This window comes from Dendropsophus ebraccatus, chromosome 11 (genome assembly GCF_027789765.1).
Source record: "Dendropsophus ebraccatus isolate aDenEbr1 chromosome 11, aDenEbr1.pat, whole genome shotgun sequence".
Taxonomy (NCBI): domain Eukaryota; kingdom Metazoa; phylum Chordata; class Amphibia; order Anura; family Hylidae; genus Dendropsophus; species Dendropsophus ebraccatus.
In genome coordinates this window covers 63,001,574-63,073,662 of record NC_091464.1, presented here as the reverse complement: position 1 = coordinate 63,073,662, position 72,089 = coordinate 63,001,574, and the positions used below count along the sequence as shown (strand labels likewise).

The 72,089-nt window shown below is 42.7% G+C and overlaps 2 protein-coding genes across 2 annotated transcripts; both read left to right on the top strand.

Annotated features, from left to right (window-relative positions):
- Nucleotides 1-21,009: 21,009 nt before the first annotated feature.
- Nucleotides 21,010-61,089, top strand: MRPS6 (mitochondrial ribosomal protein S6). Its single transcript, XM_069945414.1, has 3 exons — nt 21,010-21,198; nt 51,954-52,093; nt 60,796-61,089. The coding sequence occupies exons 1-3, from the start codon at nt 21,154-21,156 to the stop codon at nt 60,986-60,988; spliced, it is 378 nt and encodes a 125-aa protein (XP_069801515.1). The 5' UTR covers nt 21,010-21,153; the 3' UTR covers nt 60,989-61,089.
- Nucleotides 27,886-30,699, top strand: SLC5A3 (solute carrier family 5 member 3). Its single transcript, XM_069944392.1, has one exon. The coding sequence runs from the start codon at nt 27,893-27,895 to the stop codon at nt 30,035-30,037; it is 2,145 nt and encodes a 714-aa protein (XP_069800493.1). The 5' UTR covers nt 27,886-27,892; the 3' UTR covers nt 30,038-30,699.
- Nucleotides 61,090-72,089: the final 11,000 nt, after the last annotated feature.

Sequence of the window (72,089 nt, the reverse complement as noted above, 5' to 3'; positions counted from 1 at the left end):
AATGTGGATTGTGATTGCAGTATGGTATGGTATCCGCATTTTTGCGGACGTCATGGATGTCACATCCATAATGTCTGTTCAAATCTAAGCAAACTAGTTAATTTTTTTTTTATCAGTTCAACATTTTTGCTTACAGATATGGATATGGATGCAATAACGGACCATATTTCTCAGATCCCGGAGTGAAAATAGCAGACCTTTATGCGGACAGTGAAAAATAACTGAACGTGTGAATGAGGCCTTAGGGCCCTATTCCACGGGACGATTATCGTTCGCATAATCGTTAACGATAAACGATCCAAACAACTGCTATTGCGAAAGACCTGAAATAGTTCACTAATTTACATGGAATGATAATCGTTACTTATGATCCTTCTTGCGGTTGTCTTGTTGTCGCTATTGCGTTCATCACTACTGCGAACAACCGAACAACGTCTTATTTAATGCGAACAATTTGCGAACGAGCAACGATAAAAGTAGGTCCAGGTCTTATTAAACAATCAACGATTTCTCGTTCGGTCGTTAATTGCTATTCAACTGAACGATTATCGTTTAGATTCGAACGACTTAACGGTAATCTGAACGATAATTGTCCCGTGGAATAGGGCCCTTAGACATTTGTCTGTGTGTAAAGGGGAAGTGTTCTGAATTCCATCATAGCCAAATCATCTATACGATCTTTGCTGTCCTCCATATTGTCCTCTGCTGTCCTCTATGTCTCTGTCTTTTATATTGTTGTATAGTTGTCGTTGTTACAGCAGAGGTCAGGCCACATAGGAAGACATGGATTGAGTCTTCACATCATCAAGGCATGAAAGGCTTATGGTCACTTTGGTCTCTTCCATGCTCCTAGCCTTTGAGTCAGTACACCTGACTTTAGTTGATAGACCCCATTGTAGCCGCTCTACCTGCTACCCTAGTAGTAGTTGACCATGGAATGTGGCTTCATCAACATCTGAGGTTGGGACTAATTGGCATTTGTTTGTCCTGATGTACATACCCATATGTGTATCAATTTCCACAGAATTCTCATTCAACAAGAAATAGATAGATTTAGCGTCGGACTGGCCCGTAATATCTTCCCGTGGGCCCCAGCTTTACAACCTGCACTTACACTGACTGACCTGTTGTTTCTCACTGGTTCTTCATCGGTGGGCCCCCATGATCATTTCCTCTGGTGGCCCCAGATACCCCAGTCCGACACTGGATGGATTAAGTTCATACCCTCCAGTATATGCTTTAGTTTTTAACAATGGATGTTTTTAGGCTGAGAGACAAAAGATCAACCTAGGGTTTGCTTTTGGTAAAGATTCATGTTTGCAGCCTTATCTTTCTCTCCGGATATTGGTGCTCTCGGTGAGAGGGGAAGCCATGGCTACCTATATTGCTCCCATCCAAACTTCCATTTTGGAATCAGAAATCAGTGCATGGTGGATGACTGGTTTGGTGCCTCGTCTTAACATCTATGCTCCACGGAATACTTCCTTTTTGTATAGCATATATACTATATGCCTAAACATGTAATAGTTTCAAGGATATGTCTACACTATACAGAAAAAAAAAGTGGCACCATGGTTTTGTTCCATGTCATATGATATATGGCGTAGCTGGTGCCAACCAAATTACTTGTTTGAATGGGTTTACTTTGCGCCATTGAAGTGCACAGCTTTCATGATATATGTGACCTTTCTATAAAGACTGAAAACATCTGACCCTGCAAAGTAGTATAAGAATAGGAGAGCACAGCTAAAACATGAGTGGAAATTTCCTATAGTTCTGTATTCATAATGCATGAGCAAGTGGGTGAAAGGGACAGAAGAGAGCAAGAGAGATGAAGCGATTCTGCAATAAACACGTTTTCTGGAGAGACCCGCCGGCTGCTGGGAGGAATGTGTGTGAGATCGTGCTGGGGCGGTGTTAATGGGGGTCATTTATTAACAAGCACATGGCAATATTGTGTTTGGATAGGATATAGAGAGCCTGTTTCTCTGCCCCTCTACTGCTGTGGTGCAGAGAAACATCCTTAATACGTTACAAATAGCAGGGACTACAGAAGTGGAGAAGGCACTGCTCACACTGCGAAGGGCACTGGCTACCACTAGAGGTGATGTCCTGGGCTAAGAGCCATATTACACAGCCCGATATTCTATCTCAGCGAGCACCGATTTTCTAAACACAGCTCGACACAGTAACAGCACAGATCGTTAGTGATGTCCATGCAGCCCTTGCAGCATAGATAGAAAATAATTAAGCAATACGTTACCTCTCCACACTCCCCGGCTTCCCTCCATCTTTCAGGGTTCTCCCTGCAGCCGCTGAGATGTCTCTATGAGTGCTGGGGAAGCAGGACTCACAGGCTTTCTTTATAAGTGGCTTGAGGGACGTACAGGCTTCCTGTTTGAGTAGGCAGGGAGGCATGACTCAGAGGCTTTCTCAATGAGTAGGTTGGTGACGCAAGGTTTACAATACAGTGCCCCATTAGAACATCAGAGATCCATGCATCATATTAATGTAAATTACAAACTACTCACCTTAACCCCACCCTGACTCTGACCCCCAGTGCTGATATGTGACCCTACTACCTGATGCTGATAAGTGACACCCACAATGACCTTGACCAGTGAATTAAATCAAAGTTAAAAAGTCACACATTATTTGAGTATCTGATCCAGCTAGCAGATGCCATGTGCCTAATGCTCATGCTGGCTTTGAGCTGTGAAAGACATCATTTAAGTTGTTATGTGAGACATAGTTAGCACATACAGAGGCTTACATGCACTATTACTGTGTAATGTCCACATTGAAAATAACTGGAATTAAAGTGTACCTATCAGATACAGATCACGGGACTAGCCAGATATACCTTGGTCTACTAGGCATTGCTCCCACCTAGCCAGAATCCTACTCCATACTGATGAGGGGCAACACTCTAAAATGGCTGTCTGTGGATGGATACCTGGATTTGGTATTTCCCTCTTCACATCATCAGACTCATAATTGAATTGGATATTGACTGAACGGGCCACTTACTATGGTGGTTTTGGTGGTCTCCGTACAGAAGCCACTCCTGTGCTAGTTCCTGTGCTATCCCTCCCAGGAGGGATATCTGGCTAGTCCAATGTTTTGAGACTTGTAACTGAGGCTCTGCGGACCTTCTTACATATTGATGTTTCCCAGTTGGCAATGCATCTAGGATTTCACTGTATTGAGCGCTTTAACCAACAGCCGACAATGTCTTCTTTGGCTGGTTAGATACCAGGATCAAAATGACATGTCATCATCAGGGGTCACAGTCAGGTATAAAAGTCGCGAGCCAGGTTTCAGCATCAGGGGTCATTGTCAGGTATCAGAGTCACATGTCAGCATCAGTGGCACAGAGTTAGGGGTTAAAGTCAGGTACCTGCCAGATGTCAGAGTCAACAGTGGAAGTCAGGAGTCAGGGTCAAAATTCAGAGTCACGTGTCGGTATCATTGATCAGAGTCAGGAATTACAGAAGTCAAGTGTCAGCATCGGGGTTCAAAGTCAGGGGTCAGAGTAATTTGTTAAAAAAATTTATATATAATGCTTGACTCTGATATCTAATTATTAACTAATATGGAAATAGGAGTTCTTTATGAGTTGGTGTGGGAAGCAGGACTCTCTATGAGTGGTCAGAGGAAGTCACAGGTTTTCTATGAGTGCTGGGGGAGGCAGGACTCACAGGCTTTCTCTATGAGTGGTCAGGGGAAGTCACAGGCTTTATGAGTGGTCAGGGGAAGTCACAGGCTTTCTCTATGAGTGGTTTGGGAGGCAGGACTCACAGGCTTTCTCTATGAGTGCTGGGGGAGGCAGGACTCACAGGCCTTCTCTATGAGTGGTGGGGGAGGCAGGTCTCACAGGCTTTCTCTATGAGTGGTTTGGGAGGCAGGACTCACAGGCTTTCTCTATGAGTGGTTGGGGAGGCAGGGCTCACAGGCTTTCTCTATGAGTGGTTGGGGAGGCAGGGCTCACAGGCTTTCTCTATGAGTGGTTGGGGAGGCAGGACTCACAGGCTTTCTCTATGACTGGTTTGGGAGGCAGGACTTACAGGCTTTCTCTATGACTGGTTTGGGAGGCAGGACTTACAGGCTTTCTCTATGAGTGGTTTGGGAGGCAGGACTCACAGGCTTTCTCTATGAGTGGTTGGGGAGCAGGACTCACAGGCTTTCTCTATGAGTGCTGGGGGAGGCAGGTCTCACAGGCTTTCTCTATGAGTGGTTTGGGAGGCAGGTCTCACAGGCTTTCTCTATGAGTGCTGGGGGAGGCAGGACTCACAGGCTCTCTATGAGTGGTGGGGGAGCAGGACTCACAGGCTTTCTCTATGAGTGCTGGGGGAGGCAGGACTCACAGGCTTTCTCTATGAGTGGTTGGGGAGACAGGACTCACAGGCTTTCTCTATGAGTGGTTGGGGAGGCAGGACTCATAGTCTTTCTTTATAAGTTCAGGCAGCCGTTAACTCTTTGCATGCAAGTACTGTACCACATCATAGAAAGCTCAGTGTCTCTTTCTCTATCATTTGCCTTCCTCCGATCAGAAGATCTGACAGGGCCACTGTTAATTTGGACTGGAAATATTGGCCACATATCAATAAATCAGCATCCACTGGTTAAGAGTTATGTTTTATTTCTGTACAGAGGTTTTTGAATTGAGTGGTGGCAACCAGTTTTGCAAATGGGCAACAAAAAGTGCAGCCATATTAGTTGGCACCTGTGAAAATGGTAATGTTTCACAACTAGCTTTGCCGAGCATTCATGTTATCTGAATGGAAAGAGGGATAAGCCGCTACCAGCTGGTGGTGGTTTATCTCTATAAGGATGAAAAGATTGGGTAGTGGAAATCCAACTTGCCCAATCCTTTGCTTCCCCCAACAGCATCATTTTGGAGAGCTAAGAGACCCCATACACATAAGACAATAAGAGATCTGGCACATGTGTATATCTATGAGCGGACCCAGTATTACCTTCTCTTTCTCTGACCGGGTCTGCTCCTTGCTGATTATATGACCATTGCCTCCCCTCCGGTCTCTATATAAATCCATTGCTTTTATGAGGACAAATAAAATATTTATTTAGAGGCCGGAGGCTGCTTATGACCTAAACAAGGGACTGTGTCTCCTTCAGAAAATCTGTCCAACTATTGTAAGTTGTACGTTGCTAGAAACAGAGCTGATTTATTAGGGTTTAGGCTTTCATTAGCTTCCAAGCCAAATAATATAATGTGCTGCAATACTGAAATGCATTATGCCCATTGTAAGTGCAAAATAAATGAGCTGGGGATAAGAAACACATGCCACTGGCGGATTTACAGGGCTGGGAGGATTAACTCTTATTACAGCTGGAAGTGAGTGCTGTAATGTTACATGGTAAATGGGGACTTGCCCTTCATTATGTTATATCATTTTTGCATCATTCTGATTTTCGAGAAGCTTTAGAGACCAAGCATCTCCCAGATGTGTCTGATTCTTATGTCTTGTCTGAGATCAGTGGTGCCAAAAGCGACAGGATACCACTTATTGCTATAACTATGGAGGGATAGTAGGTAGCCCCTTACTTTTAAGGACTGTGGGGTCCTGGAAGTCAGACCACAACCAGTCAGAAAACAATCTACATGTAATTTTGAAATTGTGTGTGAGCTGTTCACTCCATCTCCCCCTATCTTCCGAGATATCTCATGTAAACAGTGTCCCTGGCTGACTGTCTCTGCCGGGAGGGTTAATCACAGTGAGGTCACCAGCAACTTGACCTCAGATTAACCCTTGTTAATGTAGAGTGTAAAGACACTGTTTACATAAACCTTCTCGGAAGGGAGGATGGGGAGATGGAGTGAACAGCTCACACACAGTTTTCTGTGTCTTTAGCAAAAAAACAGCAGCTCAGAACTGGGGGAAGGAGACTGAAACAGTAATAACAAGTATGAAATTAATTTTTAATTTCCAGGAGGGGGTATGATTCAACATGTATTTTACCTGACCAGAATACCCCTTTAATATCAGTGTCCAGTGGCTACATAATAGTATCAACCACTTCTGATGCCTATTGTACATATAGAAAGTATCTATAGAGCATCTATAGAGCCCTATAGATGCCATCATATTGCCCACATATTATACATATATATGCTTTTTACATAAAAAATAATAAATTTCATACTTACCTGTGTTCCCCTAGTATCCTGTAGCCTTCTGTCCGTGTTTCCTAATCAGTACTGATGCATCTGGCTCTGTCTCTTCCATGACAGGCTGCTCAGCCAATCACTGGCTGAGAAAAGACAGCCCTGATCAGTGACTGGCTAAGCGGCCTGTCATTGTAGAGATGGAGCCAGAAGTATCAGGGTGAGCAAGGAACAGTGGCAGAAGGCTGCAGGACACAGGGACAGCATAGGTAAGTATGAACTTTATTATTTTTTCACTGTCATCGGCCGTAATGTAACAATGCATGGCTGGCGGCTGATAATTTTTAAGCACATTTAAATCACAGCGATCAGCCGATGATTGTTTCTTTACTACACAGAGTGATAATCGGCCTAATGTAATCTCTAGGCTCCCTATCAGCATTTTGAGGTCAATTGTTCTCCAGGCTTCTGACTATTGGACCATGTACTGTTAACCCCTTCGCCTGACAATTATGATTATACCTGTTCTTGTGGTTTCTGACCAGTTGCCTATTCTACTACCCTCCAGGCTGTTTGACTGGGCTTTGTTCTACCACTCTGCAGATGCAATTCGGGTGCCTGGCAGCCAAGTCTATCAGGCCCTGTGGAAGATCCTGGTGAAGAAGCATAGTATTAGATCCAGCTAAGTACACTAGAACTTTAAGTTCATCTTATTCTACCCAAAACCTTAGTGTGTGTTAATTACAATAATTACATTAACCAGTAAACTAATTAATCCATTAAAGGTATGGTATAGCCTTTAGAAAGTTATCCAGGATTAGAAAACCATAGCAGCTTCCTTCCAAAAACAGCTCCATCCTGTCTTCAAGATGTGTGTGGTATTACAACTCAACTTCATTTATATCAATGGAACTGAGCTGCAGTATTGCACCCAAATAGATTACTAGAGTGGTGCTGTTTCTGACTAAAGCAGCCATGTTTTTCTAATCTTGGATAATCCCTTTAAAGAAGGTACAGCAGCTTTGCCATATTGGGATCATAAAACAGAATCCATGTGCCTGTTGTTGTGTATACAGAAATTAATTTAAATTTTTTTCTTTAGCAGCTTAAAATTTCCAGCCAAGCCATTCTCCCTGTTCTGGAGCTTGTGCCAGTACAGACTCTGCACCCCATAAAACTAAATAACACATTACTGTATTGGGCTTAACAGATAGTAGTGAACTGTGTGTAAGAAAAATGGAAAATAGCTGTACTGTCCTGGCACAATAGACAGAAACAGATGAAGCAGGCGGCCATGTTGCAAAACAAAAGTTCATATTCATCCCCTATTTTCATCCTGGAATGTCTAAATTCCAAAGTTTTAGTCACATTTGGTGAAGTGTTGGAATAAATGACAGGTACGTAAAATCACACTATGGTCTTTTGTGGTTGATACTTAAGGGTGTGAGTGGCAGGACAAAGGCGTCTGTGGCACACACTCATAAGAAGATTTAAAGAGGAACTCCAGATAAGGAAAACTTTACTTTAAAAGTTATATTGATGTGTCAATATAATGTATTACCATATCTGTACGGTTCTGCCACTCTGATTGACATCCAGGAAGTCAAGAAAACTGGTCTCTGTGCCAATCCATGTTGTCTCATGCTCCTTCTGCTTTCCCCCCTCAGGAGACAGGGGCTGAGCACAGTCGGATAATGTAGACAGGGGGAAGGATGTGAATCACTCAGGGGATCCACCAATCCCCTGAGTGATTCACCATCTCTGATCAGCCAGAAGCAGCTGCTGCAACTTCACTGATTGTGCTTCACTGAAGTCTGCAGTGAAATTAGGGCGATGTTCACACATGTTGAAGTTTCATTGCAGTACTGCAGCATCTTCACAAATATGATGCAGTAACACAATTAAATGATTGTGAACGGCAGAGAGGATCAGAGCTGGCACTGCCAATCCCACCTGGAGAAAAAACAAAGCATAAACAGTATATCCCATGTAAGATAATATCAGATAAAGTCCTTATTATGGGGCTCAAGGTCAAAGACGGAAGTGCTTGATCATAATACGTGCGTGGAAATGAAAAGAATTTTTTTTTTAAATTATATTCAAAAAGTTCTTTATTCCAATATCTGTGTTACAGGTAGAAAATACAGCGTGCTGTGTGGTGTTACAGGTAGAGAATACAGTGTGCTGTGTGGTGTTACAGGTAGAGAATACAGCGTGCTGTGTGGTGTTACAGGTAGAGAATACAGGGTGCTGTGTGGTGTTACAGGTAGAGAATACAGCGTGCTGTGTGGTGTTACAGGTAGAGAATACAGGGTGCTGTGCGGTGTTACAGGTAGAGAATACAGCGTGCTGTGCGGTGTTACAGGTAGAGAATACAGTGTGCTGTGCGGTGTTACAGGTAGAGAATACAGTGTGCTGTGTGGTATTACAGGTAGAGATTACAGCGTGCTGTGTGGTGTTACAGGTAGAGAATACAGCGTGTTGTGTGGTGTTACAGGTAGGGAATACAGTGTGCTGTGTGGTGTTACAGGTAGGGAATACAGTGTGCTGTGTGGTGTTACAGGTATAGAATACCGTGCTGTGTGGTGTTACAGGTATAGAATACCATGCTGTGTGGCGTTACAGGTAGAGAATACAGCGTGCTGTGCGGTGTTACAGGTATAGAATACAGTGTGCTGTGCAGTGTTACAGGTAGAGAATACATTGTGCTGTGTGGTATTACAGGTAGAGAATACAGCGTGCTGTGTGGTGTTACAGGTAGAGAATACAGTATGCTGTGTGGTGTTACAGGTAGAGAATACAGTGTGCTGTGTGGTGTTACAGGTAGAGAATACAGTGTGCTGTGTGGTGTTACAGGTAGAGAATACAGCGTACTGTGTGATGTTACAGGTAGAGAAAACAGTGTGCTATGTGGTGTTACAGGTAGAGAATACAGCGTGCTGTGTGGTGTTACAGGTAGAGAAAACAGCGTGCTGTGTGGTGTTACAGGTAGAGAATACAGTGTGCTGTGTGGTGTTACAGGTAGAGAATACAGCGTGCTGTGTGGTGTTACAGGTAGAGAATACAGAGTGCTGTGTGGTGTTACAGGTAGAGAATACAGTGTGCTGTGTTACAGGGAGAGAATACAGCGTGCTGTGTGGTGTTACAGGTAGAGAATACAGTGTGCTGTGTGGTGTTACAGGTAGAGAATACAGTGCTGTGTGGTGTTACAGGTAGAGAATACAGCGTGCTGTGTGGTGTTACAGGTAGAGAATACAGTGTGCTGTGTGGTGTTACAGGTAGAGGAGGAGGTGAGGAGGAAGGGGGGGGGGGAGAGAAACATGGGGATGGGGGAGAGAAACGGGAGAAAAGCAGGGGGGAGAGAAGCATGGGGAAGAAACAGGGGGGTAGAGACAGGGAGAGAAGCATGGGGGAGAGAAACATGGGGATGGGGGAGAAACGGAAGAGAAGCAGGGGGGAGAGAAACATGGGGATGGGCGAGAAACAGGGGAGAGAAGCAGAGGGGAGAGAAACATGGGGATGGGGGAGAAACAGGGGGATGGGGGAGAAACATGGGAGAGAAGCAGGGGGGAGAGAAACCTAGGGATGGGGGAGAGAAACCTGGGGATGGGGGAGAAACAGGGAAGAGAAGCAGGGGGGAAAGAAACATGGGGATGGGGGAGAAACGGGAGAGAAGCAGGGGGGAGAGAAACATGGGGATGGGGGAGAAACAGGGTGATGGTGGAGAAACATGGGAGAGAAGCAGGGGGGAGAGAAACATGGGGATGGGGGAGAGAAACCTGGGGATGGGGGAGAAACAGGGAAGAGAAGCAGGGGTAAGAGAAACATGGGCATGGGGGAGAAACGGGAAAGAAGCAGGGGGGAGAGAAACATGGGGATGGGGGAGAAACGGGAGAGAAGCAGGGGGGAGAGAAACATGGGGATGGGGGAGAAACGGGAGAGAAGCAGGGGGAGAGAAACATGGGGATGGGGGAGAAACAGGGGGATGGGGGAGAAACATGGGAGAGAAGCAGGGGGAGAGAAACATGGGGATGGGGGGGAAACATGGGAGAGAAGCAGGGGGGAGAGAAACCTGGGGATGGGGGAGAGAAACCTAGGGAAGGGGGAGAAACAGGGAAGAGAAGCAGGGGGAAGAGAAACATGGGCATGGGGGAGAAACGGGAGAGAAGCAGGCGGGAGAGAAACATGGGGATGGGGGAGAAACGGGAGAGAAGCAGGGGGAGAGAAACATGGGGATGGGGGAGAAACAGGGGGATGGGGGAGAAACATGGGGTAGAAGCAGGGGGGAGAGAAACATGGGGATGGGGGGGAAACATGGGAGAGAAGCAGGGGGGAGAGAAACCTGGGGATGGGGGAGAAACAGGGAAGAGAAGCAGGGGGAAGAGAAACATGGGCATGGGGGAGAAACGGGAGAGAAGCAGGGGGGAGAGAAACATGGGGATGGGGGAGAAACGGGAGAGATGCAGGGGGAGAGAAACATGGGGATGGGGGAGAAACAGGGGGATGGGGGAGAAACATGGGAGAGAAGCAGGGGGGAGAGAAACATGGGGATGGGGGAGAAACGGGAGAGAAGCAGGGGGAGAGAAACATGGGGATGGGGGAGAAACAGGGGGATGGGGGAGAAACATGGGAGAGAAGCAGGGGGGAGAGAAACATGGGGATGGGAGAGAAACATGGGAGAGAAGCAGGGGGGAGAGAAACATGGGGATGGGGGAGAAACAGGGGGATGGGGGAGAAACTTGGGAGAGAAGCAGGGGGGAGAGAAACATGGGGATGGGCGAGAAACAGGAGAGAGAAGCAGGGGGGAGAGAAACATGGGGATGGGGGAGAAACGGGAGAGAAGCAGGGGGAGAGAAACATGGGGATGGGGGAGAAACAGGGGGATGGGGGAGAAACATGGGAGAGAAGCAGGGGGGAGAGAAACCTGGGGATGGGGGAGAGAAACCTGGGGATGGGGGAGAAACAGGGAAGAGAAGCAAGGGGGAGAGAAACATGGGGATGGGGAGAAACAGGGGAGAGAAGCAGGGGGGAGAGAAACATGGGGATGGGGAGAAACAGGGGAGAGAAGCAGGGGGGAGAGAAACATGGGGATGGGGGAGAAACAGGGGAGAGAAGCAGGGGGGAGAGAAACATGGGGATGGGGATGGGGAGAAACGGGAGAGAAGCAGGGGGGAGAGAAACATGGGGATGGGGGAGAAACAGGGGGATGGGGGGGAAACATGGGAGAGAAGCAGGGGGGAGAGAAACCTGGGGATGGGGGAGAAACAGGGAAGAGAAGAAAGGGGGAGAGAAACATGGGGATGGGGAGAAACAGGGGAGAGAAGCAGGGGGGGGGGAAGATGGGGATGGGGAGAAACAGGGGAGAGAAGCAGGGGGGAGAGAAACATGGGGATGGGGGAGAGAAACAGCGAAGAAAAGCAGGGGGGAGAGAAACCATTTGATGACATTGGAATGTTTTTGTAAGAGCTTTTCTTGTGGAAAACCTGATGCGGCCTAGCCTCACCCAGACTCTACCTCCAGCGGTCCCCGGGTAAATTGAGTTTGAGACCCCTGGTCTTGTGAATTGTCACTGGAGACGTATGTAATCACAGTTGGAGATGCAGGATTGATTCGGCTCAGCATTGATGCGTCCCGTCTTCACTCCCACCGGTTAGACGAGGAAGTGAGAATGGGATACAGGGGTGCTAAGATGAATCGACAAGATGAAAGCACCCATTTAAGGCCTTAAACAGCAATGCAAAATTGGTAATAGTACCGCCACCTATGTGGCATATGGTCCACCTTGGGCAGGAAGGTGCTGATACACCTGCTACCTCTGCACCCCTTACCGTGCACCAGAGACCCCCTATCTAACGCCTACCATCTTTTTATCTATAAAACACCCAGATAACACACATAAGCAAAGGATATATTCTGGGATACTAGGGTCATAAAGAATTGTTAGACAGATGAATGAATATTTTATTTTAATTCCTGCCGCCATAATGCTACATGAGACGCGAGCGCTCAGAGCTATAGGAATGTGCGGCGTGTACAATAGAGCCTTTCAATAGGCTGCCATGGAGCAGAAAGTCACAGAACATTTCTTACATCAAATGTGTTACAGCAATAAATGAAGTCAGTAAAGAAAGATGTTGTTTAATCCTGGAGCTGAGTCCAGTCACAGCTGGGGGCCCATAGGGGCACGGCATGGCTGTACGAGCCTGCTACTATTAACCTCCTGCAGCGGGGAGACGCCAACACAGGATTATACAACACATGCTTTATTATTTTTGGGTCCAACATTTAAAAAAATATATAACAATTTAACATAAAAAATTGCTTGTACCATAAAAAGTGTGTGCAGCTGTAATAGGTAGTTGTACAAGACATTTACATTGCTCATTGCCTTAAAGGGAACCTGTCAACAAGTAATCTAATCTATCAACATCATGATATAGAGCAGGAAGAACTGAGCAGACTGATATGACTTTGTGAGAAAAGATTTTGTATAACTTGTAATTTCTTAATTAAAATTCTTTATCATCCAGTGGGCAGTGTTACTCAATGGATTGGACTCTTTAGCATGGAAACATCAGAGATTTCAATAAAAAATGTAAACGTTATACCAAATCTTTTCCCATAAAGATATATATCAACCCGTTCAGTTCTTTCTTCTTTATAACATAATGTTGACAGCTTAGGTAGCATATTCATGTTGATAGGTTCCCTGTAACCAAGCAGTTCCTAGCCAGTGGGTAAGCATGCCTATACTAAGGGGCAGTGGGCACTTGTTTGCCATGTATTGTGCCCGGACTTCCCTTGTCTGCTGTGCCAGAATTCCATTAAAAAACTTATTTTATTCTGGTAGCTGTGTCAAAGAGGCAGGGCCTAGAGCATCTGTGCCCTAGACCTGCAGCGCCTCTCTCTCCCTGCCTTTCTTCTTTGTTGACACACCCCTGGGCTGGATGTTCATCTGTGGCAAGCCTAGGGTACAGATAATGGAGGCCCCGCCTCTTTGACAATGCACCACCAGAATTAAAGTTTTTTTTACGCAAATACCAGCACCAGGAGACCAGGCAAGCCCAGAACCAGGCATGAGTTGAGAACTTCCAGACGGTATTGGAGGTTTGAAGGCGGTGTCAGGTGATACAGATTCGCTTTAAGAGGCAGTGGCTTGTGCAGATCCCAGTCCTGGGAGGGAGGTGCCATAGAGGTGGAGGCTTCATGACATTGGCAGCGACAGCAGAACTAGAAATGCAAGTATGTTTTTTCTGTGTGTTTTAACAATGCGCATACTGAACACAATATATTACTCATGTAGAGTTGTTCATAACAAACTCAGTACTTTCATTTAGCAACAGAAACATATAGCTATTATCAGTAAAGTTCTCAAAATGAGAATCATTTTGGTTGAAGGGGAACTCCACATAAGAAAAATTAGTTTTCTATTAAAAGTACATTAAGAGTTATATAGATGTGTCTATCCAATGTATTACCGTGTCTGTACAGTTCTGCCACATTGGTAGATGATAGAAATCCAGAAAGTTAAGAAAAATGGCCTCTGTGCCAATCCACATTGTCTCCTGCTCCCACTGCTCTCCTCCCTTAGGAGACAAATATTCCATGTCTCTGTCTCACATTGTGTGTGTTTGCTGATGATGCAGACAGGGGGCAGTGTGTGATCTCACAGGAGGCTTGGCTGGATCCCCCAATCCCCTGAGTGATTCACCATCTCTGACCGGCCAGAAGCAGCTGCTGCAAGGACTGTGGACTGTGATGAACAGCTGAGAGAAAGCATTGCATTCTGGAACCAGTACTGCATTCTGGGAACTGCTCAACCAGGAAGTACAGAAACACAATATAGAAGAAACCCCCCCAAAACAAATGGATTTTTAATAGTTTCAAAACTGGGATGGATAGGTAAGTAATGCGTTATGCTTCTGCAGAAGTTTCATTTTTTTTAACCTCTACCTGGAGCTCCCCTTTAAATCAACCGTCGATAAGGAGAGCTTCCTCCACACCTTTACCTTAGCCTACACCTGGCAAGAGGCAATGTCAGGTTTAGAACCACATATTTTCATATATTTGGATCTATATGTATTCTAAGGTAATTTAACTGCCACCGGAATATAATGTGTTTGTATTAAGGGCAGGCCAGGAGGAGGGTCAAGGGACAAAAGTGCTGACTTGCCCCAATTAATAAAAAGACCTATTTTCCAAAGGTAGAAAGAATATCCATTATGTTTGGTAGTGAGTTCTCCCTATCAGCTACAAAGAGCAACATATGGTCAGCATAAAGTGCTAGGCGATCTTTAATAGGGCCATGCAGAAAACCCACTATCCTATCCGAAGCTCTGACGACATTCACCAGGGCCTCAATGGCCAAGGCAAACAGAAAAGGGGAGAAAGGGCAGCCCTGCCTGGTGCCTGTAGTGAGGGGAAAGAGCAAGCCATTGACCCTCATGGGCATAGTATACAAGAGTTTAACCCACTGTAAATATTTAGGATCAAATCCAGTGCCAGGATCCCCCCCCCAGGAGCCTGGACATTAAAGTATAGCCATCTGATACTATCAGCCAGAGAGTTTCCAGGCATGAACCCTGTTTCAATGCCATAGACAAAATGGGAGATGACAGTGAGAAGCTTATTGGCCAGAACCTTACCCATGCATGCTGGATAAATATTTATTACAAGGGGTGGGCGGGCTGAGTTGAATTGTTAGCCCCACCCTCAGTGCACTAAACCACTTCATTTGCATAAGAAATAAACTACAAATAAAACGAAAATGGCACAGAAGATTAAGGTGAGAAATTTGCCTTCATCCTCAGCGTTCCATGAACTATATGGACATGTCAGAAGGATAGATGTGTCAAACCTGCTGTTAGTTTCCCTTTAAAAAAATTTATCCTTTAGGGCTTCAATGACATATCAGAGGCTATATGCCGGTACACAATGTCCCTAGGGCTCAGTAAGTTGCAGCTGGGCCCCCTAAGCCAGCGGCCCACCTCACCATTTTAATGCTGGTAATAAATTCAACATGCACATTAGACAGTCAGCCAGTCCCAAAAAAAGTCCAAAAGAGTGTCATTTTGCCTCAATATGGGTCGTACACGTCGCAGTTTATTAGAACAGCACAGACTATACATCTTATCACAGGCACACAGAGGCATTCTAGGTTCCCGTAGACTGTAATGGGTGCTGTATTAAGGCTCTTTATTATTATTATTATTATTATTATATTATATTCAGATTTTACAGAACCCTAATACACCAATCTGCATTAAACCAAAGACAATGCAGCCGCCAAGCCAAAATTTATTGGAAGAATGGAGAATGGGCATTTAGAGGTTAATAATCCACTGGAGGGGATGAAGTTTTTACTTTTAATAATACTGTCATACAATCATTATACAGCTAAATGTATTTATAATTTTATAAACTTTCTTGCAATTAATAAAAAACATTAGCGTGACTCAATAAAAAAGTTGTTTTTCGATCATTTAAACACAATGGAAATTACTTGTATGACCCAGAACTAGGTAAGCCAAGTCAAACAATAGCAGAACAATTTATTATTTGATTTGGAACAGACCAGTTCCAAGTATGTCAGAGTATTATTTGTAATGCAAGGCAAGCGAAACCAGAGTGGTGTAATAACATTTTTTGACCAGCAGAGGTGCTGTGTGTTGATGGCTCGGTGCACACTGATGTCCGGAACCCTTGTTGGGAGTGATTGTAGTTCTGTCACTTGCATTGAATTTCTCCTCAAAATTACAGAAACCTCAACAGAACGTGACAGACCACATTGTAAGTCATTTGGGCCAATTGGGCACCACCTAACTCTGAAAATTAGAGATGAGCAAACCTCGAGCATGCTTGTGTCCATCCAAACCCGATCGATCGGCATTTGATTAGCGGTGGCTGCTGAAGTTGGATAAAGCCCTAAGACTACATGTAAAACATGGATATAGTCATTGGCTGTAGCGATGTTTTCCAGACAACCTTAGAGCTTTATCGAACTTCAGCAGCCACCGCTAATCAAATACCGAATGGGGTTCGGATGGACTCGAGCATGCTCAAGGTTCGCTCATCTCTACTGAAAATCCTTTCCACATTAGCTATATATACTGTGCAGTGTATACATTGGTAGAGCCAAAACAAGATCAAAGTTGATAAAAGCTGTGGGGCAAAATGTTTGATGGGGACTCCAAACATAGTTGTCCAAACAGACAAAAATGACCCAAATATGAAGTCTGTGGGGCTTTCTATAGAGGAATAGCTGTCAGCCCATTGTTCACATCTACACCAGAGGCTCCTTTAAGGGGAATGTGTCGTCAGAAATAAGTTATTGTTTAAACAATGTTTTTATGATAAACATATTTTTTTTGTGACGTTTTTCTTAATTTTCCATTTTTCTATGTATATTATAAAATAATGCTGAGACCTTGCAGTTTTCATTCTCACCACTGGGACGAAAACTAAGCTGAGACTTCCTGTTCTGTCTGTAGTGATAAGTGAAGGCATGCTGTAAAGTGATCTTTACAGCATTGCAGCAACATGTGACACCAGTGGATAGAGGAGACAATAGCATCTCCCTGTGGAATGACCTCTTCAAAAGTCACAGAGCACGCTCAGAAATGTTTCACATTCATCCCTAGGGGACAGACTCCATCTATTGTCGCTTGTGTCCATGAGCTGTTAAGCGTATCACTAAATGCTGTTAAAAACAGCCCAGGCAAGATGGCAGCCCCCATAACAATGTACAAAAAGTGAAATAAAAAATTACAGTCAGTAAATAGAAACAGATTAGAATAAAATTTTGTATCAGACTCTAATCAGTAAATTTAGGTGACACATTCCCTTTAAAGAGTCACTGTAATTAAAAAAAACCTGTGACGTCATCAGGTATGTCAAAAGTTATCAATTACAGCGGGTCTTATTGCTGAGACCTGCTGCAATCAGGAGATATAGCCAGGGAGAGTGCCCAGCAGCAGTGCCATCCACTACCTGGCCACTCTCTAATTCTGACAATGTAGCCTCAAAGATTTACATTGTCGGATCTAACCGTTATTGCGATACGACCAGGGAGTGGATGGTGCTGCTGCCTCGCCCTCTCCCTTGATTTTATAAGGGTTGGAAGAGTTGGATTTCAAATGACCAACACTACTTTTTTCTAGATATTCAATATACTATTCATTACACCAGAGAACAGCTTAAGTAATGATCCTCTTGCCTGCCCTTCTATTTTACTCCTAACCCTTCCCACTCATCTTATACACCTATTTTCCCACTGTTTATTGCCCCACTAACACCTATACCCCTAGTCACTTTCCAGCCATCTTGGCCCATATAACCTCGCTACTCCTGTTATTCCATATTTACCACAGACTGTTGCATGGGTCCCATTATTGCTCCTTGCCCCAAGTCCTCGGTCCTCTTTAGGAACGTTGACCCAAAGGGACCAGGTAGAATTTTTCCACCTACTTTATTCTCTATGTTAATAAAGGGTGGTTTTTGCCTTCTTCTGGATCAACTGGGGTTTGTAAGTATAAAAGGATAACTTCTACTATGCACCTCCTGCGGCTCATAAGTTTCCAAGTTTAATAGTTCACAAATAAAGAGGAAAAGATTTTTATCTCAAGTGTCTATTAGAAGTGCCAGCACTCAAGTGTCTCCAGCATTATCCTGTGGGAGTTTCATCCTAATTTATTACCCAATAGGGTAAAGCAAAGAGTTCTTCTCACCCACTGTTTAAGGGACCACTCATCCTCGTTCCTAATTCCTCCGATACAATACAGGAGCTGTCCAACGTATAGTATAATGTAAAAAGTCCTCTATTACTTATCAAATGTACTGTAAAGAGCGCCCCTCTGAGGTGCAGGGGTTTACTGCTGAGGACATTGGGGAAAGAGTTATAGCTCAATGACTGCTGATGATATTGGGAATGCTGAAGTAGATTATTTACTTTTGCTGCGTGCCTTATAGTATGCCATATTTGAGATATATATATATATATATATATATATATATATATATATGTAGAAAGGTGGACACAGCACTCAAGGAAACTTATGTAGTTGGTGCCAGCAGTGTATACCCCTGAGGACCGTGGGTATAAATGCATATAAATGAAGAAAATCACTGCGGCACTCCGGTACAGCTCGTGTTCAAATAGTGTAGTTTATTTCTCCCACAAAGTGCATTAGCGACGTTTCAGCTCAACCCTATGAGCTTTTCTCAAGCTTTGCAATATACATGTGTAACATCAAACCTTAAATAGTTGCAAAGTGATTACTCACACACATCATGTGATCAATCAATAAAGCGGTGAATAGTGAAAAAAATCATAAATTGCATCAAAAAATTACATACATGATAGGCATAATAAACGTGTAATGAGACAGGATTATCCCGTCATATAATAGAAATATTAAATGTGTACTTAAGTGTCCATAAAGTAAAAGTCCTTTTCAAATAAACAATTGAAGACAGGTGGGATGATCGCTCACCGGATGACGTCAGGAGGCCACACTGGGATGTCAACATATAGACGAGGCGTATGGATATTGGTGAAACGACACTAGACTTTAAAACTCGCCTTGTTTAACATTGTTATAGTATACGTAAACAGAGAACTGACCTACCTGTCTCAAAGCACTTTCTAGAAAAGGGACACAGCGGGAGCGATCTGAAGGCCATTGTGTTTGAGCAAATACCAATACCACCTAGAGGAGGTATCAGACAAGTATCATTAAAAAGAAGGGAATTATTTTGGATCAACAAATTGAACACATTGAAACCGAATGGTCTCAACGTAGACTTTAAAATCCTACCAAGTTACTGTAGATAAATGTTATGATATTATTTTGCATTAGATCACCCCGTGACCTAGACTCCAGTCACCTCCCCCCCTCTTTGAATGACTGGTCCCAAATATACATGTGTAATCTCATGATAATCATTAGTACCATGTTATTTTGTATTTACCATATACTTTATCTTTTTCGTTATAGTAACAAGCTGGTCATCCAGTGAAGCAGAGTGGGACACTCACCTGACTGACGGCCTGAATTCTTGGCCTGAATTCATGCTCTGGACAATTTTTCTTAAATCCTTAACCACACTGTGCGGTTGTGACTGCGGCCATGATGTGGTATCCTGACACTTGGATCTGATGTGCCGGTGCAAGGTACTTGGCTATACTAAAGTCCCTGGGATGAGGCCGACATAGGAATCGTGACAACCCTGGATTACCCGGGGGTGACATTGGTCTAAGGGCGCAGCCCTATGCAGGAACCCGCCCACACTTTGGACCATGTTTCCTTGGCCACTATGATTCCCGATAGGTGACTGAAGAGATGCCGTCTACCTACAAAGGGTTAAACCCCTGTGATGTCCGGTTACAGCGTCTGATCTCCATGGTTACCTGCGTAGCTGCCTTGCCGCTTTTCCATACGGGTTACGTCACGCCACACATGACGCCTCTGCGCCTATCCGACCTTGCCACGTCATTCACATTGGTCGGCTTTAATTGACGCATGCGCCGTGACTCTATTTACAAGCCAAGCTTACAAGTTTCTCCATACGCCTCGTGTATATGTTTACATCCCAGTGTGGCCTCCTGACGTCATCCGGTGAGCGATCATCCCACCTGTCTTCAATTGTTTATTTGAAAAGAACTTTTACTTTATGGACACTTAAGTACACATTTAATATTTCTATTATATGACAGGATAATCCTGTCTCATTACACGTTTATTATGCCTATCATGTATGTAATTTTTTGATGCAATTTATGATTTTTTTCACTATTCACCGCTTTATTGATTGATCACATGATGTGTATGAGTAATCAACTATTCAAGGCTTGATGTTACACATGTATATTGCACAGCTTGAGAAAAGCTCATAAGGATTGAGCTGAAACGTCGCTAATGCACTTTGTGGGAGAAATAAACTACACTATTTGAACACGAGCTGTACCGGAGTGCCGCAGTGATTTTCTTCATATATAATATATATATATATATATATATATATATATATATATATATATATAGTATTATATAAGTGGTTGTATGCATAAACCAGGATGTTAAATACTCACTGTATTCTTACATCAAAAGGTCAATATTAAACAAAATAACAATGCAACATACAATCTGTCCCTGTGATAGATGATCAATAGGTTTTCTGATAATGGAGTATAGACAGGATTTCTCCTAGATGGGGGAGAACATTGGGCATGAGATATAAAGACAACCAAGCATGACCTAATGTGGGCACTCAAGATTCAGGGGGAGTGAAGGAGGACTCAAGACTATGGGAAAGCCAAAGAGGACACAAGGGCTGTGCCTGAGTGGAGCCTTAAAGGTGCAAGTGCTCACCCTGTGGTGATTATACATTATTCTTTATTGGATTATTGGAAATAATGATTAGTCCTGCCTGTTTCCTTCATCCCTCAGTATAAATTATATAGCAAATGTAAAAGCAACATTCCAAATTTACAATTTATTATTTTTGTATTATATATAGTACAGTATATACGGTAGCTGTAAGGTGTATTATATATAGGTCAATATATACAGTAGCTATAGTATAGAATATACGGTAGCTGTGATGTATTATGTATAGTACAGTATATATGGTAGCGGTATATATAGTACATTATATAGTGTAGCTGTGAGGCATATGATATATATACTGTATATAAAAATTATATACAGTAGCTGTCAAGTGTATTATATATAGCACAGTATACACTGTAGCTGTGTGTATTATTTGCACAGTATATACAGTACAGTATATACGGTAGCCGTGAGGTGTATATTATACATAGTACAGTATAAACGGCGCTCTATGCTGTGTGTGGCATGAGAGGGCTGTCTCCGTGGACAGAGGAAGGGGAGGAGCCTGAGGAGGAGGGCGTGGTCCGGCTGTCAGCGCTGTCCTTCGTGTAGCGCGGTGTGCCGCTCACTTGTGTCTGGGCAGAGAGAGGCGCCTCACCAACTGATCCGGGACCGGAGCCGCTACCAGCACCAATGCCCAGATACGAGATGGCGCTAATCCTCAAGGCCATGCAGCGGGTGAGTGCCATTGTCTCCTTCCGTGTCCCCTACACAACAACGTGGCCACTCGTGATTGGCACAGCCGGTTCCGGTCCCCTGTGTTCCTCCCCGGGGATCCGCGTGTGAGTGTCCGGGGGCCACAGAGGGAGCAGGGGGACGTGACTACAGGAGCCCGGAGCTGTGAGGAGGTGACCGGGGGGATGTCCTTCACTAACCCATTCATACACGGGCTGTGCTGCCTCCGTACATACGGGCTGTGCTGCCTCCGTACATACGGGCTGTGCTGCCTCCGTACATACGGGCTGTGCTGCCTCCGTACATACGGGCTGTGCTGCCTCCGTACATACGGGCTGTGCTGCCTCCGTACATACGGGCTGTGCTGCCTCCGTACATACGGGCTGTGCTGCCTCCGTACATACGGGCTGTGCTGCCTCCGTACATACGGGCTGTGCTGCCTCCGTACATACGGGCTGTGCTGCCTCCGTACATACGGGCTGTGCTGCCTCCGTACATACGGGCTGTGCTGCCTCCGTACATACGGGCTGTGCTGCCTCCGTACATACGGGCTGTGCTGCTCCATGTGGAAAGCCTGTGCTTCTCTGATCACAATGTGACATAGTACTGTGCATGGGGCACCAGGCTGTGATTAGGGAAGGGGTGATACTCTGCATGGGGCACCAGGCTGTGATTAGGGAAGGGGTGATACTCTGCATGGAGTAGTACTGTGCATGGGGCACCAGGCTGTGATTAGGGAAGGGGTGATACTCTGCATGGGGCACCAGGCTGTGATTAGGGAAGGGGTGATACTCTGCATGGAGTAGTACTGTGCATGGGGCACCAGGCTGTGATTAGGGAAGGGGTGATACTCTGCATGGGGCACCAGGCTGTGATTAGGGAAGGGGTGATACTCTGCATGGAGTAGTACTGTGCATTGTACACCAGGCTGTGATTAGGGAAGGGGTGATACTCTGCATGGAGTAGTACTGTGCATTGTACACCAGGCTGTGATTAGGGAAGCTGTGATACTCTGCATTGGACACCAGACAGATCAGCTCCCCCCTAACATTCGGTCTGTGGCACAGAAATTACCAGTAACCTGTGCCCGGACTGACACTGTTTTACAGGTAGACAGCTATAGAGAACACTAGCGTAGTACTGTGCATGGTGGAGTAGTACTGTACATGAGATCCCAGACTGTAGAGAAGCTGGTACTGTATATGAGACTAGTGTACCATGCCCAGTACTGCTCCATATACATAGTACCAGAGCTTCTCTAACCATCACCTGGTATATCATTCCCAGTACTGCTCCATATACATAGTACCAAAGCTTCTCTGATTATAGCCTGGTATATCATGCCCAGTACTATGCCATGTACATAGTACCACAGCTTCTCTCTCCATTGCCTGGTATATCATGCCCAGTACTATGCCATGTACATAGTACCACAGCTTCTCTCTCCATTGCCTGGTATATCATGCCCAGTACTATGCCATGTACATAGTACCACAGCTTCTCTAACCATAGCCTGGTATATCATGCCCAGTACTATGCCATGTACATAGTACCAGAGCTTCTCTCTCCATTGCTTGGTATATCATGCCCAGTACTGCTCCATATACATAGTACCAGAGCTTCTCTAACCATAGCCTGGTATATCATGCCCAGTACTATGCCATGTACAGTACCAAGCTTCTCTAACCATAGCCTGGTATATCATGCCCAGTACTACTCCATATACAGTACCAGAGTGTACTGCCGCCTTACCCCTCTGTTACATGGTGATGTGTGTTTTACACATGTTCAGTGTCACTTCTGTATTTCATTTTGCTGTCTGTAGCATTTAGGAATCTGGTAAAGAATGCCCAGTACTGCTATATACATGTGGTGTATGCCCAGTACTGCTATATACATGTGGTGTATGCCCAGTACTGCTATATACATGTGGTGTATGCCCAGTACTGCTGTATACATGTGGTGTATGCACAGTACTGCTGTATACATGTGGTGTATGCACAGTACTGCTATATACATGTGGTGTATGCCCAGTACTGCTGTATACATGCGGTGTATGCCCAGTACTGCTGTATACATGCGGTGTATGCCCAGTACTGTTATATACATGCGGTGTATGCCCAGTACTGTTATATACATGTGGTGTATGCCCAGTACTGCTATATACATGTGGTGTATGCCCAGTACTGCTATATACATGTGGTGTATGCCCAGTACTGCTATATACATGCGGTGTATGCCCAGTACTGCTGTATACATGCGGTGTATGCCCAGTACTGCTATATACATGTGGTGTATGCCCAGTACTGCTATATACATGCGGTGTATGCCCAGTACTGCTATATACATGCGGTGTATGCCCAGTACTGTTATATACATGCGGTGTATGCACAGTACTGTTGTATACATGTGGTGTATGCCCAGTACTGTTGTATACATGCGGTGTATGCCCAGTACTGTTGTATACATGCGGTGTATGCCCAGTACTGCTGTATACATGCGGTGTATGCCCAGTACTGCTGTATACATGCGGTGTATGCCCAGTACTGCTGTATACATGCGGTGTATGCCCAGTACTGCTGTATACATGCGGTGTATGCCCAGTACTGCTGTATACATGCGGTGTATGCCCAGTACTGCTGTATACATGCGGTGTATGCCCAGTACTGCTGTATACATGCGGTGTATGCCCAGTACTGCTGTATACATGCGGTGTATGCACAGTACTGCTGTATACATGTGGTGTATGCACAGTACTGCTATATACATGTGGTGTATGCCCAGTACTGCTGTATACATGTTTATAGGCATAAAATTAAGGGTCTCTGATTCCTTTCATACAACTTCCCTCCCTGTGATATCCTGTGTGATTGCTAACATATTGGTAGATAAGTTACCAGAAAGACATCTCTCAATCTTGGCCTCTAGGTGTCCCACTAGATTAGGACAGAAATATGAAGCGGGGGTGGGGTTTTACATGCCTGGACTGTGTAACTGCATGCTGAGCCTGTCTGCCTGCTAAAGATGGTCCACACTGTTCCTAAAAGGTAAATCAAAGCTTCTGTGCAGTCTCTGACCACCCATATAGCTCAGAGCAGTTATTCATTGTGTAATACAACTGGACTCGTGCTCCCTTTAGCCTGCAGCCTTGTTGTAATTATCAGCAATTTAGTATGGTAACCCCTTCCCTGCTGCTGTTTCTCTCCTTTCTGCTCACACACCACATTGTAACTCCCGTGCATCAGTAACCCCTTCTTCCACCTGCCATTTATAAGCATGTACTGTGTAGATCTCTCAGCACAGTGCCTTGAAACATAGCTGGGAATATCAGCCAGACTGCACATATTCTGTAAGGGTATGTTCACACAGGATATAGGCATGGAAAATGCAGAGATTTCCTCATTTTTACTTTTACATGGGCAAGTGTGAACAAACACAATACTGTCTTGTCTAGTAAACTCCCTAGTCATGTTTCAAGGCAGTTTTATGGGTCAGACATTGACCTATAGGTGTATACCCCTTTAAGTTTTGCTGTCTGAGGGAGCAGTCGAGTATAGGGAGTAAAGGAGGATTCTCCGTGCCTTAGGAGACAGTGCAACCATCCGTTTAATTGAAGGTGACTTCTCACTTGCATTGATCATGGACCAAAGCATACATTACTACTTCATGTCTCTCAACACTGTTCTACAACATTTTTACTTGTGGCATCAACAAGAGTGTTTTTCCTTCAATTGAAAAATTCTCAGTTAAGACCGTGTAAGTCATTTTGCCATCCGCTGACATGTTTTAAGCGGTTCCTGTATTAGATTATTAATTTTTGTTTTGGATGAGGTACAGCTGCCCTAGCAGACTTACTTTTAAAGGGATAGTGCGGACAATTTTTTTTTCCCTTTCAAATCAACTCATGTCATAAAGATTTGTAAATTACTTCTATTTAAAAACCCTTCAACAGGTAGTGGTGCCCGGGATCCCTATCCTATGGCCAGAGTGGAGAACAGCTATAACACCAATAGCAGAGACAACCCGTTGATTTAAATAGACTGTAATGCTTACTGCCAGCTGTAGGGGGTGCTGCAGAGACTCTGAACACTCACTTAGGGGGTTACTCTTCACATTATGACTTGGGAGGCCTTTTATGCTAATGTTTTGATATCCTTTCAATGACCATTCACGAGTCATCTGATCTACAATATAAAGTCATGAACTTTCTTCAATATGTTCACGTATCCTGACTAAGACCTCCTTGTTTTCCACCAAGATCAGTCTCTAGGGCTTCGGGCACTCCGCTTATATTTCAATGTTGGCAAGCCCATTTTAATAAGGTTTTGGCGTGACTTCTAGCAATCCTTGCCCCTGCAGGGGCGGCTCTTAATCCTTATTTCATGTTCCTTTTTTCAGTTTCTCTACTTTTTTTTTAATAAAGTCGAGGAAAGAGATTTTACTTCATAACTGATTATATGGCATTAGAAATATCTGTTTTGCAGATTTTAACTTTTATTATGAGGACAGATCTTGACTCGCTGCTTTATATGGAGAATAGTTTGCAAAGTGCAGAAACCAGTTTTTGGTCAATTTTGGTGCTTTCATGTTCAATAGGTCCCAGTGTTTCCTGGTATAGAAACTCAGTTGCCTATAGGCATCGGTAGGGGTAGGGGGGCGTTTAAAATATGCTATTTTGCTAACTTGGGTTGGGGGGGGGGGGGTTTGTGTTTTTCACACATTGCACCTTATAGGGCTGACGTCATATATATTCTTTGGGTAAGTACAACAACAGCGGTATACTATTTCTATTGCTTTTTAGTGTTTTCGTTTACTATCTTTATACAAAATGTATAAAACAAAGCTATACTTGCCTGAAATCCTGGTCAGTCTCCTGAATGCAGCTTTTTAGTCTTGTGATGGTTGGGAAAAAAAACTAAATGCAGGTAGCAGAGTGTCATGGCTCACTGCATCCATCAATCAAATGACTGCCTTCTCTGTAAGCGCAGATGACCGGGACTTCCAGTGTTTAGACCAAAGAGACCAAAAACAGGAAGTGCCAAATTAATGTAAATGTCAATCCTTGGTCTGGGCTGACAATAACTACTTTAGCATCCAGTTTGGTTCTTTTTAATAGTTAGACAATGAAGAGGTAGGTACATGGGTACCATAAACAAATTTAAGTTAAATTTTAATATCAATATCCTATGTGCATGGGAGCCTCTCAGTTCTCCCCTGAAAATGTTGGAGAGAAGCATTCAATCCTTTTGCTTTTGTTATCTCTTAAGTGCCATTGCCTACTTCCTTTTTTACACTGAGTGCACTTAAAGGGGTTTTCCAGAGAACTAGAAAGGTCCTACCCCTTCTGCTCTCCAGTGCTCCACTCCCCCCTCTGCCCATCTATGGACGGACAGGAGATGATCAGAAACATGTTGTGGGCATTGCGTGCAGGTGAGACCTAGCATGCACTTAGTGTCCTTTAGCTACCCTTTGTCACCATAACAATGGGTAGCTAGAGGTCATTGCCTGCAACATGTTCCTACCCCCTCTCATCTACAGAAGTTACCAGCACATATGGGCCAAGGGTGGAAGTGGAGAGCAGAAGAGGTAGGACCTTTTCTGCTCTCTGCACAACCCCTTGAAAGGGGTTGTCTGGAGAGCAGAAGACTGCTAAAGCCTTCTCCTAGTGGTGCTGAAACTTTTTAGCATATACTTCACAGGAAGTCATCTGAACCAAGGCAGACAGCTTCCTCTGCCGCATTACACAGTATGACAGATGATCAAATGACCCTGGTACAGCAATAAAAAGCATGGATGCAGCTGTGCTGGAAGGAAACAGATAGAACTGTAGGACTTGTAGTGGAGTGTGCATGATATCGGCCACACAGGTGGCAACACAAACGTACTATGTTCATTGGCTAATGACTAAATATATTTTTTCTACCCTTGTGGTGGTGGCATTGGTGAGACGAAATTTGAGCAACTTATTATGTTGTGTCTGTTATACTAGTCTTGAACATGTTACCTCTCAAAAAGATATATCGAGCGCACAACTTCTAAATTTCTTTTTTTCTTGTTTTTTTTCCCACACAACATATCAATTAGCTAATGTTTAGCAAATGTAATTTTGGAAATTCAAACTTTTTTTTTTTAATTATGACACTTAAATATGTAATTGTACATGTATGCTGCTTCCTACTTATCTTGTAGATTGTGTAATCTATATTTGTAGATTGTCATGAGCACCTGTTAAGGTTTTTGTATCCTTATATCATGTGTAAAGGCCCAATGCCCATTGTTGTAGAGTTAAAATGTAATATAATATTAACCATTCGGGTTCTTTGTAGCTATTGGAAGACTTTTTTTTCCCTTTTTTTTTTTTTTTTTAAAATACAAGTGTCATTGCCTTTTTACAATGACTACCTTTTCTAATTGTGTCTTTGTCTTTTGTTTTTGCTGCCTTGCAGGGTTCCTTACCATAGGTCATCCCTCCATGGTTAAATAGCCGATGGCTTTGGGAATTGTCGTTGTAAAAATAAAAGTGCATGCTAAGCATCGGATATTGCAGGAGCTGGCATCAAGAAAGCAAACCAAAGGACAAAGACTTGTATATTTTTGCACTGTTTTGACCTAAGACACCTGTCTGGTTTTTAAAGGATTTTTTTTTTTTTTTTACACAAATCTGGAAATACCCCCTCCCCCCCCCTATCATCTAATCATGAGGGCAACTCTGGAAGTGGCTGATATTGCCATTGTGGCATTGTATTTTGTTCTGGTTTTATGCTTTGGATTTTTTGCCATGTGGAAATCAAACAGGAGTACAGTCAGCGGATACTTCCTGGCAGGTCGTTCTATGACCTGGGCTGCTATTGGTGCCTCCCTGTTTGTAAGCAATATTGGTAGTGAACATTTCATTGGACTATCAGGATCTGGAGCAGCGAGTGGATTTGCAGTAGGCGCATGGGAACTAAACGCCTTGTTGCTCTTACAGCTTCTCGGATGGGTCTTTATTCCAGTGTACATACGCTCTGGAGTATACACTATGCCGGAATACTTGTCAAAACGTTTTGGAGGACATCGAATCCAAGTGTATTTTGCTGTTCTGTCCTTGATTTTGTACATCTTCACCAAACTCTCCGTAGACTTGTATTCGGGGGCCTTGTTCATCCAAGAATCCTTGGGATGGAACCTATATTTGTCGGTGATCTTACTCATCGGAATGACTGCACTCCTCACAGTCACTGGTGGTTTGGTAGCTGTGATTTATACGGACACCCTCCAGGCCTTTCTCATGATCATTGGGGCACTGACATTGACCATTATCAGTTTTGTAGAAATCGGTGGATTTGATGAAGTTAAAAGGAGATATATGTTGGCCACCCCCAATATCACCTCAATATTGCTGACCCATAACTTTACCAATACTAACTCGTGCCATGTCACACCAAAACCTGACTCTCTTAAAATGCTGAGAGAGCCCTCGGATGAAGATATCCCTTGGCCTGGGTTTCTCTTGGGTCAGACGCCAGCATCAGTATGGTACTGGTGTGCAGACCAAGTCATTGTCCAGAGAGTTTTGGCGGCCAAAAATATTTCTCATGCCAAAGGATCAACTCTTATGGCGGGGTTTTTGAAGATATTACCTATGTTCTTAATAGTTATTCCAGGCATGATCTCCAGAATAATGTTTACTGATGATATTGCCTGCATTAACCCCGAGCACTGCATGGAAGTCTGTGGCAGTAGAGCCGGATGCTCTAATATTGCCTACCCACGACTAGTTATGAAGGTCCTCCCTGTAGGTTTACGTGGCCTCATGATGGCTGTTATGATTGCAGCCCTTATGAGTGACCTAGACTCCATATTCAACAGTGCAAGCACCATATTTACCCTTGATATCTACAAATTTATCCGTAAAACTGCAACATCTCGAGAGCTTATGTTGGTCGGAAGGGTGTTCGTAGCTTTCATGGTGATCATCAGTATTGCTTGGGTCCCGATTATCGTGGAAATGCAAGGGGGACAAATGTACCTTTACATTCAAGAGGTGGCAGACTACTTAACTCCTCCAGTAGCCGCCTTGTTTCTGCTGGGTGTGTTCTGGAAGCGCTGCAATGAACAGGGGGCCTTTTATGGTGGCATGGTAGGTTTTGTACTTGGGGTCACCCGTCTTGTATTGGCCTTTGTCTATCGAGTCCCAGAGTGCAACCTACCAGACAGTCGGCCTGGTTTCATCAAAAATATCCACTATATGTACATTGCGACCGCTCTGTTTTGGATCACAGCTATCATTGCTATCGTAGTCAGCCTTTTGACAGCACCTCCAAAGAAAGAACAAATCAGGACCACTACTTTCTGGGCACTAAAGGACAAGTCTGTGAAAGCAAAACCACACAAAGAGGATTCTTACAAAGAGCATGACGACAATGCCACACCTTCCACAGATAACCTGAAACAAGGGCTTCCGAATGGGAAGTCCGAGGACCATATCAAGAATATCCAAACAGAGGATGTTAACCTTCTAATGACTTATAGAGATGACTCAAATCCAGTGAGTTCGCTAAGTGTCTCGGAAGCTGAGACCCCCGTGGATTGTTACTCTAATGGGCAAGCGTCTCTTATGGGCCAGTTACCCCCGGAGCTGAATGCAGAGGACAAAAGTAGATGCTCAGTGTGTTTTGACTGGTTCTGTGGGTATAAAAGCACCACTGCCAATAAAACAGCCATAAAAGACGAGGTGGACGATGAAGCTGTGTGCTTAAAAATGTTAGAAGAGAGCCCAATCGTTACGCGTGTTCTCAACACTGGACTGGTTTGTGTCTGCTCTGTAGGGGTGTTCATGTTCATTTACTTCTCATTGTAAGTGGGGAAAATGACCTTTATGCAGGGCGAAGCAAACAATCTACAACTATTGCCTTCTGAAGGATGGAGTGAAGTCTGGGGCCATTCCTTTTTTCCAATGCGTTGTTTACTCTTAAAGGCCTTTTTACCAGATCATTGGTGACCAAACTGAGCTTATGTACATGTGAAAACCCTTAAATGGTTATTCCAGCCTAAAATTATTGCCACGTACACACTGGATAACTGATAAATGTTGGATCGGTGGCAGTCTGACCCCTTGGCCCCCTGTTTTAGAAACCAGTAAAGGTCCCATCAGTCTGATCCCTCCTATCCAGTGGATCGTGGTTAATATTGTAGTCTGATACCCCTTTAAGTGTTTGGTCCTTTTGCTCAATTCTACCAAATATGTAATTTATTGCATTGAAGAACGTTTACTGGTAGACAAAAAAAAAATAAAATAGGCTTCTGTACTTGATCCAAGGAGGGATTCGGCACACCAAATTTCAAAATTATGACTATATATATGTATTTGTGCATATATGTGGGTTTTTTTTTAATGCAAACTACTTTGACTTTGCCTTAGTCTTTAATCATGACTACAATGGATTTTTTTTTTTTTTGCCCTGTGTGTTATATCTTCAGTTTGGATTATGAGAGTAATGAATGTACGTCTAGGCAATCTGTCTGGTGTAAATGATGCTTAATGCTTTAATTTCTTATGTTTCTTTTAATATTTATTTTAATTACATTTTTACAGAAGAAACATTTGTGATTATTTACATCTTTATGTACAGCTTTCAGGCTTTATTTTTACTTTAGGAGAGGGTTACAGTCTGGTATCGGTTTTCTATTAGGCTGTTAAAAAAATGGGCAGTATTTTAGACCAGTCATGTCAAACTCTGGCCCGCGGGCCAAATCTGGCCCACATTGCCATTATTTTTGGCCCACTGAGCTTTTCCATTGCTGTATTAAATCTGGCCTGCCTGATGTTGCAGCAGATTATAATATGGGTGGTCCGGACAGCCACTCGGACTGGCTATTATATAAGAGACTATTTGGAGGGCTGGCTACTATAGTAGACACTATTGGAAGGGCTTGCTACTATGTGGGGCTCTAATAGTAGGCCTGGCTAGTATTTGGGGCACTATGGGGGGGGCAGCTACTACATGGGGCACAATTATGGGATTACCTACTGCTTGAGGGATATAATGGACAGCTACCATGTGGGGACATTTACTTTAGGTTAGACAGTGCCAGGAACGCTGCACGCTGCTCTGCCAGTGCCAGAAGCGCTGCATGCACTCTTTATTAAAATTGGCCCGTGACTTTCTCCAATTTTTTAATTTTGGCCCACTGTGTATTTGAGTTTGACACCCCTGTTCTAGACACTCCCTTATTAAAAAAAAAACCCAAAACCACAGACTTCATGCACAGAGCCAAATTATGTATCTGTGCAACCTAGAGTTGTACACAGCCGTAATACGGGGCCCATCCTAGTGTATAGGGCTATACTGTACTTCCATAGACCAGTATGGAGGCATACAGAGAATATTATGACATATATTTTCTGATTCTCGATGGAACTAATTTCATCTAGTGATGCCATAAAGAGGTATAGGGACTTTATGTGCTGTCATTTGGCATCCAAATCTCTACAATATTTTACTATCAACATTAACAGTAATATTTCTTTTATGATCCAAACAAAGCTGCTCCCTCTAGTGCTAAACTGTGTAATGCTATATATCTCTATCTTAACTTTTTTTTTTTTAAAGATGCTTCTACTCTGGAGTCTTACTGGGGGGAAAAAAATAAGTAAATATATATACAGAGATACATACATATGTATCTATAGTGTTGTTTTGTTTTTTTTAACCAAAGTCCCTAGGGGATTTAATAGGTTCTTTCTGTGGGATCATCTTCTGACGTTAACAAAAAAAAAAAAAACTTAAAAATAAAAAATCTGATAATTTTTCTGTTTCCAAAAACAGTGCCACAAAATGAATATCATTTGCAGTGGGACACTTGGTAGTTTTAGGCCCTGTCTATTTATTTACCCCCACCCAAAGTGGTTTCCTTAATGCAGATGTAGACTTAAAGGGAACCTTTCACATTGAAAATGCTTGCTAATTTACTGACATCACGTTATAGAGCTGGAGTAGCTAATGCTAGGTTCACACTGCGTTTTTGCAATCCGTTTTTTGCAAAAAATGGATGGAAAAACGGATGCATTAGTGTGCATCCGTTTTGATCCATTTTTCCATTAACTTCCATTGTAAAAAGAAAAATGGAACCGGTTTTTTTAACCGACACAAAAGTAGTGTTAGATACGTTTTTGTGTTCGTCAAAAAAAACGGATCCGTTTTGATCCGTTTGTTTTTTTTTTTTTTTTTTTTTTTTTTTTTACAATGGAAGTCAATGGAAAAACAGATCAAAACAGATGCACACACATGCATCCGTTTTTCGCAAAAAACGGATTTAAAAAACGCAGTGTGAACCCAGCCTCAGCAGATTGATATAGTTTTGTGAGAAAAGATTTAGCAGAACTTGTACTACATTCATTTGTCAGTCATTAATTAGGACCGCCCACTGGACTCTTAAACTTGGAGTGCGCTAACTGCTATCTGTGTGCATGCTTATACAGGAGGGCTGGACTTGTATGGTTAGAATAAGCTGAGATATAAATATAATAATTTATAATCTCTTATAAAACTATATATCAGTCTGCTTAGCTCCTCCTTCTCTGTAACATACTGCTTGCAGACTGCACTGCATTTTCAATGTTACAGGATCTCTCCCCCCCCCCGCCCCTTAAAATAAATTAAGTCATCTATTCTTGTCAGAATTTTGCAAGACTATGAGCTTAGAATCGATTAGACTAACACATAGCTAGGGTTTTTAATGTCCCATTTAGGCATTAGTGTCATAGTTTTGCTTCTTATCTCTTCAGTATAGACAGGAGGCATTGCTTGACCACACAAGCTGCTTTGAAAAGACGCCTCGGGTCATTGCCTCTGATTCATCTCTAGAGACCTTCACAGTCAGAATTTGACGAAAACTGCTAATGAGGAAAAAGCTTGTTAAACAGGAACTTTTCAAGTTTTAAGTAGGGATGGTCTGAACCTGCCAAGGTTCGGGTTTGTACGAACCCGGACTCTCAGCAATGATTCCCGCTGTCTTAAACCACCCTCTCCACGGAGGTTTAAGACAGCGGGAATCATTGCTTGAGAGTCCGGGTTCGTACGAACCTGAACCTCGGCAGGTTCGGACCATCCCTAGTTTTAAGTTAAATATAGATAATGTATTTATCTAATAATGAGCAGTGTGTTTGATCATGTGGAGGGAGCTACAGAAATGGGGTTTCTCTTTTAAAAATGTTGGTAGTCTCTATAGTCATTAGAGTACATAGTTTTTTTTTTTTTTAATATCATATATCCACAATCAATTTGTTAGAACATCAGGGTGGGGTTGGGGTGGCACAGTGCGAATTCCTACCTTGTGTTATGCCTACTATAAGGGGTAGAGCATGATGACTGTGTATTAGACATAACACAGTATGTAATATTTTCTTAAAGTGTTCCTTTGTACACCTTTACTAAATTCATCCAAAGTATATGGTGGCCTCCCAACTCCTCACCAAAAAATGTCAGTGGAGGGTTAGGTTGTTAAGATTTTCTTCCACCTGACCCTAATGTTCTGGGAGGGACAAGCTTCCTTCTCCCCAAATGTTCATGTGTATTAGAAGGTGAGACAAAAGAACTGTTGGCCATACAATCGTCCAGCTGACTGTTAATAAAAATGTATGGCCACCTTTTTATACACAACATTCGAGAGTTTTATGCAAAAGAATATCAATTATCGTATAAAACATTTTTGCACCTTTTAAATCCCTTGCACTTTTCAAGATCTCTGCCCTCTATTATGGTCGTAGACCTTTAAATAGAGACCATAGATTTAGCAGAAAAAAAATGCTTTCTTCTCCTGTTACGGACTTTGGTGGGATTGGTTCACCTTCTAATGTGTATGGGGGACATCCTGACTGCATTGCAATTCCCTAACTTTTTTTTTTTTTCTCTGTAAGAAAACCAGACATCACAGTGGTCTAGTAGCAGCCTACTTCCCCATTCACCACACATAAACATTATCATCAGTGGGTCTTGTCCTCCTATCAGATATGTAGTTTTTAGCTTCTGTATATAAAGAAGCAATAAAGCTGCCAGCAAGTGGAGATGAAACCATAAGTATATTAGAAACTTTTCATTATACACCGATTAAATGGGTCTACTGCTTTTTATAATTCCCTTTTTGTTAGAAGTTTTGCCTGATAAGCTGACCAGAGATTCTACCTTCTAGGACCACCAGAGATCAGCTGTAAGAGCCCAGCAGCAAGGGTTCAATTTCCCTGCAGTGCCCCCACATGGGAGCCAAAGTATTACACAGTTCTTTTCTTTTATAGCAGCTCTTCGTTTTTGTTTTTTTTAAACTCAACCTTACCTTTAGGCTTTACATGTATAAAACAGTGAGCAAAACCAATCGCATCACTCATATACAAATTACTGTCAGTTGGAGGAAAAGTCAGAAATCAATTATTATGATGGTCCAAAGAACCCTAAGTCTTTGCTTTAATCAGAAATTCTTACAATATGTTTGTGTCAGTGGCCGTTTTTGAAACGTCTTCCATTTTTATTTCTCATCCTATAAGGTTGTGGCCTAGCACTTTTGTGGGCATATGAGGTACATTTGGGTTTTGAGACCTATTTGCACACATGTGTAATGTGTGCCTAGTCTATGCATTTCTTTATAATTGTCAAGTATAGATAAGAATTTATTATAAACACTTTAGTAATAAAAAAAATCCCATAATAGCATGGAGAAGATGGGTGCAGACCTAGGCTACTGAAATCCATGAATGTTCAGGGTTTCATGAACCTGAACTGTAAATTTGCCTATCTTCACCTAGGATGATTACTTGATCTATGGTTTCTAGATCATCCTATAAAAAGCAGGTTACAGTTGTAGAACTTAATAACCTTTGTTGGTATAGTTCTTGTTTTGCACTTATTTTGTGTTACAAGATGTTTTTTTTTCTATTTGAAGCTAAAAAGAAGTTCAGGGCAGCATGGGAGCTGAATGAAAGAGAGTTCTGCTGTAAGGTCACATGTCTGACAGCAGGGTAGAAATTATTCGTTGTCTGTTGCCATGGTACTCGGCAGAATTTTTTTAATCAATTATTTAAAAGTCCAAATTATTATGAAAAACAGTAAAGCCGTTCAATACAATACAAACAACCTCTTGTATCTCGTGTCCTACGGGTGGCAGTCTCTTTTGCTAACATACGTATAATGAGCTGAAAATAAACACAGCAAGAATACACATATAATACAAGTAAACTTGTAACAACATTTGCCTAAGTGTTCGTGACTGTTTCAGGGCTTGTTGTTATGGGGAATTCTTTTGCTTATTTACACATTAAAGTCTTGTCTTAAAGTGGCCTTTATCTGTATTTAAGCACTAGTAAATTTCATAACGTGTGTGCACCCTAGTCTTTTATAGATACATTTCTTACATTTTCTGAAATCAGTTATAGTAAGAAATTAGTCTGTATTTCTAATCTTTTTTTTTTTTTTTTTTTTTTTTTTTTTTTTTTTGAATCTGCAAATCTCCATTCTAATTTAAATATTAAAGCGCAATATTTTGTATTTTTGTTCCCGTTTCTCAACAGTCCTTTATACAAATCTGAGAACAATCCTTATATTGTGGGTAATTAAAAAAATTATTGGATGAACTTGACTATTACAGCAGTAATGGCCCACCATCTGATGTGTTTGAACGCCTCCAGAAGAGAAGGATCAGGCATGTTGGATTTCAACTGCATGATCTCTTTCTTCTGGTAAATAAGTTGCTACCTGAAAATTCTAACATCAGCTTAGACTTTTCTGGCTGAAAATGGATATGTATGAGGGAGTCGGTAGCCGTCTGCTTAACAAGTGTCTGGCCAACAGCTGTCTTATTTGTATGTCCTCTGTGAGATAAAACACAACCCCTTTTACGGCCTTTAGAGAGGGTTTGCAGCTAGAAGCAGTAAAGCACATGGGCCTAGCCAAGTATGTTGATTTGGCATCATGCAACATTTTGAGATGAGCACAAGATATAGAACAATCAATTTTTTGAAGCAGTGTAATATTGTATATAATGCTGTAGCGCACCTGTATTTGCTGCCTCTACATGGATTTTTCTGTTTTATCACAAGTGCCCATTACATAGGGTTAATTAATCAGTTGGGTAAATCCAGACATATGTGACGGGAAGTCTTACTTCTCTGTGTGGATTTGTACCATGGTCCTGAAAGTTGGTGCCTCTTGGCAGATCATGGTCACGTAGGAAGCATCCATCCAACCAACCCTATGTGTGCGGATTTAATCTAATGACTGAGTACCATAACTGTTTCAGGTCTGTTTTTTATATTTTTGTACTACTTGTGTGCCATCACCAGACGAGGACAGACATTTTTTGGTCTGAACCGCTTTTTGCATTGGAGGGAGGGCACAGAGTTCCCAATACAGGTTATGACCTAATTCAAAGTGTGTTTTACAATTTGCACATTGGAATACTCCAAAATATGACTCATCTCTTTAATATTTAATAAGAGTTTTTAAAAAATTAAAGCAAAAAAAAAAGACCCCTCCCCCAACCTCTAGATTATGTATCATGTATATTTGTGTCTTACAATCCTAAATGCTAACGGACGGCAGGTGTTTAGTTTTTTTTTTTTTAGTCAATGAAGTGACTTGAAGGAAGAGCAGTTATCGGCAATGTGTTTACACACAGTCTTTGTTTTTAAAGTGTTGCAGTGTTCTTAAATGTGTGATGGTGTTCTATCTAAATAACAAACATTATTTTGCATTGATTTTCCAGGGTGATTTGGAAGGAATAGCTGTTGACTGAAGGAGTGTTGGCCAACACATTGCAGGGGTTGTTCTATCATGGCAATAGGTGATTGAGAAGCTGTAGGGGTCTTGAAATATTACCCATCCCAATAGAGTCCTCAAAGTGAGGAGCCCTGACAGTCTTCATCATCCATATACAATAATATGACATTTAGAAAGGTATTGTGCAAATGGAACGGCCTATTTAAAGGGCCATTCCAGTAACAATAGGTATGAGAGAGTGAGGTAAACAATCCTAAATCTATAGCTCCTTTTACTCTGGAAACAAATTTCTTCTGTTATTCGGCGCATTGGTATGGACTGCCAAAAGGAAGGCGGGGGGGGGGGGGGTACCTCACAACTTCTGTGAGCACATTTCTAGCTCATACAAGTGGTAGTGTCACTAACTCAGTGTGTGGTCTTACAATCTAAATTGGGTTTCTACTTTTAAATAAGTCTATAAACACTATGTTATAAAACTTCTCTCTATACATTTTAATATGTTAGCGGATCTTTTGGTTGAATAATTCAGAGGTCTACGATAAACTTTTATATTTCTAGAGTAGCTCGGCATTTTGCTTTGCTGGCAATCTTTAGTGTTATCTTTCAAAAAATAAAGCACATTTCGGACATCAGCAACATAATTTTTTTTGTGCCTTTTGAAACCTGACGTATCGTTGGGTCTAAATTAGACATGTCGGCTTTCCTTATTTTTCTGGTGGAGCCACCTTTTTTTGTGGCCCTCGGGAAATAGAAATGCCTTATGTACACCCAGTTACTTGATTACTACCACCATTTTTCAGAATCCATTATTACATAATTCAAGCTGTGGCCATTTCCAGTTCCTACTGGGTTTTCACCACTCGAGCTGAACTTGGCTGTGCTTGCCAATGTCAAAAGTTGGCGAGGTTCTTTTCTGTAGATAGATTTTTATTTTTCTATTATATCAAGTACTTCTGGTTATAGAAAAATACTAAACGTCTATGATGTGTGATCAGATTCTGGTCCACATACTTATTGGACTAGAAATCTGGACCATATATAGTCAGTGTAAATGTAGCTATAACAGCAAAATATCAGATGACCTGTTCGCATCCACATGATATCTGTGTGACGCTCAGGAATGACATCTTGGCTGTTTCTTGTCTTTTTATCACCACCTCTGTGGTAAACAGGCTGTTTTTTTTTTGTTTTTTTTTTTAGAGAGAATCCACCCCTACATTGTACATCTTATATCTGATGTAATCTCTGTTAAAATATATGGTATGTTGACGACATTCATAATGCATCCAGTGACAATTCTACCTTTATGTAATGTACAGTCTGTTTTCTGCTAATCATTATTGCTCCTCATGGGTGGTCTCAGAATTTTCAGCAACTAACAAAGTAGCCAACATGTTCTGGGTTTGTAGATTGAGGCATATACAAGAGCAATGTTGTACTGGACACTTATAAATATGTGGATTTTGTTTTCCCTTTGGGATATAAAGACGTTTTGTGTGTGTGTATGTGCTTTATTTTTTATTTTTGTCTATTTAATACTATGTGAATTGTTAACAGTATTTCTGTCAATTCAGACTTTGTGAATTTTTTGTGTAGCAGTTAAAACATGCAGACTTTGTATTGTTGATGTTGTTCTTGCCGAGTAAAAAAAAAAAAGAAAATTCTTGTTTCCTTAAGTGCCGAATTAAAGCAAACTTTTTATTGATTTTATGACATCAGATGACATTACTATGTGTGTTTTTTGTCCTCATTATCCCAAGCACTGCTTGACAAATCCGCCATGAAAACAAAGGTAGGCAGACATATATACAGAGATGTGAATACAGTAGATAGACTTTGCTCTGGTAGCATTGAACAGCAATGTCTCCTTCTAGCTGACCCCCCAAATTGTGACAGATCCCCTCCCATTCTCACCCGCTGCGGTTGTCCCGGCCCCAGTTGGGCTAGACCTGTGCCATGTAGCTGCTCCACCTCCCGCTCTCACACACCAGCCTGCACTTAGAGCACACCAACCTGTGCAGCAGTCACATCATGCCAGATAGGGGGGACGCTCTGACACGCCAGGGCGTGGTGGGGGGCGCTCTGTCAATCTGGGGGCCCTGCACACCAACCTGTGCAGCACTCACAGCTCAGACATCAGACTGGGAGATAGAAATACTGCAAAGTTGAGGTTGGTTATCCGACGCCAGAGACGTTATTGGTATTTTCACAGTATATTGCCCAGCCCTAACCCTAACTAATTCAAAAACCACACAAAGTGATCAGGGTGTGGGGATCTGGTAGAGACAAATAGTTGTGCAAACTTGTGAATAACAGCATCCATCGGCTTCCAGTGTATGATCAATGTGAGCTATCTGCAGTCACCCTCACATATTATTACTCCCACATTATTTCTAAGATCGCTAGTATAAAAGAATCCTACTCAGCTCCCCTCTTTTTTTTTTTTATGGTCTTTTTGTTTTAAGTTGTAATGCCAAAAACAACCTGTGGATAGGTGTGGCTCAGTGTTTAGAAAGAAGTTAGCCACGTGTTTTTAATACCGCATAACTCATCTTAGCTGGACCTATGCAATATCTATCGTCTCTGATTTAGTGGTAGTCTGAATGAAGACTAGAGATGTGCGCGTCTTGAGCCTGCTGGAGTCCGTTCGCTCGCCTTTTGAATGCTGGTGACTGATGAAGTTGGATGCAGCCCTAGGGAGTCCTAAAAAATATGCAAATAGCCATTGGCTTAAAGGCCCTAAACACATTAAAGTCAGCTAACCGTTCATTTTGACAGGGCTGTCTGTATATGTATATGAGGACTCTACTATTCTCCCCCGACATGCCAAGACCATGCTTGGCCGACTTGTTCTTACTGTACCTGATGTCCGTTGCACTACAATGAATAAGAAAAACTATTTGAGTGTCTTCTCTACCATTCTGTCTCGACATGTCATGGCTGAGAGGGATCAAGCATGTTGGATGTCAACTGCCTGATCCTTTTGTTCTTGGGGAGATAAAGCACCACAAAGGCTGACAGCTGCGTATCCCTCCGCTCTCTATTCAGAACGCATTAACTCTTGGCAGAACTGAACGTTCATGTATATGGAGAATTTTGGATGAGTGTCAGCTAAACAAGCATTTTGCTTCCAGAGATCCCATGTGTATGGTCACCTTTTAGAGTTCACAGACTACCTAGTACAAACTTTAGTATAGGGTTAATCCTGCAAAAAGTCTCACAGATTTGAGTGCCTCTCCTTAATGTTAAATTGGAGCTAAGGGGGAAAGATGGAAAGTTAAGGCTTAACGTTACTGTCTAGATCTAGGCAATGCGCTCAATAATTGCCTGTGGGAAGGAGATTTGCGAGTGACCTTGTACTATATTTTTTTAAGAGATTTTATATATAGATATATCTTGCATTGAAACCTAGAATTACAAGTAACTTGGTTTGAAAAAAATTGTATTTCTGTGAACGAACAAGATTTCTTTATACATGCCATTGGCAAGAGGTAGCAGGGCCTCATAACGGCACGGTGTAGTGCCGAAACATGTTGAGGGGGGGAGGCATTTTATGCCACCTTTGTGTATAGAGAAGGTTCTGACTGCAGCAGACCCCCTGGACAATGAGCGTTACCTAGTCCGAACACGAACGGGATACTATCCTGATACCAACATTTAATCAGGCAGCATACATTTCGTTTTTTAATAGTGCACATTTCTTTACTTTATTAAATAGTGACTGATTAAAAATAGTTTTAAAGTTTTCGAGGGAAATAGTAAGTAAGGACCTCCCAGTATTGCCACTAGTTGGCTCTTGTATAAATTCGTATATATATATATATATATATATATATATATATATATATATATATATATATATATATATATATATATATATAATATATTTTTTTTTTTTTTTTTTTTTTTTTTTCTTAATAGCAGGAATAGAACTTGTAAGAACGGTGATGAATGATGAGAATTGTAACTAGAGAGAAAATAAACATGGGATGGGTGGGGGATTTTTTATAAAGGTCACTATTTACCGGTGTAGAATTTATTGTTGGCAAGCAATGATTCTCCTCGATATAGGAACAGATCAACTCTTTGTATTGCAGTGTATGTGATATTAGATGTGGGCTACACATCAGTGACCGCCAGCCGGAGTCCATCTGTGGCCCTAGATCTTACTCCAGTGGAAGCAAAAGCATAAACACAAGGGATGGGGCATGCTATGCAAGAAAACCCTTTCCTGGAGTGTTTCTTTAATGTTGGCTAGAGATGTTCCCCCCTTCCTTCCCCTGTAGCAGAGGTGAAAAGCCTACTTAAAGCAGTGTAAAATTAAAAAATTACAATGTCTAGGACTCCTTTCCCTGATTTTATCACTGATGGATGTTACTAATGCCATTGAGTCTTGTGTGGAGATGAGCACAACTGGAGCATGCTCGAATCCGATTGTTCGTCATTTGAACACAGGTGGCTTTAGAATTTGGATGTAGCCCCAGGGAGTCCGATAAAACCTGGATACAGCCTATGTCGATATCGGCCGTTACGGCTGCTAATTGTTCAGTGTAATAGGTGACAACGATCAGCCAACATGCACAATGTAGGCTGATCGTTGTCTTTTAACAGTGATCAGCTGCAGTTGCTCCGTGTTTTAGGAGCGGCAGTATCAGACCGCCGCTGTCTCCTATGGACTGCACACCAGATCTGACGACCACCTGGGCTGACAGGTCAGTGCTCGCTTGCTCTCCATATCACCCCATGTAATAGGGGCTTTAATTTAAACATTAGAGATGAGCGAATCGGGTTAGAGTCCATCCGAACCTGAACGTTCGGCATTTGATTAGCGGTGGCTGCTGAACTTGGATAAAGCTCTAAGGTTGTCTGGAAAACATGGATACAGCCAATGACTATATCCATGTTTTCCACATAGCCTTAGGGCTTTATCCAAGTTCAGCAGCCACCGCTAATCAAATGCCGAAGGTTCGGGTTCGGATGGACCCGAACTCGGTTCGCTCATCTCTATTAAACATCCTTTCAGAAGATATGTCCCTTAGCTATGCTCTACTTTGCAAAAAAAATGTGGAAAATTAAAAGGCTACAAGTCAGTCAGTACAATTATTCTACCCTTCTCACTGATGTTAGCATAAATTACTAGGTTATGATTAGGTTTTTTAAAGGGAATCAACTGTTGTTCAGGTTCTAAACTGCTCACACTGTTAGATAGCTGTTAGGACAAGGAAACACATGGTACATTTCATATATCTAGCTGTGCTTCCATAACACACACATACTTTTATTCTGTGGTGCAATGTGGCTGAGAGGTTTTCCTAAGCACCTAATATGCTGAGGGCTGTAACACCTTGTTTCCCCCTCCAATCTCTGACTCTGCTTGATGTACCCCAAAGAGTGATAGGGATGAGAGTGGAAGAAAGGAGATGGTACAGCCTTCAGAAGTTTGAGCTTGGGAACACCTGTGAAAGCATTTATCTATGTTATGCAAGTCCAGCCTGATATATAAAAGGTACCATGTGTCTCCTTGTGTCAGCAGTTGGAACATGAATTACTGGTGACAGATCCCTTTAAAGGGTCTGTCTATTTTGTACATCACCTTTGGATATGCCTTATTATGGAATTAGTAGAGGGAAATCTTTTTCTTAGGCTACGTTCGCAATGCATTTGTGAACGATGAAATGCAACACGTGACATATAGGAGTTTGAACAGGGCCATTCAAATGAATGGGTCTGTAATTGTGGACAGATTCTATGTATGTGTGAGGACTTAGTATCCCTAGCTTCTGTCTCCTACCATTTGACACATCAGTTTTGAGTCCTGTCACTTTACATGTCTAGAATAACACCACATACACTGCTATTACTTATTTCTGTAAATATTATAGAAACCTAGATGGAGGACTTTAATTAAATGTGGTCCTTTGGGCACCATTTGGACAGTCTGAAATACAATAATTCAATGTTGGGTAAATCGATCTTTGAGTGCACTATCGTATATATATTTCCTGGCTTTAAAGAAGTCACTACTCAACTGTGAGCTCTGACATTGAATGGACACCCTTTGACTTCAGTGGCTGCTCCTTTTTCAGTAAATATTGAGAATTCTAACATTTGCAGAAGCAGCTGGTGGACAAACCCTTTAAGCCGTATCTGTGATCATAGTAAAACCAGTTGCAGTATACACATTTTATGTTATGAGTTTTTTTAGTTGTTTGGTTAGAGTTTATTCAGATATGCACAGTGTACAGATAGTTTATGAGAAATTTTACACATGAATGGTCCCATTAAATGGCTGAAGCTGCTGTCCTAGATATGTCATTCCTGTAAGATGTATCCAGACGATGTGGTTGTTCATCCTTACAGGCACTGGTAATGATACGGGTGATGAACAACAACAGGTGCTGAGCGAACAACTGCGGCTCCTCTTGTGCTTGACTAGGACTTAAGATCACACGTTTTATAGACTAAGTCTATAAGATCACACGTTTTTTCTGTAATAACATACAATTACCTGAAATGCAACCCAATGAATCTTTTAATACCTTATGGGCGATTGGTGTTTAAAGGGGAAGTCCCACGGAAGTGAGAAAATACAGACAGGCAGGGGGTTGCTGTCAGTCGCCTTATCACCTTATTATTCGGGTTCCACGGTCTGTCCCCTAGAACTCATTTTATAACTTGGCTAAGGCTTGAAGGTCATCTTCAGTAATGTCTCCATGTGACTTTCTCTCCCAACCTCTTAGTCCCTTGACATGGGAAAATGCTTTCTCCGCAATGGAACAGGTTTATCGATATCCAGCTTTCAGTCCAATCATTTTTTGGCCCCAACATCTGTCCTCAACAGGGAACTATGAGGTTCATCATACACATAAGATCATTGGTTGATCCAATTATAGTCCTTGGTTCTCATTAAAGCCATACGTATAATCTGGTAGAAGACTACTTCATGGCCGGCCTCTGTCCCAAGAAGCATCATGTCAAAGTTGATGCTTTTTTTTACCAATTCCACTACCAACAACAACTTGGATGTTCTGTTTAATAGACTGATTTGGAAACCACTGATGTAGTGCATTGTCAGGTTTTCCAATTTTCCCAATACATTTAAACATTTGGTATTCAATAGAGGAAAATTTGAAATAAAGTATATATTGAAAACAAACAAACAAACTGGTGCATAGGAGGAAGAGATTAGTAAGCGTGTGTTAGGGTATATGCACATGAAGTTATTCTATGAAGAGGGAAGCGGGAGCGTGCAGCTATGAGCGGCGGATTCCGCACAGAGTTTTCCACGAGAATTACTCAGTGTGCATATACCTTTTAGGGCTCATGCACACTGAGCAATAGGTGAGGAATTCAAGAGAAAAGATCTCTGCTTGAAAATTCCTCTTCTGTTCTGCTCTGGCAGAATAGGAGCTGAATGCAAGCAGAATTTTAAGCAGAATTCAAACACCATTGACTTCTATAGGATTCCTCTAACAGAATCCGCCCAAAGAAATGACATGTTACTACTTTGGCCCCGTTCACACTAAGCAAAAACGTCGGAATTAGGCAAACACGTGTCCGCTTCCGCCACTCTCCACTCAAAGAAGTAACACGTCACTTCTTTGAGTAGAGAGGGGGGAAGCGGACGTTCCCGCCCTCCCAGTCACTTAAAGCAGGACACTGAGCACGGTGGGATTCTTGGCGGAATCTGCCGTTTTTGCTCAGTGGGAACGGGGCCTTTGTCATTTCTTTGAGTGGAGAGCGGCGGTAGTGGACGCCCATGCCCTCTCCTTCACTCGGTGAGACACTGAGCACAGCGGGATTCCGCCGCAGAATTCCAACGTTCTTGCTCGGTGTGAACGGGGTCTTTGGGTGGAAAGCAGATCTGCGGCAGAAAATTCTGCTCTGAAAATCTGCAGTGTGAACAACAGAGCGTAAATCATATTGAACACAATGGGACATTGCTCTGTTCATATTTTATGAGAGGAATTTCTAGCAGAATTTAAGAGCGGATTCCTCTTCAATTCCTCGCCTTTTGCTCAGTGTCACTGATACAGTGAGTCACTTTTCATAAAGCCACTGGAAAAAAACATTGTTATTATGAACGAGAGGAAAGCCCCCATCCGATGCAAGTGAGTCATACATTATGTGTCAATAGCCATGGCGCAGGCAAAGTCATAGGACCTTGTCCTTACCCTGCCAAGTAGACATGCCTCCTACTATGCCATCCTTGTCGAAGCTAAAGGAAAGAACTCGTACATTGTCGGACCTCAATGGAAACCAATAATCATCTAATTATTACAGACCAATGTAATCCCCGGTTATTACGTTTTTCCATGAAGAATTCAGTTTGGCCCCATAGTGTTCTCCACACAGTACTGGTATTTTTCGGAACAGAGAGTTCCTGCCCCATGGTGTTTTAGCTGTGCTTAATCAATTACCCTATAGATCAGTGTTTCTCAACTCTAGTCCTCAAGACCCACCAACAGATCATGTTTTGAGGATTTCACTGGTAATATAATTATAGTCAGTGCACCAGTAACTGCCACAGCTGTTCGTTGTATGGGATATCCGCAAAACATGACCTGTTGGTGGGTCTTGAGGACTGGGGTTAAGAAACACTGCCATAGATTATAGGACAGCATTTAAAGGGGAAGTCCGGGCAAAATAATTTTAAGATATATGTTATTGCCCATCAAAAGTTATGAAAATTACTATTAGACACTTATAGGAAATGCACCTATAGTGCATTTTCCCTGCACTTACTACAGCATGGTGTGTTCAAGTCTCTGTAAAGCTGGTGATGTAACATCACAGAAACTGACGACACCTGCTGCAGTGGTGGGACAGACTGGAGCAGCAGGAGTTGTCAGTTTATGTAACGTGACATCACCAACTTTACAGAGACTTGAACACTCCATGCTGTAGTAAGTGCAGGGAAAATGCACTATAGGTGTATTTCCCATAATAAGTGTCTATTAGTATATTTCATACCTTTTTGTTGGGTAATAACATACCTTAAAATTATTTTGCCTGGACTTCCCCTTTAAGATTCATAAAAGAAACTCTTTGGTTACCATGATAGTACCCAGATAGTGTCATAGTGGTATGTGTTATGATCACGGTCCTACTTGCTAAACTCCCTTGTGACGAAGCAACCCAAGGACTTATTTTCCTAGTGGTACATTCTTACCTCGCAGGGCCACAACCAATATTATAGTGACCACAGAATACATTTTACATGACATTACCAAGTGGTATCTTTTACCTTATAAATGGATCATATCTTAACAAAATCCTGACATCTATATTGACTGCAGCTTTTGGCTGGAGCCTTTTGCCAAAATAGGCCTGCTCCAGCCTGGTGCAGATAGTGATCATTAGTTTTTCTTGACTTTTTACTAGTTTTAGAGGTGAACTCAAAGGGGTTAGGATTTTTTTTGTTGCAAAAGAAAAAGAAATCAGCTCACCCCTCAGCAAGTAGTAGTAGGTGTATGACACAGTTCCCAGAAGAACGGAGCAGGTGGACATTGATGCGGGCCGTCACCCGTATAGGCAATTCAAAACTATGAAAAGTTCCACTGCTCCTTGTAGTAGTATCAAAAACTTTATTGGGTACATGCAAAATAATAAAAACTTCTAAAACCATGCCGACGCGTTGCGGAGGCAACCCTCCTTAATCATGGCAAAAGGTATATTGAACAGTGAACCATTTTATTGTGAGATGTACCTCCTCCCACTTGCCCCTCCCGCTACGGGCCTGGAGAGAAAAAACAAGGGGCGTGACGAGGAACCACATGAAGCACATAACAGGTGGATACAATGTAAGTACAAAAATTAACCCTATGTGATATCTGCTAAAGAAATAGTCATTAGAGAAAAATACATGAATTATGTAGGCATTAGAAGATGTAAAATAAATCTGTCTTAAAATTCTTGCCTTGTGGAAAACGTGTGGCAAGATGTAATATCCAATAGGCTTCCCTCTTTCTGAGAAGTTTAACCCAATCCCCTCCTCTTTGGGGTTTGTTAACTTTTTCAATGGCTCGTATTTTGAGGGTGTTCGTGTCACCTTCATGGCATTGATGGAAATGTCTGGACAAGCCAGACATGGATTTATTTCCAGGGAAGGAGATCGCAGAGCGGATATCACGCAAGTGTTCAGCAAAACGAACCTGGAGTTTCCTCATGGTTGACCCTACATATTGTACCTGGCAGGATGAACATTCAGCCAGATACACTATCTATGTGCTGGCACAATTGATAAAACTTAATTTTAGGATTATTTTTTTTGCTATTTGAAATGTAATGCTTACCAGAGGCAGGCCAAATTTCAAATCCTTTATTTTTCTCATAAGGTCTGCAGTAGTCCTTGGTTTGGATCTTTTGTAGGACTCACAATAGCTGCTGGGGTGTATAGCTCCTTATTGGAAGCTATTAGTATACATCTTAGAGTCTTAAACTTTATGCCAAGTCTTTCGGCATATAAACATTACAGCATAAATTTTTTGCAGTATTTTGCAATGATCATAAATGGATTTTGCTTGCAGGACAGACTTCTATACTTTCTATGGATAGCATCATAACAGTGAACGCAACATATCATGTTTAGGAGTGACCAAGAGTTGGTAGAGAACTCTTGTAAGATCATATAGAATCTACCCATTGGCCGGCACACTGCTATGCATCTGATGGGAATGTTCATGTGTAGTTGCATTGTGGCTGGACTTTGTATTGTACTATAAAGTATTTGTTGGGTGTCTATACGTACATCTCCCGACATTGCCCTTCTCGGGCCCTATGCCTATTTTTTGTTTTCTCTGGTTTAAAAGCAATGGATATCGACCAGCTCTGTTACTTTAAGGGTCACTAGGGTGGAAGCAATGGGTGTTATATAGAGAAGATCAGGGCCCCGGACAATAACCCAGTACCTGCCTTCTACTCCACGTAATTCCTGTGGTCCCAGTTGAAAGCATCCCAATGTATTATCTTGGCTTTTTGATGGTACTCCACCATCTTGATTTTCTAAAATTTGCTGTGCTGAGTCTTCATCATGGTCATCTGCTCCTTTCCATACTTTTCTTTCCTCCATTTTACCCTTGCTTCTTAATCTGTGAATTTACATATTTAGGTCCCCTTCACACGTCCGGAAAAACCACCCGGATTTCCAGACCCATAGACTTTAATTAGTCATGGACACCCTTCCCGATTTTTCTGTTCCGGAAAATAGATCCAGAAAAAATAGGACATGTCCTATTTTTGTCCGGAATTCTGGCCCAGGTGCCCCCATAGACGTCTATTGGAGCGCCGGATGGTCTGCCCACCATCCATACCCCTCTTTCCCGAACCTCACTGGTTGTCTCCTCCGGCCTCCTGCTGTTCCTGGTCTGCTGGTGCGCTCCGGTCCCCCGGTCTCTTCCTGCCGCCACCTCAGGTCTGCCCCGGCCTCCTGCAGCCTGACTCCCCCGGACCTCAGCCCTTGGCGTGCCGCGGCATCTCCGTCCACCTAGCAGCAGTGGCAGGGTACACGAGGTGGAGGCAGTGGCAGGGTAGACGAGGGGCGATGTGGGTACCTGTGATGTAGTCTATATTGAAATCACTTTTTTATTTTTTTCTCATCAGGAAATCCTGAAGGCTGAAGGTAAAAACAGATTACTGTCAGGAAATCCTAATACTTTCCTTATGTCTTTTGAGGCCTTCTGAACAGGATTTCCTCACAGTAAAAACTGACACGGACGTGTGAAGGGGGCCTTATATTGTAAAACATGCTCATTATCTACCCTGCTATGTGTTTAAGTGATTACATTCTGTATTGTGATATCCCTGTTCATATGTTTAATACTTGTGCTTTATTTCTCTGGTCTCTGATGATCCCAAAAACTTTTTCAACCTAAAAGTGAGTTAACGTGTTCTAAATAAGTGACAAGTATTTACACATCTATCTAAATAGCTTTTGTATATCAGGTTTTTCACGTTTCTGAGTAATAGATCAAGCAGTTTTTGACTCTGGGCCAGAAAGAGCTCACCTTAGTCAGGTTATAAGGGATATAAGGCAAATAAATGAATTCTGGAATTCCATTCAGCACAAGAATCTTCCCAATCTAGTTTGGCAGTAGTTGTGTATTCTTGTTCAGTATTAATATATAATGCAGCCCCTTTTAGATATTTAATTCTCAACCTATGGCCTATCTGCTATCTTTATACATGTGTTTGCTCCCATGGCCAGTTTCACTAATGGAAACTATTAAAACTTTTCTCTTATGAATACTATATTTACTTGTATATGTTTACTTGGTTTTGTAGAATTCCCCTTCTGTTGTTTTCTCACTGCTGCTTTACACCATGTCTAAATCCCAATGTTAGTATAGGGAGGAAAACTTGCAACTTTCTGCTGGGGGCTCACCTTCACTAGCCACTGGGCAACCTCCATTTTCATAACAAACCAGATACAACCAGCAGATCAGCTCAGTATTATCAGGTAGAAAAGGCTATGTAATTTGGACCCATCCTGCCATAACAATACGATCCTGCAGCCCCAGTGCCTTAGCATAATTTTAGATGCTGTAGAGTTAGACAGTACCTAGCTCTTCCTAGTACACCTGATAATAGTAGTAAAAATATATACCGTTATTATACTTGCCTTGGTCCAGCTCTGGTTACAACCATAGTGTTTTCATAGCCAAGAGCGTAAGGTGCACCAGATTTGCGAGTGCAAGTGCCATATAATATAATAGCAAAGGCTTACTATTGAGCCAGAACACAGATTCCCTCGGATAAGTGCTGAGTACAGGGTTCCCAGCCCAGCAAATAAACGAACAGTAAGCCAGGGATGCATAAAGCAACCCTGGCTTACTGTTCACTAAGTGGAACAATGACCACTAATGTTTCTTTTGCTCTGCACCTTGGGCTCATTGTATAGAGAGCTATTGGACATATGCAAAGTGCGCCATGATAGTGTGGTACTTTTTGTGATAGAAGTACCATGCCAACAACATCTGTATGGATTGTGAGATCTCATGGATTATGAGAGCAGCCTTGCATGCAAAATATGATCACATGTATCATCTTATGCATGTGGTTGAATTGTAGCCAGCCTCATAAGTATCTAAGAAACCTCAAATATGAGCAAAAGCCCTGTATCCCCGGCCCACCTCAAACAGCTGACAGGCCTGGGATGACTTCTGGGATCTTGGTTTAATCTTTTCCCTCCAGTTGCCAATTTCTTAATTGTATTCTTTTCCTTTATCTGTATCCTGAGACGATCTCTTTCACACTGACACCCCATGAACCCTGGTAACTGATGAACATTAGTGGCCATTCACGAACCTCCCCAATGGCTCATGGGCTTATACCAAGACGCACTTTGAAGTCAGTATCTGGCTGTAACATCACTTTGTGGTTATAAGTCTTCTGAGTATGATCTTGTCTGAAGATGGTCTTTATAGGAATCAATGAAGAAAAGATGTTCTAAAGAAGATTAGAGATTTATTTGTCCTTAGGCCTTAAGTTGGGATTGGGAACAAAAGACAATGTTTTTTTTTTTTTATATAAATCAATAAATATTCACATGAAATTCTGTAAATTCTGCTTTTATATCTTGTTTTATGAAAAATATGTTGTGGCATTCTAATTGGTTATAACCACAAGACTGAAACTCAATAATACATAGTTTCATTTTATAATGGAAAGTTTTATGCAAAAGTCTAATTCATGTTCAACGTTTCTGATTTCAGTCAGAGAACTGAGACATTCACATACATTACAGGCCGATTTGTTTTAGCTTGACATCGACATAATATTGGAGATTTTAAGACCCTAGGCTAAATTCTGATCCTATATTGCTAGGGGACATCTTGGAGGACATGACATGAATGATCTTTTTATTGCTAGGCTCTTGATGAAATTAAGGAAGAAGACGACTGGTTCCGTGTGAAGGAGAACCACATTGCAAGACTTATGGTGCGTTTACACAGACAGATTTATCTGACAGATCTTAGAGGCCAAAGCCAGGAACAGACTATAAACAGGGATCAGGTCATAAAGGAAAGACTGGGATCTATCCTCTTTTCAAATCTGTTCCTGGCTTTGGCTTTCAAAATCTGTCAGATAAATCTTTGTGTAAACGCACCATTAGTTTCCCTGCAGTGCCTCCGCAGGTGGAGTGTAGCATCACATTGCTACCACTAAAATCAAGGGGCTGTATATAGGGCCGGGTCCTTCAGAGCAAGAGGCACTCTTTGTAGCAGCTCTATATAATATATGAGGATCTTTAAAAGAAGACCCCACTTTTTGAACTTTCTGGAACACTAAATGGTTACATAACTCTGTTTGGCCTGTTTTTTTTTAGCATCAGTACGTTACAATTTATCTGGAAAGTTTACCTGGCAGCCCCTTGCTCGTCTGTCTGTATACTGTATAGAATATGGCTTCATGCACGTACTATGTACATAGTACTCTCTACCTAATAAGTAACTTCCCTCAAGAACAGAAGGGTCACTTGGTTGGCCTCCATTATCCTAGATGGGAAATAGAGAAACTTTCTCACCAACTATAATGGAGTGGGAACGTACAGGTGTGGCCACCACTGAATGCATTGTGCCGCTGTCAAATGGGCTTTTATAATGGGAGTGACCATTGCTGGTTTAAAGTAACTAATATCATGTAGCAATAATAAAGAATTGATTAGAATTCTGGATTTGGGGTTAAAACATAAAAAACACAGGTTTGGAATGTACTGATGCATTATACTGCTGCAATAAACAATGCACAGAAGGTTCTTTGCATGGTAACATATGAAAACTTACAATAAACCAATTTATCATGAATTAACAAGGATGTACGGTAGATACACTAGGTGAAGCAATAGGTTACTGTGACTTCTTTGCAAGGTGTATGGGCCCCCTTATTGCTCTTACAACATTCCTGGTGGCAATGGGAATGCCTGATGTTTGTCAATATTTATCTGTCAGAAGGGTGATGACTATAGTAAGAGTGTTAACTCTTTCCCCACCACTTTTTTTTTTTTTGCAGCCTGAGACGGTGGCGACTTTGAAACGTACGTTAGAAACTTTAATGGGAAAGGGAGCCATTGTACGGAACCTGGAAAACCTTGGGGAGAAGAACCTTCCTTATAAGATCTCCAAGCACAACCAGCGTCACATACGAGCAGGGTATGTATGTAGAGAAAAACGAGGACACTGTATGGGATTATGGGACAACAGAATTAATCCCCTCTGTAAATCTGCTTGGGGTCTGTAAGGGCCCTATTACATGGAGCAATATTCTGCCAAATCAGGCCGATTCAGCAGATCATCGCTCAGTGTAATAAAGACAACGATAAGTCGACATACAATGATCATTGGCTGATTGCATCTTTAGGTCCTGACCAAAAATCATCTGCTGTTGAGCACTTATTGCCACATGTATTAGTGATGCTCTGCTGACGGCTGATGAATCTGTAATAAACTATGTACTTTACCTCTCCACACTCCCCGGTGTCTTCCTGGCTTCTCCTTGGTCCCCGCAGCCGCTGGTACAACTTCAGAGCCGCTCTCTGAAGTGACGGGCTGCTCAGCAAATCATTTGCCAGGACTTGACCACCACTGCCAGTGATTGGCTGAGAAGCTTGTCACTTCGAAGTTATACTGGCGGCTGTGGGGAGTGTTAAGAGGTAACGTATACAGTTTATAATTTACTGTATACAGTAAAGGCTGCACGGATATCGCTGACTATATATATATATATATATATATATATATATATATATATATATATATATATATATATATATATATATATATAATATATATACACACAGCCCTTGCTGCACAATAAACAATGCCGTATACTAGGCTCAGTAAACGACCACCGATCTAGCAGATCGGTGCTTATTTATTATAGTGGTCGGACAGTCTAATACAGCCCTAACACTGTATATATGCTGCTTTAGTCATTGTAGAGCTGACTTTATAATGTTGGCAGAAAATGTACCTGTACATAGCAGTCAGTGTATTTCTGACTTTGAGGAGTGATGTAATGTCACCATGGTTACCAAGTTTCTATAATTTATTTTTTTCATATGGGAAAATGTCATTTATGCAGTAATCCTGAGTCACTGATCAAGCTTGATACTGACTTATGTTAAAAATCTGATTATAGTCTGACTGTTCCTCCCTTTCTATATAATGTAAAAAGCTACATAGGTAAAATAATACCACCATAAACATATATAATGCCTCTATAAATGATCCAAATGTTACTCCTATATATTGCCCACACAGTGCTGTCATTTAAAGGGAATCTGTCAGCTCCTGGGCCCTACCTGAGGTGCTGACAGTGTGCTGTACCTGGCAGCCCCCAGTGAGCATGGTGGCTTTTTGGTAAATTTCCTTGCAGCGGATTATGTACAATCTTATGTCTTCTACTGTATTAAAGAGTCACAGAGCAGTTGTTCGTGCCACATTCTGACATGCATCCTCCTCCCTCTTCATGAATAATCAATGCTGCCCGGCCTCCTGCTCGCTCAGCTGTCAGATTGCAGATCAGTCCTGTGTTGGCAGTTTATGTCTGACAGAAACACTCAGGTATAATTGAATCTCTTCTCCCACATGTGTAGGAGCTGTGGTCTAGGGGTAACTAACCTGTCTAGAGACCTGCCAGCAGTTCATTCTCTGGTTCGAATCCCTGATGGAAATTAAATAGATGTATTTTTTTTTTCTCATTATTGTATCATTTTTAAGGCTATGTTCACACACAGTATTTTTGCTCAGTATTTTGCAGTTAAGTGGATGGATGCCATTTAATAGCAAATAATTACTGTTATTTTAAAACGACGTCCAATATTTGCCATTAAATGACTGCCATCCGCTCAATTTTAACAGTGTGAGAACATAGCCTTTCTGTGTTCTCAATCCACTCCTGGTTTTGGTTGGAGAATACTCACCAAAATACTGAGCAAAAATACTGTGTGTGAACATAGCCTTAAAAATGATAGAGGTCTTTTATTCTCGTTATTGTATAATTTTTAAGGCTATGTTCACACACAGTATTTTTGCTCAGTATTTTGGTGAGTATTCTCCAACCAAAACCAGGAGTGGATTGAGAACACAGAAAGGCTATGTTCTCACACTGTTAAAATTGAGCGGATGGCCGTCATTTAATGGCAAATATTGGACGTTGTTTTAAAATAACAGTAATTATTTGCTATTAAATGGCATCCATCCACTTAATTTCAACAATGTGTGAACATAGCCTTTCAGTGTTTTTAGTCCACTTCTGGTTTTGGTTGCAAAATACTGAGCAAAAATACTGTGTGTGAACATAGCCTTAAAAATGATACAATAATGAGAAAAAAAAATACATCTATTTAATTTCCATCAGAGATTTGAACCAGAGAATGAACTGCTGGCAGGTCTTTAGACAGGTTAGTTATCCCTAGACCACAGCCCCAACAGGGAGAATTAGGGAGAAGAGATTCAATTATACCTGACTGCAATCTGACAGCTGAGCGAGCAGGAGGCCGGGCAGCATTGATTATTCCTGAAGAGGGAGGAGGATGCATGCCAGAGTGTGGCACGAACAACAGCTCTGTGACTCTTTAGTACAGTAGGAAACATAAGATTGTACATAATCTGCTGCACGGAAAATTACCAAAAAGGCACCATGCTCACTGGGGGCTGCCAGGTACAGCACACTGCCAGCACCTCAGGTAGGGCCCAGGAGCTGACAGGTTCCCTTTAATCCCCATATTAAGTGCCATACAAAATCCAAATAATACTGCTATACAATGTTTAAATAACATCTCTATACAGTCTCCAAATTAATACCGCTATACAGTATATGAATTATACCTCTATACAGTAAACAAATAATACTGCTATACAGTATACAAATAATACCGTTGGTGTATAAATAATACCTCTATGCAGTATCAAATAATACCGCTATACAGTATACAAATAATACTAGTATAAACAATACCTCTATACTAGAGATAAGATTCTCAGAGAATTGAGCATTTAATTCGTCTCATTGTGATTTGCGAATTTGCCAGATTCACTTTGCAAATTGGCTAAACATGGCAGCCACAATAGCGACTACACATGTTAACTTATATTTACGCAGTTGCTAACATTATGCAGTTGCAAATATTACGCTGTTGTGTAAATCACAAGATAAACATTTGCATGTTCGAAAAAGATTTTTATAACCATTTTGATCATCGAACAAATTGTATCGGTGAAGACGAACAATTAGCAGCATTTTCGTACGCACATACAAACATTTACGAACATGTTCGCTCGCCATTATTTTTAATGAAATTAGTTTATATGCAATTTGCGAATTCGTGCAAATGTTTGCAAACTTTGCAAAACGAATTTCCGAGTGATTTGCTCATCTCTACTCTTTACATTATCCAAATAATACTGCTATGCAGTGTGTGAATGATACCTATTAAGTATCCAAATAATAGCCCTATATGTTGCTATTCAGTCCCCAAATAAAGTGCCGTACATCGTACAACTAATACCCCCAGACAATATTTCAGATAATACCTGCATACATTATCCACACAGTAATGCAATTTAATACCAAAAATAAAATAAAACCAAAGCAAACGGCCATAGTGTCCAAACAATTTTGCCGTACAGCGTCCACGTTATGATGCAAATTCAGGCCAGTTAATGCTGCCATGTAGATCAGTGCAGGAGCTAGAGAGCACTATATGGCCATCACTACAGGGGTTTTCCACATACTGTAACACAGGGTAACTAGCTGATCAGTGGCTGGCCGACCTTTTGTTCACAAGTTTCTTAGAGAAGGAATGGAACATTAGCCAATGCTGCCCTATTCACTTTGAGGGACAAGGGATCTCTGTTTTTGGGATTGTGGGGGGCCCAGGGCCCAGGCCTCCAACAATCAGCTAGATATCCCTTATCCTGTGTATAAGGGATAACTTTGGATCTTGGAATAATCCCTTTTAAGATCTAGAAGAAGGGGGTCATGCACTGTTGCCCAGTTTGTTACACCTAAAACTATATTGAAAAGCATTGTATAGAATAGTAGTACAGGTAAATATATAGGTTGAAGATCAGAACATGTTTATGAATTGGTACTACAAGGCCTGGACCATAGGCCTGGTAGGGCCCAAATGGTTTTCACTACCTCAATTCATCTACCTATCTATCTGCATGCGTTTGTTTATATAAAATATATTTTTATGCTATGCACTTCTTTGTACCTTTACCATACTTCTAAAATAAATTACAAGAAAATATATTTTAAGGGTTAGTATGCTTTCAGAAAGCCGGCATGCAAGGTCTCGTAGTTTGATGTTCCTTTAAGAAAAGCAGGGGATACTTGTAAATGGCGCCATTGTCCAGACCTGTCTGTTTTAATAAGTTACTTTTTATCGCCTTTTTGTAAGTTGTCTGCTGGCTTCTTGTTGGATGTTAAATTCTTTTGTGAGAGCTGGCCAGCGGGGGTCTCGGATGGTTTCCAGGCAACAAGCCATGCCGCCAAGCTAGGTAATCACAAGTGTTGCATGGCAGAAAAATATGCATGGGGTACCTGATCTGGGGGTTAACCCTTGTGCTGTGAGAGCCAGAGTTTTCCTATAGTTTATATGGATACATAGGTGATACACCCTGGACCTGTTGCCTCAAGGTCTGACCCCCACCAATCATACCTTTTCTAGTGATGTTCCATTACTTTGAGATGGGAATACCCCTTTAAATTTTTGGAAAAAAGCCCCAAAACATTCAGGTTATTTAGGAATGTATTGTGAGGAATGTATTTTGATGCTGGGATGTTGTCTCATTGCTCCGGGTGTGCCGTTCAAGGTATCATTCTTGTGCCATTAACACACAGCGCTCCCTGTATTGGGCTAGTGTGCTCTGAGTATATTCACACCCACCACAACTATCCAGCACTGGGGGAGGAATTTTACAGCAGTGGATGAAATAACATAACCGTGTTTATATAGAGTGGATATACCCAAAAAGGTGCAGGATGAGATAGAAAAGATTATTGATGGTATTTTTTTCAACCAGGGCTTGACTGGTTTAGAAATCCCCCCCTTCATAATACAGTGGTGCCTTGGATTACGAGCATGATTCGTTCTGGGACTGTGCTTGTAATCCAAATCCACTCTTATACCAAAGCAAATTTTCCTACAAGAAATCATTAAAATGCAGACAATTTGGTTCCACACCCCAAAAAAATGATTTTTTTTTTTATTCTGAATAACATGTAAAATAAATGAAACAAGCATTTAGAAAGAGCTGAATGTGATATTATAAGTTACTGTACAGTATAGCAATCAGCATGTGAAGTATAATGTATAGAAACTTCATAAACCTGACAACACAGCAGCAGTTTGTAGATATCAGGAAGCGAGAATCACAGAGCTGTGCAGGAGGACAGTGACAGAAACTTTTCTATACAGGAGTGTGAATGGCTGAGTGTAAGTGCAGGCACATTATAGCGGTAATGGAGAGGATGGGAAACACAGGGGCTAACAGAGACTGCAGGGAGCAGGAAGGAATGAGCAGGGCAGATGTGGGCACAGTATAGCAGAACTCTCTGTCTGGGGAGAGAGGGGTTACAGCTATGGAGAAATTTCCTCCACAGTCCTGTCCTCTGATGAAAGCCCCAGCCTGAAGTCGATCTACTATGATTTGGAAGGTGAGGGAGACTTCCTGGGTCAGAGTACAGTGCTGTAGACCCCGCTATGCAGACCATGCCCCTCCCCCACTCCCCCTCCCACCCAGTACAAGGAGCTCTTAAACCAAAGCAATCGTCTTAAACCAAGTCTCAATTTTAAAAAATTGTGAGCTTTTCTTGCAAAACTCTCTCAATTCAAGTTACTCTTAAACCATGGTAACACTGCACTTTGTTAGGGAATTTAGAGTTTAAAACAGGAAGCCCCATAGCCTATAAAACTCACCTCTTCATCTAGAAGACCTGGCATATCCATTCTTTATAATGAGAATGGTGTAATGCATCATTTAACCTGTGGAGGCAGTGTAGGGAATTGGAACACTTACTGCTGCATTTGCTAGCATATTACATCTGATCAGCTTATTGTGAGGGGAAATGGACATCACCTAAAAGGGTATTTCCATCTTAAGATATCATCATGTATCCCCTATGGATAGAGGATAACTAAGCTGATTGGTGCGGATGTTACCTGAAAATGGGTTGGCCTCGGAGTGAATGGTTCACACCGCACATGTGTGGACATAGGATGGCAATGTTTGGTGACCCCATAGAGAAAGAATGGAGTGGTGGCTGTAGTGCACACCCTTTATTTTGGGGGCAGAGATTGAAGGTGTTCCTGGCAGTTTGAACCCCACAGATTAGTTTGTTATCCTTTATGCCAACATACCCTTAAAGGGGTTATCCAGTGTTAGAAATGCATGGCCACTTTCTTCAAGAGTCAGTACCACTCTTATCTCTAGTTTGGGTGCAGGTTTTGCAACTCAATTCCATGGAAGTGAATGGAGCTTGATTGCAAACTACACCTGAACTGGAGACCAGAGTGGTGCTGTCTCTGGAAGAAAGTGGCCTCATTTTTCTAAAGCTGGATAACCCCTTTTATAAACTTCTCAATGTTATCTGTAGTTGCCATGGTCAGTTATGGAACCATCTGTTACTGACACATACTATTATGGGGATACTTGTGGGTGGGCACAAACTATTAGGGGGGTTTCTGCACCTGGCACACACTGAGTGCACCTGTGCCTTGCATACACTATTATGGGGGTATATGTGCCTTGCACAAATTATTACAGTGATATCTGTGCCTGGCACACACTATTGTGAGGGTACCTGCGCCTGGCACACACTATTGTGGGACTACCTGTGCCTGGCACACACTATTGTGGGGCTACCTGCGCCCAGCGCATACTATTGTGGGGCTACGTGCACCTGGCACACACTTGGGGGGGCTACCTGTGCCTAGCACACATTGGGGTCAAAATGGCGGCACCTGTGACACCAGATCACAGAGATGGTGGTTATGGGGGACTTAAACCCGTACATTGGCACACCACGATGCTGGTCAGAAATCATTACAGGTCTAGGTTGGGGTTATTACACCCTTGTATGTGATCATCAGGAGACATGTATAAACTCATAGCCATGGCACAGTGGGGTGCATATGATGTACTGCAAGGTGTGAGAGCGTTTTGTGGTGGTGGGGGGGATGAGTCATGGCAGGAGACAAAGGACTACTTTGTTATTACTATAATCACCATCATCACCCTTGGCTGGTATTTGCATATATGAGCAGGACGGGACCGTTCAGCATCCGGCTACTACGTGTTGAATATCAGAATAGTCTCTCTTTTTCTTGCACACTTATCATCATTTGAGCCCCCTGTAGCTGTATATGTTCACATAAGACACATGCCATAAGCACAAGTCATTGCCATTTCTTGGCTCAGTCTGAATAGATTGCATAGATGCCTCGGTGAGCGATTCAGCGCAGGCACCGGCTTATTCCCACCCGCCCTCGGCTCAGCTCTCTGCATAGTGGAAATTTCCATCTTCTTTGTGATGTGAGCTGCTGCAGCGCCGAGACCAGGTCTCCTTAACTGTTACATTTACCACGAGAGCCAAGGACGGTGCCTGCACATTTATTGCCTAATACCACCAATAAATGACAATAAAAAGTGTACTCCCAAAGTCACGGATCACTCTCGTTTTATGCCTCCTGCCCTCTGTAGAGTACAATAAAATATATACAGAAATGTAAAAAAAATATATGGAATACCCCTGGACCTCTTTTTAAAGGGGTTGTCTGGTTTAAAAAAAAAACACATTAATATACCCTTTTAATTGCGGGGGGTCATAAATAAACTAAAACAAGTCATACTCTCCTCTTTAAGTCCTCCGCACTCTGACAGCACCCAGTCCCCAGCTCTTCACTACTACCAAGACAATTAGTCTCATCAGAACCTGATGAGCAGGGGACTGGATAAGTTAGATCAGAAGACTTGGGGGATCTAGAGGAGGTGAGTGTGACTTTTTTTTTTTTTACTTCACCCCCAGCTACATGCAGGATTACAACAACATAGCTGTTTTCCTCCAGCAACAGCACCACTCTAGTCTTCAGTCTGTTTGGGCTATTGCAGCTCAGTTTCACTTCATAGACTCTTCTTTGGCCAAAATGGAAAGTATTTACAATGTCCTACATTACACAGACAGTACATTGATCTTAATGGACACTGTGCAATCCTTAACAGAGAAGTCAGTTGATTTTGAAATTTTTTACATCCAACAGGGGAGAACATAACAAGTAATCCCAGCTCCCTTCTCCCCGTGCCGTAGCTGCGCTGGAATGCCTGTTCGGGACCCCTGTCGACTCCTGGATCTCTTGCACAGGCAACGCTACGACCTGGTTGATGGACTGCCCGGTCAGCCAGTCAGTGACTGGGGTGGGACACCATTGTAGTCACTGATTGGCTGAGTGTGTAATCCATCAGCCAGGTTTTGTATTTTCCCGTGAGTTGCAACGTCATCTGAACCCGGAGGAAAGTGCCTTCCAGCGGGGGTCCCAGGGCCTTTGACCTGGTACTTCGCGGGTAGGGGGAGTGGTGAGTAGTGATTGTTTATTATGTTACCACCTGTCCCTGCTGTCTGTGAAATTTTGAAAATCGCCAGACTTCTCCTTTAATTTCCCCTGTGGTGGTGCTGCAGGAAAATGTAAACATTTTACTGCTAGTCTGTCCCACAGATGCTGATTGCTGGGGGTCTGGGATGAGCCAAGCTCTGTGATTAAACTATTACCAAGGAACTCACTGGTTAAATACATGCTAATGCTAAACCAAATCTTTCAACAACCTACAGTACTACTTTCTACTTTCAGGTACTTCCTAGTTGACTTCTATTCTCCACCCAACATTATTCCTGGTGTGCTAGACCATCTATCCCGTGACATCGATGTGATAAGGCCAACCATTCTAAAACACGAAGAGGAGAAGCCACCGGAGAGACCGTGTCCCGGGATGCTTCCGCCCACAAACCTCGAGTCAAAATTCAGTCGCAGGAAGAGGAAATGAGGCCGATTCCGGCTGTCAACATGTCTGTTCGCTTGTGCATAAAGCATGTGGTTTTTTTTCTTATTTCTGTTAGAATAATAAAATATAATTACTTTCCATAATGTGCAAATCATTGATGTGACCTCCCATACCTTCCATCTGTCTCTAATCTCCTATCTTGTCTTTAGTATAAGAACTATTAATGTTGGTATGGTGGATGCTTTGATGGGGCTTTTAGAGGAAGAGGTTGCCCCTGATTGATCCTGACCTAATCCGTGCTGGACTCCCCCTAGAGGATCTACTATTGCCCGGTGCAGCATGCAGCAATGTTTTGAAACTTTAGGGATCTATTGAGTGCAACAGATCTGCCCATTTTTCTTGTTCTTCTGCTCCAAAGATGAAGAAAGCAATGCAGCCTTATTGGACAAGGATGAGGGAATCGAACCAATGAAGGGAGGAAAAAAAGCACTTTCCATCCTCGGTGGTAAAACTCAGCATTATAATGGTGAACTCAGTTTGACTTTTGCTGTGGGGGCTCTTCTCTCCTTCAGCTACCAGAATGTAATCCAGGTCCAGGGTATTACAGGCCTGCAGTTTTCCATATTAAAACAAATTTACCAATTTGCTTACTGAATTAATTTATTTCTTCACTACCTGGTTGGCATGTATAGTCAGTGACTTGGTCCTGCACCTTGCCACCATGATGTAAACCCCAGTGCTAACCAGGTGGTGTAAAAAAAAAAATCATTAAATGAATTGGTACATTTGCTTAAATTCCTATGTTTTGGATGGAGATTGTCTAAGCAGACATCTACTTTGTGTTTCAGTCCTTCAAAAATGTTCTTAGTCTTTTCGCAGTCACTAAACTTTACTTTAACTTTACATTGACAGAGGTCAGTTGTTCTGTAATTTTTTCTGTTTGCTTCATATCGCTCAAAGCATTTCCATGGGAACCTGCAACCGGGAAACTATTTTATGCTTTGCTCCTGCTCACACCCAGTTATTTACTTTCTTTTTATCAGGGGGGTTCATTAGGAAAAACATAGTCTGCAGCATCCGACTTGCCATAAAAGACTGGTACTGCAGGTCCTTCACATAAACCATTATAAATCAATGTGATTTGACCTGTTATATAACAAAAGCCATGACTATAAAGGGAATAGAGTCCAAAAGATCTGCTTTGCTGAAAGGAGTGGTGGTACAAGGGAATAAAACACTGGTGACTGGTTCCTCTGCAGATTATAGTCCCAAAAGTGAGACCTGTAAAGAAAATCTTTTAAACTTTCCTTTTTGAGAGGTTTCTCTGGAGGACCTGTCCTGTTACCTGGACCACCTATTGATTTGTATGAGCACTGTGTAATACCTTATGTCCCCTGTAGAGGCACAGTGAGGAAGCTGAACACTTACTACCAGGTTCCATAGAGCAACTTTGTGATCAGCGTTACTAGTGATTTCCCCTTAAAGGCTATTGTTAACACTGAGGCATTCTTTTGCAGTCCATTGGCAGATGTGGAACTTTATCCTCAACAGAACAGACACGCATATTCTTGTCTACTGTCCTTATGTACCAGGACTGCACTGGTATAGGCACAATCCACGCAAGATGCTTACTGTTAACCCCTTAAATATGGAGTTCTAGTCTGATGTTATGACTCGCGTAGCAACAACAAAGCGTTTACTGAGGGCTATGTGTAGCAATGTACGTTCCATAGCAGGGTATTACTGATCAGCACAAGAAAGGCCGAGATGGGACATCTCAAAGACACAAGCCTGATACACACAATGCCACCACTGCCACCGGCACCAGTTATAATCCACTGTCAGGATAAGCTCTCTGTATGTCTTCTGAGCCATAGCAACGTACCAATGTAGAATAATTGTGTTCCAGCCTGCCCTGACTATGGCTAGATAGGACATGGTAATACTTGCAGCTCCATAGCAGCTGGACATCTCTGAACTGTGATGTGTTTTCTGTGGATGTTCAGCACAGAATTTTAAAGTGAAAAATTCCACTGTATTTCTGCTATATGTGTACTTATTTATTTATTTTTTTTAACAGTAATTTGGAGTATCCAAATGTCTAATCTGTATTAAAATCCATAAAAGATTATAAGCAACAACCTATGCACATACATATAGCACTGGTGGAACACTATGCGTTTTGGCCCTTAACAGGTCTACGGCCAAAACATGGTGGTGGTTGATCATGTTTCTCTTATGTGTGTAGGGTGTTGCTGTAATCACAGATTCTAAAGGGTTATTTCAACCCTAGTCAGAAAAAAATATGCTGTGGAGAGAAAGATAAAGCTAATTTACCTAGTCCTGGTCACCTGATGCTCCTCCACAGCTCCCATTCTTCTCTATTCCATCTACTGATCTTCTCACATCTTCCTGCTTCTGAGATGAACACTGGGGAAAGGGACCTGCTGGCTCAGCCAATAATTTCCTGAGGTGGGACACTGTGGTGCGCCGGCTTACGTGGGGAGTTGGTGGTAGTCCTTCCTTACCGGGTCAGTTGGTACGGTGGGTGGTAGCTGAGTGGGTCTAGGGTCACTTGGGAACTTGTCACGGTAGCCTGGAGTGTTGTTGGACCCTTCCGGAACATTTTAAGTAAATAGAAGAGTTTAAAAGACTACTTGTACTTATCGATAACTTGTTAGTCTCTGCCTTATGCCCCCTAGTTGCTGGCTACCCGTCCTAGGTGGGTAGTACGAGCCCCGTCCTTTGTTACCTGGGTGAAGCAGACTCCCAAGGTTTCCCTGTCGTCCAGTGGAATATGTAGTTTTGTCTCTCTGAGGTCAGTTCCTATAACTTCAGGTAACTTTCCTGCCTGTTTTCGAGAGGTTCCTGGCGTGGGCAAGGTGAATCTAAACCTTCCTGTGAGTGGTGGGAGCTGCGAGTGTGTGGAGAAAGAGAGGATAGGACAGCATAAGAGAGAAAGCACCGCACCTGTAAGGTTAGAAAATAACATATTTTTCAAGCTGAGGTATCTATGGTAGCCGGTGAGAGAGGTTCCAGTGCCAAGTGATGGAGTCTGAAGAGGACGGGCCTGGACTGCTACTGCTGCGTCACAGAGGTTACATAGTTAATAAGGTTGGAAGAAAAACATCAAGTCCATTAAGTTCAACCTACAGTATAACCTTGTGTTAATACAGAGGAAGGCAAAAACCCTTATGAGGTAGGTGACAATTGTCCCATCACAGGGAGAAAATTTCCTTTCAGACTCCAAAATGGCAATCAGAATAAATCCCTGGATCATCAAGGGGGCAGGCCTCCCTTGAGATTGTTTAGCAAGTTACCCATGACACCATCATGTGGCAGAGTCTCACTGCATAGTCTCACTGCTCTTACAGTAGAGAATCCAGGTCTATGATGATGGTGAATAGAGATGAGCGAACCTCGAGCATGCTCGAGTCGATGCGAACCCGAACTTCGGCATTTGATTAGCGGTGGCTGCTGAACTTGGATAAAGCCCTAAGGCTATGTGGAAATCATGGATATAGTCATTGGTTGTATCCATGTTTTCCAGACAACCTTAGAGCTTTATCCAAGTTCAGCAGCCCCCGCTAATCAAATACCGAACGTTCTGGTTCGGATGGACTCAAACCCGAACCCGGTTCGCTCATTTCTAATGGTGAAGCCTTCTTTCCTCTAGACCAGAGATTTTCAACCAGTGTGCCGCGACACATGGTCGGGTGTGCCGCGGGGAAAGTTCCCCAAACTATGGTGCTCCTGCAGATCACCCTGCTGCTGCTGTCCGCCTCACCTACTGGCCGCCTGTAGCGCCCGGACATGCTCCTCCTATCCAATCAGCGGGGACCCGGAGCGTGGTGCGCTGCGCCGGGCCCTGATGCACGCATCCAATCAATGTGTGCGCTACAGCCCGCCGCAGTGCACCACGCTTCCGGTCTCTGCCAGTAGGTGAGGCAGACAGCAGCGGCAACCATCTCGGAGGAGGAAGGGGGGGAGAGAAACAGGAGAAAACAATGGGGGAGAGAAACATGGGGATGGGGGAGAGAAGCATGGGGGAGAAACGGAGGGGGGAGACAGGGAGAAGCATGGGGGAGAGAAACCTGGGGATGGGGAGAGAAGCAGGGGGGAGAGAAACATGGGGATGGGGAGAGAAACAGCGGAAAGAAGCAGGGGGGAGAGAAACCTGGGGATGGGGAGAGAAACAGCGGAAAGAAGCAGGGGGGAGAGAAACATGGGGATGGGGAGAGAAACAGCGGAAAGAAGCAGGGGGGAGAGAAACATGGGGATGGGGAGAGAAACAGCGGAAAGAAGCAGGGGGGAGAGAAACATGGGGATGGGGAGAGAAACAGCGGAAAGAAGCAGGGGGGAGAGAAGTATGGTGGAGAGAAGCACAGGAGAGAAGCAGGGGGGAGAAGTATGGTGGAGAGAAGCACAGGAGAGAAGCACAGGGGGGAGAAGAAAACAGGCCCAGGGTTCACACTGAGTGAGTATAAATACATTTAGAATCTATATGATTAACTATATGTATAATATGTACTGTTTTAGTGTCATTTTGTGCCATCTTGGTTGGTGGTGTGCCCCGGGATTTTTTAAGTATAAAATGTGTGCCGCGGCTCAAAAAATGTTGAAAATCACTGCCCTAGACGTAGAAGTTGCCCCCTTCTTGTGGTTATTGGCTTAGGAGTAGAAAGATCACTGTACTGTCCATTCATATATTTGAACACTTAAGACTTGCAAGAACTTCATAAAAGACAGCTAGAGATAAGAGACTGAGTAAAGACTGTTTCATAACCTTTTTGGCGAAAGCCGGAGTGTCAAGGAAGCTTGATACTGGTTCTTTTACACAACCCCCAACCAACTCATTTACTGGTAGTACAGATGTACTTACTGTGTATAAGGAGTGTTGTGGCTTAGTAACACTAAGGAAACCCTTGGGTGAGCAGAATGTGTGCTTACTTTCCGGTCAGCCAGTACATTGTAACACCTCTGCTGGACCGCTGCCAGTCAGCTCCATCCAGCTAAGAGTCTTTCTCTTTCTTCCCTAAACATTCCTTTGGTAATTCTTATACTGTAGCTTAGAAATAATCTTAAGGCTCCTTGAATTTACAGTATTGCACTTAAAGAAAAAGTAATATTTAAGATGACTGAAACCTTCAAGCTTCATTCTTATGAATTTGTAATGGTACCCCCTGCAGCAATGCTATGTACTTTAGGCAATCCTTTTTTGTTAGAAATTACACACAATAAGTTAACCCATGTCCTGCTGTTGGGACTAGCGATCAGCTGTTATCTGTGATCACCACCCCTGGAGTTAGAGACATTCTTATCTGCCTGTAAAGACCCCCATACACTTTATACTGAAGTCAGTGAAACCTGTCACTGGCGGTATATGATATTGGTGGAGAAGGTGATCTGATTTTAACTGCATCTTACCCCTCTCCTCCCCATAAGGAATACATGACTGGCTGTGTATGGGAAGGCTGGGTGGGGCAAGGGGGCATTCACACACACACACTGAGCATGAAGCTGCAGGCCACCATCTGGAACTCCCGGTATCATGTATCATTGTGATGCCAGGATCTCCAAACCTGCTCAAATCTTCTTGTTACTGTAGTGACACATCTGCGTTGTGTTCCAGCAAAGATGTGACTTGTGACCAGTGCTGCCCATACTGAACTGTTTGCCCCTCTGTGATCACACACCTACAATTACTTTAAGTGCTGGTCCAGTGCCACCCACCCTGGAAATACTGCCAGACAATGCCCCCTACAGAGAAGACCAAGTCCTCATAGGAGAGGGTTAAAAGGTAAAAAAAAGGAGCAATTTAGACAGCTCCCTGGGTAGTGGCACATAGCCAAACCTGTTGGGTGGCAGAGCAGGTCCCCACCCATTACTCGTTACCTTATCTATCTTTATAATGGGAAATGTACACAAACTATTTGTAGAATGTGGGAGAAATTGAGTGGAATTTTACAACATTTGTTGCCTGTGGCCGGAGCCCGGAATCCATATCCATCCTTATGGTGACGGCAGAACACTGGATATCTTTATCTCTGTCAGCCTTATGGATATGGTGAATTAATAATGAACCGTAGCCTGTCAGTATGATTACACGGGATTGGGGGGGGGATTGGGGATGGGTTATATATATAGGCAACAGGAAGGCATTGGTTCTGAACCAAGAACTACAAGTACAGGCATGCCCTAGCAATGGGGGGGGGGGGGGGGGGGGGCTTTGTTGGCATGCTGTTGCTTCTAGTTCTACAACACCTCTTGACGTCTGTCCGCCTGTATAGCTATGTGTTGCAAGGCAATAGCACAAGACGAGTTTAAGATGCTTGCAGCAAATCAGCTTCCTCCCCAGTGTCCCCCTCCTCTTCTTATCAGGAGAGTGGAATTTTCCACTGTCTTTGTAAGTGTCAGAAAACAGTACCGGGCATAGGAGGCTGCGGCATGATACAATGAGTACATTTATAGCTGGAGATCAGTTCCTCTAAACGGTAAAGGCAGGATGCAATGACAGATTTATGTGATGTAATTGTATGTACAACCACAATAAACAACATTCATTATGTAGATAGGTTCATAGTCTGGATACGGTACAACCTAAGGGAGACTTTATTGCCTTCGGCATGTCGGTGCTTGGTATAAAGTGCAGTGCCACTTTTGCCTTTGTGTACTTGGTAAAGCTTTGTGCTGTGTCATCAATCCCAGGGTCACACATGCTCTATCTTCTGAATGGCCGGTGTAACGCCTGGAGTCGTGGATCCACTGAACCGTCACTAGCGATGGCACTTACCTCACCAGGGAGCGGAGTCTAAGGTGCCGCTGGTTTTCACCAGAGCCCGCCGCAAGGCGGGATGGACTTGCTGCGGCAGGTGACCCCCCAGGTCGCTACCCCTGGCTCGGTTGCTAGTGACAGCAGGCGAGGCGTGGCAGGAGCAGTAGGCAGAAGATAGTGCAGGCAGAGGTCTGTAGGCGTAACCACAGGTGGCAGACAGTACTCAGGAACAATGGGTTAAGCAACGGGCAGGAGCTAGGGACCGGGACAGTGGACAGGAACTGGGAACAAGGACTGAGGTCAGGAACAACAGGGAGCTGGGCCAAACGCTATGGGAAGCATGTAGAGGCTCCAACACCTGAGGTGGGGCAGGGCTGGAATTTATAGGAGAGTGTGAGGGCTGTGACCAATTAGGGACAGACTGCCCCTTTAACTCTGAGCCAGCCGGCGCGTGCGCGCCCTAGGAGGCGGGGACACAGTGACGGACAGAAGCGGGGCGAGGTGAGGCGCCCCCAGGGGCTGAAGTGGCAGCAATGTCGGGTTCCTGCATGTGGATACCGGCGGCTGCAGGACAGGGTGAGGGGGTGCAGCGGCGGTCCGGAGCGCAGGACGCCACCGCAGCCCTGACAGCCGGTCAGCTGACAGGCCACACTCAGCCAATCACAGGCCACGGCGGTCCCGGCCTGTGATTGGCTGAGCGCTCCGTCAGCTGACCGGCCATTCAGAAGATAGAGCGCGCGGGACCCGGGGATGTAAACAGCGCGGAGAAGAAGCCTGGACAGGTAATTGATGATGATGATGATGATGATGCTGCTGTCAAATCGTCAGTCGCCCGCTGCGCACCGCTATTCAACTGTAGTGATGCGCGGTGGGGGAACGATGATTTTAGGTCTGGCCCTAAATGAACGATCAGCCGATGACACGATCATAGGCTGATCGTTCTCTCTATTTCACCGAACGATAATCGGCCGAATCGGGCCAAATGGGGCCGATCCGGCCGATTATCGTTACTGTGGAATAGGGCCCTAAGAATGTATTTTGATGACATGTATGTCCTCAGGAGACAACCATTAAATGGCTTTAATCAATTCTAGGCGTCCATGCACCTCTACTTTATGTTACAGACTCTCTTAATTATGGCTTGTTTTCAGTTCACTAGAGGAGATCCCTATTAATTTTTTCAATTATTTGACTATACTCCTTGCTTTATTTTTAGGCTTTGTGAATTATTGCTAAGGATTTTCTTTTTACTAATGGCAAGGACTCAAATCAAAGGCACCTCTTCACCAATCTGTTAAGAATAGCCGATAGAAGGAGCTAACGTAAGCAACAAGGTGTTCAGGTTAATCCTTAAAGGAGAAGTCCGGCGAAATTTCTTATTAAAGTATTGTATTGCCCCCCAGATGTTATACAAATCACCAATATACAGTTATTACAGGAAATGCACAGAAAGTGCTTTTTTTTTCCTGCACTTACTACTGCATCAAGGCTTCACTTCCTGGATAACATGGTGATGTCACTTCCTGGATAACATGGTGATGTCACGACCCGACTCCCAGAGCTGTGCGGGCTGTGGCTGCTGGAGAGGACACCGAGGGACACAGGGCACAGGAGGGACACAGAGCATTTCTCTGCCATCATCCTCTCCAGCAGCCACAGCCCGCACAGCTCTGGGAGTCAAGTTGTGACATTACCATTTTATCCAGGAAGTGAAGCCTTGATGTGCAGGGAAAAAAGCATTTTATAAGCATTTCTCGTAATGAGTGTATATTGGTAATTTGTATAACTTTTGGGGGGCAATACAATAGTTTAATAAAAAAAAATTCGCCAGACTTCTTTAAAAGCTTTGTCCAACTTTTGTCAGCCAAATGCACGAAAAAAAAAATAAAATAAATAAAAATAAAATATATATATATATTATATATATAGGAAAAATGTCCTGCCATTTTTATACCTACAGCTACTATGCAGCCCTATATGTTTCTATAGTAACAGACAACAAACCCTGTGTAGTCTGATCCTGCAGTCATATCCACGCCATACAAACATTTGTTAGTGTTAAGGAAATCAATTCCACTATCTTGCCCTGTTCTCTATCTTATCCTCAATTCTGACAGAGGCTATGGTGATGGCCCACAGCATTATATTTGCAGAGTCATGCTTGTTTTTGTAAAGAATAACTCTTAAGAGACTCACACTCTGCCAAGTCATCTGCACCCAGATGTTAAAGGAGATAACACAGAGGACCACAGAATTCTAGGATCTTTATGTGCAATGTCTGGAATTGGTTGGTTCTGAAGTCAAGATAAGACGTGATTGGAAAAATATTTAGTCTGATGATATATATACACACACTTCTTATGTAATCAAGCTGCACCTGTGTGTTATGGACATGCAAAGTGCCTAAATGATAAAAAAAAATAATGTAATTATTTGGACTGATGTTTTTCATCATGTATCCACAAAAGTGTATAGAAAGAGGATCAGACTACACATGGTTTGTTTGTAGTCTGTTACCATGGAAACACAAAGGTTGACATTATTCTCTGTTACCTATGAAATACAATTGTGGCATGGATCTGGTGAAATAGTATGGTGTCGACTCAAGAGACAAGTCTAAACTTGTCCCACAAGTGCCATGTAAACTTGTCCCACAAACAATGAGCCCTCGTATGATATTGGAAATATAAAAATAGTATGGGTCTTAGTAGGTGAGAAAGGAGGTCGGAAAAAGGTTACCTTTCTAATACAGACTATTTGCACAGTTACCTAAGTTGAATGTAAACTGCAAGTTTAAATGTAGTTATAAATTTGACTCAATGAGAGACATACTCTGTAAATTAACAGCAGACAAGCTTGTTTGATTTTCCATTAAAGGAAAACGCATTTTAACACTAGAGTAACTATTGTCGCTCACCTTACTTCACCTCACCATCTTGCTCTGTTCCCTTCTGTTGGCCTTGGTACGTTGCTATGGAAACCAGCACTTTCAATCCCCTCTGCCTCGCTACTGCTCCCTCCTGGTGAAGACATTGGGTTGCCAAGATGTTGGGTTGCCATGGCAACTAGCAATTATAGCTGATTATTGCATCTATGGGCTGTTTTCTCCCAGTGTCCTCTGTGCTTAGTGTTAAATTCTAGTCTTCCTTAGAAACTTTTGTGAGGCCTACTGAATCTATATGCCTTTGCAATGTAGTTGGAGTTGTTCTTTCTTTTTTTTTTTTTTGCATATAGATGTTATTTTATTAAAAAAAAAGTTTTTACTGGCAACATTGTATTTTATATCACTAGTAGAGATGAGCGAGTAGTGAAATATTCGACTTTCGATAATTTGAATCGAATAGGCACCGATATTCAACTATTCGAACGAATATTCCATCCCATTATAATCTATGGGAAAAAAATTTGCGGCACTTGGAAATCAAAATCCGACCACTTGGAGGTCACCAAGTCCCTCATAAAACCTCCCTAAACGATGCAAACACCTCCGGAATGACACTGGGACATTAGGGGGAGCATGCCTGGGTGCACCTAACACCCCAAAATCGCAGTATAATGCCACTCCCCGCAGTTGTGAAGGAAAAATATTTGCAAACACTTTACGAACATTTATGGAAATGTTCACACATTTTGTTCGTATTTCTTGCGCAGTGTTACATACATGATTCCAATGTGCGTTTGCAGAGCGTAATGTTATTCGCGTGTATCACGCGTAATGCTGTACGAACGTTACTGGAACAGTATGTATGGCGTGTCTTTTTCTGGGCTACTGGAACAGTATATATCAGGTGCCCTTAGTGGGCTACTGGAACAATATGTATAACGTGCCTTTTACTGGGCTACTGAAACAGTATATATCAGGTGCCCTTAGTGGGCTACTGGAACAATATGTATAACGTGCCCTTAGTGGGCTACTGGAACAATATGTATAACGTGCCCTTAGTGGTGTTAAACAGGGACACTATAAGTCACTTGTACACACTGGTACTGGAATGAATGCACCTGCTGATGCTGCTGCTGCTGTTATATCATCTATGTCTTAGCACTGAGAAGTGCTTTAGATTCAGAGATGACTGTTTCGCTTGATCTTAGTCCTGAAAAGGACTTTTGGGTTCTGTAGTAAGCCTGCCTAACCAAAACGCTACTAAAACCTCTCTCTCCCTGCTGCAAGATCTTTCCCTGGCTAGGTTGAAAGCTCATCTGCGGTCGAGAGGCGGGAGCCAAGTATTTAAGATTTAAGGTCATGTGGTTCAGCTATCCAATGAGGGTAGACGCCGTTTTCGCGCTGCGTGCGTACTCCCAGGGTCCCGAACGGCCTCCCTGCATGGTCATTGGATTAAAAAAAGCGCCAACTGCGATGGGAGGGCT

Bases quoted from the DNA above. Each gene is read 5' to 3' on its own strand.
- MRPS6 (XM_069945414.1), top strand. From the start codon at position 21,154: ATGCCCAGATACGAGATGGCGCTAATCCTCAAGGCCATGCAGCGG. The intron at 21,199-51,953 runs GTGAGTGCCATT...TTTTTTTTGCAG, and splicing joins TCCTCAAGGCCATGCAGCGG to CCTGAGACGGTGGCGACTTT. The intron at 52,094-60,795 runs GTATGTATGTAG...TTCTACTTTCAG, and splicing joins CAGCGTCACATACGAGCAGG to GTACTTCCTAGTTGACTTCT.
- SLC5A3 (XM_069944392.1), top strand. From the start codon at position 27,893: ATGAGGGCAACTCTGGAAGTGGCTGATATTGCCATTGTGGCATTGTAT.